At 43.9% G+C, this 71,729-nt stretch overlaps 5 protein-coding genes and 3 long non-coding RNA genes across 9 annotated transcripts; 6 read left to right on the top strand and 2 right to left on the bottom strand.

Moving 5' to 3' along the window:
• Positions 1-8,769: 8,769 nt before the first annotated feature.
• Positions 8,770-14,373, bottom strand: LOC139575105 (uncharacterized). Its single transcript, XR_011674892.1, has 3 exons — positions 14,269-14,373; positions 13,830-14,116; positions 8,770-8,883 (listed from the first exon to the last, which is right to left on the bottom strand). It is a non-coding gene; the product is annotated as an uncharacterized lncRNA (long non-coding RNA).
• Positions 8,784-13,265, top strand: LOC139575084 (golgin subfamily A member 6-like protein 22). Of its 2 annotated transcripts, none has more exons than XM_071400075.1 (2): positions 8,784-8,902; positions 9,172-13,265. In XM_071400075.1, exon 2 carries the CDS (start codon positions 10,488-10,490, stop codon positions 12,213-12,215), a length of 1,728 nt encoding a protein of 575 aa, XP_071256176.1. In that variant the 5' UTR covers positions 8,784-8,902; positions 9,172-10,487; the 3' UTR covers positions 12,216-13,265. Both variants share the same exon structure in this region, with proteins under 2 accessions (XP_071256176.1, XP_071256178.1).
• On the top strand, positions 13,261-14,874 carry LOC139575096 (uncharacterized). The gene is made up of 2 exons (XM_071400100.1): positions 13,261-14,137; positions 14,289-14,874. Exons 1-2 carry the CDS (start codon positions 13,662-13,664, stop codon positions 14,311-14,313), a joined length of 501 nt encoding a protein of 166 aa, XP_071256201.1. The 5' UTR covers positions 13,261-13,661; the 3' UTR covers positions 14,314-14,874.
• A 6,986-nt stretch (positions 14,875-21,860) lies between these two features.
• Positions 21,861-22,849, bottom strand: LOC139575107 (uncharacterized). Its single transcript, XR_011674894.1, has 2 exons — positions 22,716-22,849; positions 21,861-22,572 (listed from the first exon to the last, which is right to left on the bottom strand). It is a non-coding gene; the product is annotated as an uncharacterized lncRNA (long non-coding RNA).
• Positions 22,850-27,396: 4,547 nt separating this feature from the next.
• Positions 27,397-28,509, top strand: LOC139575092 (octapeptide-repeat protein T2-like). Its single transcript, XM_071400090.1, has 2 exons — positions 27,397-27,480; positions 27,776-28,509. The coding sequence occupies exons 1-2, from the start codon at positions 27,398-27,400 to the stop codon at positions 28,464-28,466; spliced, it is 774 nt and encodes a 257-aa protein (XP_071256191.1). The 5' UTR covers position 27,397; the 3' UTR covers positions 28,467-28,509.
• A 30-nt stretch (positions 28,510-28,539) lies between these two features.
• On the top strand, positions 28,540-33,826 carry LOC139575079 (trichohyalin-like). Its single transcript, XM_071400066.1, has 3 exons — positions 28,540-31,630; positions 32,215-32,722; positions 32,865-33,826. Exons 1-3 carry the CDS (start codon positions 29,479-29,481, stop codon positions 32,887-32,889), a joined length of 2,685 nt encoding a protein of 894 aa, XP_071256167.1. The 5' UTR covers positions 28,540-29,478; the 3' UTR covers positions 32,890-33,826.
• A 28,282-nt stretch (positions 33,827-62,108) lies between these two features.
• On the top strand, positions 62,109-66,862 carry LOC139575106 (uncharacterized). Its single transcript, XR_011674893.1, has 3 exons — positions 62,109-62,278; positions 65,435-65,696; positions 66,281-66,862. It is a non-coding gene; the product is annotated as an uncharacterized lncRNA (long non-coding RNA).
• On the top strand, positions 62,917-65,072 carry LOC139575128 (trichohyalin-like). Its single transcript, XM_071400130.1, has one exon. It carries the CDS (start codon positions 62,988-62,990, stop codon positions 65,070-65,072), a length of 2,085 nt encoding a protein of 694 aa, XP_071256231.1. The 5' UTR covers positions 62,917-62,987.
• Positions 66,863-71,729: the final 4,867 nt, after the last annotated feature.

Here is a 71,729-nt window from a genome sequence, read left to right on the forward strand (position 1 = left end):
CATATAACTTTCATGCATACAACCAACTGTTATTGGTTCAGGGACGTCATGCCTCCAATCAACAGCAATTTGTGTTGTATTTGTTGACTTTGAATACTTTTTTACAAACGTTAATTATATTTGCATGAATAATACTGTAAAATGTCAATAGATTCCACCCCATGTGACATTCATCAGTAAAACTAACTTTGATTGGTTCAGGGACCTCATCCCTCCAATCAATAGCAATTACTTTTGTATTGTTTGATATTCTACCAACTTAAATTGACTTTAAATTAAAGATACTTTCTTAAAACGTCAATAGCTTCCAACCTATATTAATTTCATAAATACAAACAACTGTCATTGGTTCAGGAACCACATCCCACTAATAAATGTCAATTACTTTATTATTTTATTTACTTAAATTTTTTTAAATGAATTTGACTTGACTTTACCTGAAAAATGCTTCCCTAAAACTTCAGTAGCTTCCACCCCATATTACTTTTATGAATACAACAAACTGATATTGGTTCACAGACCTCTTCCCTCCAATCCACGGCAATTACGTTTGGACTTTTGGACATTACAAATGAAGTCAAATTGAAAACAGTATTGGTATTGTTGAACTAGGTTTTCATAATAGCAAGCTAGGACTGATGGTTTGGTTATCTAAACTAGCAAGTATGTTTGTTTGGTTACCAAGGCAACTACTGTAGCTATCTAGAAAACTTGCTAGCTACTTCAGTGGATGTTGAACACATTTCTACCGGCAAATGAACACATTTCTACCGGCAAATGAACACATTTCTACCGGCAAATGTGTCAAATTATAGCCATGGTATTAAAGGGATAATCAACTCAAGGCTTTATGGGTTCTCTGGAAAATAATACAAGTCCATGGAAGGTCAGTTCCACAGTGTTCATTATTTGCCAGAGAACGCATAGTCCCTCTTGATTATCCCTTACATAACTTTATGAGCTGGATTTGCCTTTCTTTGCAACAGTGGAACCTACTGAGGAGGCGGTGACTCATAATAATGGTTGGAATGGAGTCAATGGAGTGGTATCAACCACATCAAAGATGGGGTTTCCATGTGTTTGATACCACTCAATTGACTTCATTCCAGACATTATTATGCGCTGTCCTCCCCTCATCAGCCTCCACTGCTTTGCAATTAGTTTGTTCGTTTTCAGTTGTTAGCATTTAGCTAACAGCGTCTATGTGAATTTGGTATCAGTTTGTGCTAATTTGTTAGCATTCTGGTAATAGATGCCATAGGTTTTTCTTGTGTTTTTAGCACCCGCTCATGTGCTATGCCGGTAATACTGTAAATCCCGGTATGAGAGAAGGATGGTATGACAATATGAAAATCTGGATATCGCCCAAGCCTAATCACCACAACTACCACACCTACGTACCACATCTACCAAACCTACCTAGCACAACTACCACACCTACCTACCACAACTACCACACCTATCATCACCATACCCACCATATCTATCATCACCACAACTACAAAACCCACCATCACCAAACTTACCTAACACAACTTCCACACCTACGTACCACAACTACCACACCTACCTACCAAAACTACTACACATACCTACCACAACTACCACATCAACCTACCACAACTATTACACCTACCATCAACACACTTACAATCCACAAATACCACACCTACCACAACTATCACCAAACCTACACAGCTACCATCACCACACCTACTATCACCATACCTACCTACCACATCTACCACAACAACTTACCACAACTACCACACCTATCATCACCACACCTACCAAACTTACCTACCACAACTACCACCACACCAACCACACCTACCATCACCACAAGTAACATACCTACCATCACCACATATATCACACCTACCATCACCAAACCTACCACACCTACCTTCACCACACCCACCATACCTACCTTCACCAAACAAACCATCACCACACCTATTACACCTACCATCACCACACCTACCATCACCACAGCTACCTCACCTACCATCACCACACCACACCCACCAAACCTGCCTACCTACCTACCACAACTATCACACCCATCTACCACAACTATCACACCTACCTACCACAACTGTCACACCTACATTACACCTAACATAACCACATCTACCATCACTATACCTACCATTACACCAACCATCTCACCTACCATCACCACACCTACCATCACCACAAATACCATACCATAATTACTTCACCACACCTACCATCATTACACCTGCCATCACCACACCTACCATACCTACCATCATCACATCTACCATAACCACACCTACCATACCTACCTTCACCACACCTACCATCACCACACCTACCATACCTACCATCACCACACCTACAATCACTATACTTAATGTAGCAGTGTGATGTTGTTCCCCTAGATGATGCACCAAGTTGCACACAAGGACCAATTCAAATAGGCCAGGTCAAGAGGGGATGTTAATAATTTGATAATAATAATAATAATTCAGTGTATTTTTTAAATTTAATTACAGCTGCATAGCTAATGTTTTTCTTTGGTGTACAAACACTTTTTCATATCAATATTGTACATACATGTGATTGTAAAAGTTTTGTATATTTTGGTTTGGCCCATCGCGGGTTATCTGTCTTTCCGTACCCCCTTATTGTTCTCTTTTGCCTGACCTTCGGCTAGCAAGGTATGTTGTCCTTGGCTCCGAAATTGTTTAATATAAAACCGTCATAATGTTACACAATGTACTGTTATGCTACCATAAGTTTGTTACAATGTGGATAATATAAAGATTTATGTTAACAAGTTTCACAAAGCTCGCTAACTAGGGTATCTATTGTAACTTGTGAGTACTTGGGACAGTGTTTGAGTGAGTGTCCATGTGCTTGCGCAGGTGCCTGAGAGCTAGGACTGCACCAAGGGTTAACATAATGTGTGTTGTCTCTTCGTGTGCAGGTATGTATTTTATTTTGTCCGAATTATGTTCTGTATCATTTTACTTGTATTGTATGGTGTGCTGTTGTGCATTGAATGTGTGCACACAGCACCTGTTATTTCCTTTTGGCGCTCTTTTGCCTGACTTTCGGCTACCAAGGTGCCTGAGGGCTAGGACTGCGCCAAGGGTTAACATAATGTGTGTTGTCTCTTCGTGTGCAGGGCAAATAAAAATAATTCAACTAGCAGACCTTCAGTTGTGGCAGCGTCCTAATTAAAAGTACGCAACGCAGAATGAACCAAGCTACACAAGGTAGCCAAAGTGGAATCAAAAGTCATAGGCCTAATCATCAATCAAATATGAAATATAAAACCAAAATATAATCTACATATAAATGTAGTAGAGTTCAAATGGTTATTCCATCAAACTTCAAATTATTAGAATAGTACACAACGCAGAACATAACAACCAGGTTGGGGGTCAGTTGCCCAAGCCCGCGAACAGGAATATTCCAATTTCAGACAGAAGGGGGGAGTCAGATCGCTATGATCACCAGGAACTTTACTTTTGGTGTCTATTTTGAATTGTTGCGCTACTGGTGCTGCCTGTTGATGTTAGGTAGGCAGCTACAGTAGCTGAATGATGTTAACATCTTCGGGTTTTGTTTCATTAAATTTATTTCATTTCATCCGGGTGCTTGCGTCACCTACTAACACCCTGGTACTACCCGTAGCTCCCGCTCTCCTCAGTCCGAGAAAACACTGAGAGAAAGGTATGTGTTGCAGATTACTCCTTTGTAGAAGTCCATAACGTGAAATAAATAAAGCATCCCAAGGTTAATGCTGTAGATATTGTTATAAGGGAGTGTGAGATTGAAAGAGATTTGCGTCAGTTCAAATCTGGTATCAGGACAAAATGTGATTCAGAGTCACCGAATATACTTTAAGTATTTTAATTAAACTCAAGCGATAAATGGTGAATGCAATTTTCGTATATACGGGTTCACTGTATCTCCGCGCAGGGTAGAACAGAGAACTGTGGAATGTGCTCAAATAACAGTTTTTATACTATGACAGCTTTAGTTCCAACCCGTCTTTTGGTCTATCATAGTAGAGGCTGAGCGCGGTTTAAACTTTGCTCAGCCTTTGCTGGCACTCGGACTTGTCCAAGTCCCTTAGTGCTCTCCTCTGTCCGCATCTGGTTGTTGGGTAGATTAGATCTGTCTTGTGTCTCCGTCGATTCTACACTCAAACAGTTCCTAATATGGTATTGTCCAGTGCCCTATCCTCCCTGGTTGGCTTAGAGATATGCACCCCTCCCCTCTCCAGATTGACCACAGCTTGTATAGCCTGTCCCTCTATGTTGATCAGTCTTTACACACCTACACATCTGTATTGTTTGTGTGTGTGTGTAACAAAACAATATTAATCTTCAAACAATATGGTAGCAGGCTATAGTGCATAAACATAAATCCTAACAAGACTCTTGAAACATGTAACTTTCAGAGTTTTATTGTTGTTATTAATATAGTTTACAGAGTGCTAAAAGTGCTGCTGTTGCTAGCTAGCATGCCTTTCTGTGATGCAGACGGTTAGCTGAGCTGCCGACTGGTGCTGGCGTTGCATTGTGGGAGATGTCGTTTGGTCCTCTACGGTCAGAATGGGATAGAGGCGATTTCACGTTGCAATTTGTTTGTGTTGCAGTGTTTTTGTACATGAGTTGTTGTATTTTGGTACTGTCAACACTGAAAGCACCTAGCAATGTATTGGGGATGTGAGACATGTGTTTTACCTTTCTTCATGCTCCTGTGTAGAACAACTTGTCAGATGGTGCTTTGGAGACTGATGTGTTTCTGTCCTGTCTTTTCACAATACTATTGCAGATCAAAATAAAAGCCAGAAAGACAGCCGTGGTGTCGCTCTTCATTTCTTGGTTCTCCTGTGGTACATAAGAAACCCGCTACAGTGTTATTGTATATCAAATAAAAATGGTATTCCAATGTTTTTATGGCTTTCATAAAAACAACCAAATGATTATTTTTGCGATAGCATATATGAAATGTATTACACTGTTAGAATGCTGCAGTCAGAATGACTGCTCATCAGCTTGATGGGGGGTGTCTTGAGGCCCAGCGGTTCTAGTGTTAACAGAGATCCTGAATTAGTCAGTTTGATTCTGAATCAGTAAGCTTGACTCTGAATCATGTGCAGTGTGACCACTGAGACTTAAACCAACTCAATATGACTCCTGAGATATACAGTTAATCATTTATAGTGTCTGTGAAAAGAAACCAAATCAGTCAGTCTGGTCAGAGTAACAGATTTTTTTGGTTATTCTGCTACCATTTTGGTAACGGAATTACGAGTTTTAATCACTTAATAATTCACAAACAAAATATATATCAGAAAAATCACTAGAACTAATTGTTAGCTCCAACATTACTTGTTACTTCTGTGAACTTTCATTATCCTCCCTCCTCACAAATCCAAATGTGAAAATATCTGAAAGTTATTTGGGTTTTTGGTAACGGAATTACAAGGCACAAGTCAATATTCCTTAAACAATTTCCCCAAACCCAAATATAAGTGTTGATATTAGTAGGCAGGGGTCTTTACGTCAACATTATTATTTGTTTACCCAGAAATCAAAGCCTTCACTGGTTGAAAAATGTATCTAGAATTACATTTCGCAAAAATATACACTCTTAGATTTCATTTGGCACCCAATTACACATGCTCCTATGAACATCACATTGGTGCTCCTGGGTCCTTTTACATGGAAATGCCCTACTGTGACTCTAGAGATGCTATCCATCCCCAACTAGTAATAAAGTGGTCGGGTTGGTTGCTTCTGGCCTTTCCAGCTTCAGGCTGAATCACACCCATGATGAGGAGGTTTACTGGACACTGTGAGAAACTACAGTCTGAATCACAGCCATGATGAGAGAAGGTTTACTGGACACTGAGAAACTACAGTCTGAATCACACCCATGATGAGAGAAGGTTTACTGGACACTGAGAAACTACAGTCTGAATCACACCAATGATGAGACTACCTTTAAGGGTTTGGTTTTTGTTAGTGTTTAGTTTAGAGTCAGTTTCAGGTTTTGGCCAGACGGGCTATCAATGGGATGTTGGTCAGAAAAGTCCATTTAGTCTTTCCCTTCTCAAACCTGTCCTCCCCCTAACCAGTTCATATCATGTATTCCACCACCAGCACACCTGATTCACTAATCAGAGGTTTTGATGATTAGTTGACCAGTGGCACAAAGTGGACTGGATCTAGGTGAACTATGGAGTGTCTTCCAGGGACAGTACAGTACAGACTGAGAAGATAACAACAGTGTAGTTTACTCAACTCATTCAAACTATCATGACTATTGTTTAGAGAGAAGATCTGCACAAGAGCATAAAGTGTAAGATATAGCAAGAGAGGACAATATGGTGCAAGGTAGCCAAAGTGAAATCAAAAGTCATAGACCTAATTATCAATCAAATATGAAATATAAAACCAAAATATAATCTACATATAAAGACAACATGTCAACATGTCTCACATCCCAGGTTATGTTTGGACTGGAACGTGACAACTCAACGTCTATGCACATCTCCCCAATAGCCTACAGACAACTTTCCTGAGTGCAATGTCATTAATGTGACAGATATGTACAGTATAATAAGCATAGTGAAGAAGGAAAAGATCTCACCTCTGACGCACTGCAGAGACATCGCTGCTGAGATTTTCCCTGGAGCAAGAGTCCTTCAAGAATTTAAAAACAGTCATTGCGTTTCAATGGCGTCTGAACTTTCTTTCAACAACGAATGTACTCCCCAAACGCTTGTTGCATCGTGAACTATCCTCCCAGTCCCTTGGGAGTTCAGCGGATGGATGATGCGCCGCTGCCATTTACTTGGATGAGAAGTTGGACGAACGCTCCTCCAGCTCACGATACGCAATGGTGGAGAACTACAGTGTGGTGATGTGTCGTTCACGAACGAACAGCTCTTATTGAACGGATCTTTTTGTTGAACCTCGGGAACCGAATTGCATCGGTGAAAGAGCCATTCATCTGTCTCTCTGATTTGCATACTGCTACTACTGCTTGTTGAGCTCAGAACAACGTTTTTCTGCAGATAAATTACAACATCATTATCTAAAGGGGGTAAATCCTCACTGCAGAAACAATAAATAGTGGGGAGAGCGGGTCAATCTGGTCCAGGAGGATTTATCTTATGCTTAAAAACGAGTTCTTCTTTTTTTAAAGCGCATTTCACGATCTGACTTAATGGAAGCCTACCTTTTGGCTTTTACATTGAATATTTGCATTTTTTTCATTGTTCTAGATTGATTCTAAGCATTTTGAAGGAAGATCCGTTTATGAGCCAAATGAACCCGCTCTTTTACTTGAACGGAGCCAAATGTTCCGGATCACCGAAAAGACTCAGAAATCCCATCACTACTACAGCGGAGAGATTAGATCCAAAGAGAGCACCACAATCAACAGGCACACTCAACAGGCAGGCGGTTAGGGCGTTGGGATTTGACTGTCACAGGGACCAACTAATAAGAGGTTATAATTCATTGGAATAGGCGGTTCTTGAGGTAACGGTGGTCAATTGAAAACGGATCAACTGGATTCTTGTACCCCGGGGAACAGGTGTAATCCAGCAGTTGGTGATGGTGACATACTGAACAGTTCGACCTGGACAGGTGCAACAGAGTTGTGATTGTATGTTTGTTTGTACAGTTATGGCTGTTCTGTTAATATCTTGTGTTCTCACTCAACACCCACATTTGTATTTGTGTGGGAAATGTTTGCAGGCCATGGTTGCTGTTTGTATTTAATTGAACTTTAGGCCCATACAAAGACAAATCACACAACATAGACTACCAAATAACCTTAGGCAAAAATACACGAAATAAAAGTCAAGTGAAAATAGTTATAAATGTCTTGATCAATTATGAGTAGCTAAACCATATCGACTTTTGGACACTGATGCGCAGGAGAACCCCTAGCTGTCAATCAAGCAGGCGCGGTGAACGGATTATGACGCTCAAGCGTTCCAAATGACGCAACAATACAGCTCCAGACCAGAGAAAGTTAATGCCGAAGATGTTATTCGGTTCCAAACTAAAACTGCGGTTTGACAAGTGTGATTTGAGGTGAGTCAAATATTTTCAAAAGTTTACAATACATTAACCATCCGCTAGCCTACTTAGCCTATAAATCTGTCATGGCAAGATAACAAATCGGAAGGTGAAGCTTAATGTATTTGAAATATCTTTTATTTCTGACATTATCTAGCTAGCCTTATAAAATACAATTACTAATTATGGCTTTGTTTTTTTCTGTTGCTATCAATCACTCCATCTGTATTTACTCGTTCTGTCTGTTTGTCTTGCTGATTTATCTGTCTGTCGGACTATCTGTCTGTCTGTGTACTGTCTAGCCAGCATATGCCAGAAAGGTTCTTTCACATAGGCTCATATTCACAAAGTCTCATAGAAGGAGTGCTGATCAATAATCCGTTTTGTCTTTTAAATCAAACTGAATACGTTTTGATTGACAGGAGGGGACCTGATCCTAGATCAGCACTCCTACCCGGAAACACTTTGTGAACACAATCCAGGTGTACTGTGATTATGAAGTTGTGATGAGGTATTATGATATTAGTCGTGCTGATGCATGATGGGTTGTAGGCGAGAGCTTGAGTACTGTAGTCTGAAGGCTGTTTCTGAATTCACTGACCTGGTGAGTAAATGTTGTGTACAATGGCACCATCTAGTGACAGAAACATAGAAACACACATTGTTGCTGAAAGAAGGCATCTCTTTATTTTCCAGAAATAAAACTTGTAGACCTTTCCTGCAGTCTCTGAGGAGATGGACACCTCTTCTTCTTCTGGACGATCTCCGTCTCCTACTGGGACTGTCTTCTTACCCCCTCCTATCATGTGGAACAGTCTGTAAGTCATTCATCACATAACCTAGCTCTGGTCCAGGGCATTATGTGCGGCTTGCTGAAGGAAGGCTCAGTGTCTGCAAGCTGTACGTAACGCCCTGGACCAGAGCTACACATTACCCACCTCTGCCCATCATGGACAGTCAACTCATCACATTCACGTACTGTAAGTCACAGTTGAGTGAGTTTTGTTATTAAAGGCAGTTTAATTGAGCAGAAGTTTAATTATGAGTTCACTTCCTAAATAATGTGTTGACATTCCTTCACTCCCAGCTACAAGCAGGCAGAGATGGAGGTTCAGTTCCTGAGGGAAGAGAAGAAGACCTGTACAGAGAAGGAAGCCCACATGCTTGAGTTGAGGGAGAAGGATCGAACGATCCGAAATCAGAAGAAGGAGATGGACAGACTTCAAGTGTGCCTCTGGGAGGAGGAAAAGAAGAAGAGGAATGGTGGAACGGAGAAGGACGAGATGATTGATCAACTACAGTCTGAGACAGACCATCTCAGAGCCCTTTTGAAAGATGAAAGGAGGAGAAGAAGAGTAGAAAGGGGTATTATGAAAGAGTGGAAGGCTGAGATCCTGAGACTGAGGGAGGCAGAGAGCCACAGGGAGGCAGAGAGCCACAGGGAGGCAGAGAGCCATAGGGAGGCAGAGAGCCAGAGGGAGGCAGAGAGACAGAGGGAGGCAGAGAGCCAGAGGGAAGCAGAGAGACAGAGAGAAGCAGAGAGAAAGAGAGAAGCAGAGAGACAAAGAGAAGCAGAGAGACAGAGGGAGGCAGAGAGAGCCACAGAATGGGAGGTGAACCAGAGAAAAATGCAGGAGATCAACAGACTCAAACAACTGCTGGAGCTGCTGATGGTGGACCTACACCTGGCCCACGTAAGACATGTCATTGTTATTATTAAAAGGCAGTGTATATTCACCCGGCTGAAAATGAATGGCGGCAGACAGCTGTATGCTAACCCAATGTTAACTTTTATGCCTTTCCTAAACGTTAAACCTTACCTTAACCTCACTGAAACTATACCTAACCTTTACCATAACCCAACCCTAGGTCCTAAACCTAACCTTCATTTATCTCAACCCCTACGCCTTTCTTCTGCCGGTTGAATATCCACTTCCTTATTAACGTCATTACTGTTGTTGTTGTTGATAACTGTATCTGTGCAGGTTGTAAATAATTGCATTAGTGAAACATCATTTGTAGGAGTAATTTCTACAAGCATAAACATCAGAGGCAACATTAAATTGCAACGGGAATTTCTCAAACCCCTAACTGAATGGGCAAGCTAGTTGTGTGTTTGTATTTGTACACATTTTGGACATAATTGATTCCATAAAATGTCTCATAATTTTTTCAAACCATGTCAATACATTAATTGACAATGAATTGTCCAGATGAATTGATCAAAATGACCCTGCTATTGATGTTGTCCAGTGTTTGATTCAATTACCTAGGTCTAAGTTGTATTTCTATGTATCATTCTCTGCAAATGCTTTGAAAGTATGTCTTGGTCATAGATTATCACTAATTTAACCTTTTCAAATTAAGCAAGAGATAGAGAGATTGAGGCTATGGCAGAAAGTCATGGAGGATCAGCGACCAAGACTGGCCTGGAACAACAAACCTATTGAGACAGAAAGAGAGAGGGAAAGAGAGAGGGAAAAGGAGAAAGAAAGGGAGATGGAAAGGGAGAGAAAAGCAGAATTGGAAAGACAAGAAATGAAGAAGAAAGTGAAACAGGCAGAAGAAACGATAAAAGCGTTAGAACGAGAGATTGAGAGATTGAAAGAGACTGAAAAGGAAATCATATTTGAAAGAGAAAGAGACATGCGTATTGCAGAGAATGAGAAAGTCAAACTGGTTAACGAAAAGGTAAAAGAGTTAGAGAGAGAGGTTGAGAGACTGAAAGAAGATATGACAACAAAAGAGATTCAATACAAAATCAAATTTGAAAGAGCGAAAGAAGCGTATAGAAGACAGAATGAGAGAGTGAAAAAGGTTAACCAAAATGTACTAGTTTTAGACAGAGAGGTTGCGAGAATGAAAGAAGAGATTAGATTGAAAGACGAGACTGAACCAGAGAGAACATTTGATAGAGACAGAGAGAGAGAAAATGATTGGAGACAAAGTGAAAAGGAGATAAAAAATAGAGTGGAGAGAGAGATGGAGATGGAGACAGCCCTCATCAATGACAAAAAGACGTCTGAATTGGGGAAAGTCTTCAAGAAAATCAAGGAACAGCTGATAGAATTAGAAAATATGGAAACAGACAAATATAAATGGAAACAGAACCAAATGGACATGGAGGAGAAGATGGAGGGTGAGAACAACAAACAGAAAGAGGTAGAAAGAAAGAGAATGGAGAAAATACCAAAACAGAGACAACAAGAAGATGAGAAGAAGAAGGAGATGGAGAGAGAAGAAGAAGAGGAGAGACGCAAACAGAAGCACATAGAGATGGAAGAGGAAGAAATAGAGAGGGAGAAAGAGAGACAGAGAGAGATTGAAAGAGAGTATGAAGAAGAAAGATGTCAACAGAAGCAAATAGAGATGGAAGAGGAAGAAAGAGAAGAAGAGAGACAGAGAGAGATTGAAAGAGAGTATGAAGAAGAAAGATGTCAACAGAAGCAAATAGAGATGGAAGAGGAAGAACGAGAGAGGGAGAAAGAGAGACAGAGAGAGATTGAAAGAGAGTATGAAGAAGAAAGATGTCAACAGAAGCAAATAGAGATGGAAGAGGAAGAACGAGAGAGGGAGAAAGAGAGACAGAGAGAGATCAAAAGGAAGAGAATGGAGAAGAGACAGAAAAATATGGAAAGAGAAGAAGAGAGACAGAGAGAGATTGAAAGAGAGCATGAAGAAGAAAGATGTAAACAGAAGCAAATAGAGATGGAAGAGGAAGAAAGAGAGAGGGGGAAAGAGAGACAGAGAGAGATCAAAAGGAAGAGAATGGAGAAGAGACAGAAAAATATGGAAAGAGAAGAAGAGAGACAGAGCGAGATTGAAAGAGAGCATGAAGAAGAAATATGTAAACAGAAGCAAATAGAGATGGAAGAGGAAGAAAGAGAAGAAGAGAGACAGAGAGTGATCGAGGAGAAAGAGAGACAACAACAACAAGAGGAGAGAAAGAGAACGTTTGAGAGATATCAAGAAGAAGAAGATATATTGAAACAGAAGCAAATTGACATGGAGAAGGAGGGGAGAGAAGGAGAACAAGAGACAGAGAGAGATAGAAGAGATACACAGAGGACAAGAACAAGAGGAGAGACAGAAACAAATGGAGAAAGAGAAAGAAAGGGAGAAAGACAATGAGAATCAGAGAGAGATGGAATTAAAAGATCAGCAACAGAAAGAGATGGAGAAAGAAAACATGATCATGAGAGAGAGGGAAGCAGGAAGAAGAAAGGAGGGACAGAAAAATATTTTGGGGGAAATTGAAGGACAGAATGAACTGGAGATAGAACAGGAGAGAGAGATGGAAGAAAAGCAGGAAGTGATTAAGGAAGCAGAGGAAGAGTACAGGGAAAGAGAAGAGAGAGCAAAGGAAGTAAGCATGAAGAAACATGTAGTAGTTAATGTTAAAGCAAAAGCACGGGAAGTCTTCAATAGACGTGAAGAGAGAAGGTTAGAAGTGTTGAAGGGGGAACGAGAACACATAGAAAGAGGACAACAAATCAGGAGGGAGAAGGAGGAAAGACGGCTGGAGATGGAAAGAAAACAGGAGAGGGCAAGACAACAAGAGGAGCAGGATAAAAAACGAGAGATTGGAATTGCTAGACAGAAAGAAATGTTCAGACTAAGAGAGGAGGAGAGGCAGAGAGAGGAAGAGAGAGAGGAGGAGAGAAAGAGAGCCGTTAAAGGCCATTTAGCTTTAATCAGAGAGAGAGAGATAATAGAGACAAACAGAAGAGAGGAGATGGTGGAAGAGAAAAGAAGGGAGATCCTTGAAAATTACAAGAGGGGTGACTTAGAGGAGGAGGAGGAAAAGGAAGAAGACAAGGAGGACATTCTCCCACCTGATAAAAGTATCCGAAGGAGAGCTGTGGGCTGGATAAATAAGAAGTGGGAGGAGAGGAACCTCAAAAAGATCGAGAGAACGTATCAGAGAGAAGGTGAGGAGGGCTATAAGATCGTCCACATAGGTAAGACCTGTTTTCCCTCTGCTTATGACATCATCCTCTTTAGTCTCCTCTACACACATTAGTTCCACACCAGTCACCATGTTGCATCATTGTTTCAATATAAAACTACTGTCTAAAGAATATGTTAGCTGACATGGCTAATTGAGTGACTGACTGACATATCAAGAAAAATACTGCTGATGTAACAACCACGTGTTTAAATGGTACATTGTGTCATCTACTAGTCTAACTCTCAAGACTAAGTAGAGACCCAGAAAGAGTTCCTAAAAAACACACACAAAAACGTGTTTTGGAGGGATCCGGGGGCTACTAGTGGCCATGCGGCCCTAAGCGATCACATATGCCCTGGCACTATACAAAGAATAGGTGCCATTCGGGACTCATGTTAAACTTAGGGTCAGGTCAATTCGGGATGGGAATTATTGCACTTTATTGACAAATTCCATGCCTTGCTCAACTGAAAAGAGTAAAGAATCATTGAGATCCAATTGTGTTTTCTATTCTTCATTCCCTGTGTCCATTACATTTAAGTTGATACCAGATCCCTAAGTTGAATGTGAACTCTACTTCTTCTCCCCTACCAGCCATCCCTGGACACACAAGGCTAACAGCCACCATGACACGGGCAGAGAGAGAGAGGGAGAATAGGAAGGAGCTTTTGAAGGCTGAGGAGAGAAGGAAGAAGATGGAGGATTTCAATAAGCAGTGGAGAGAGCAGTCCCTGCTTAAAAAACAAACTCATCAGAAACTGATGGAGGAGAGGGAGAGGATGAAGGAAAAGTACCTGGAGCAGATGAATCTGGAGGCTGATGCTCAAATCAACACCCGGTGTCTCACCACCCAACACAGCCACGATTATCTGGAGACAACACAGCCCACTGGATCTGGAGATGGCCACCAGGAAAGGCCAAGGAGGCAACAGGCATGGGCAGAGAACCAGGAGGGGAGTTCAGAGAACCAGCAGGAGTGGCCAGAGAACCAACAGGGGGGGCCAGACAGCCAGCAGCTAGAAGCTCCAGAAGAGGCTGAAACATCAGAGCCAACCTCCAAGAACAAGAAAAGGCCAGGCATCTGGAAGAGAATTAAGATGGGGTAAAGAATGTTTAAACATCTATTCTTGTTTTACACTGTTAATATATATGTTGTCACTTTAAAAAGTGACATTATCCAAATGTGAGGGTTTAGTGTACATGCAACACACATGTAAATATATAGATACTTACCTGTCTCTGATGTCTTACAGCATTCCTGACGTGCTGTCTGCCTAGAGCTGGAACTCGAAGAAGCCACAGTTCCACTGAGGTTACGTTGGTCATTAAAAGTGTCGCCCAATAATTCCTTCTCCTCTTTAAGTCATCAAGCCACATTTCCTCCACAAAACATGGTAGTCTCCTCAAGCCAGCAAGTATCCTCTTTATCAGGCAACAAACCATCGAAGGTCAGTGACCCTCCTCCTCAGAGCAGAGGTTCTCATCTTTATCCTAATTAAAATCATCTCTACTCACCACCTCTACTGTCCTAGAAAATATCCCCAAATGGACATGGTTTAAACAGAAGTCCTCTCCTCAGACCAGTGGCTCCACAAACCAGAGTTTCTCATCTTTATTCAAGTTGAACGCAACTCTGATCATTTCCACCACCTCACCTGTTAAGGGGAGGTGCTGAAAAGGAGGTCTGGGAGGAGGTCTGCAGGTAGCCTGGACCGGACCGGTAGCAGCTAAGTTGCTGGCTCCATCCCCAGGCAGAGCTGCTCAAGTCAGGCCAGTGATGTTTGACAATGTCATTTTTGTTATTAAAGTTTTACGTTTTAATAAAAGCATTCATTAAAAAAGCAATATTGTTGTTACGGTGTGGATTGTTTTGTTATTTATTAGAATTGAAACATCCAGTAGTCATGGTAGATGTTAGACTTTCAATAAGACACCTAACATTCCATCAGTTTGCTACAATGTGTGACATGTTATATTAGAGAGGAGTCCTCTATACACATCTATTTTAGACCATAGGAGAAATATCAGATTGAAATAGCTTCTCTAAGAATCTGAGGAGAGAGCAACAGTAGACGCATCGTTAGCTCTCCCACATCCAGTTCAGTACTTGGGTCATTCCACCAGTTGAGTACCTTTTGGGGAGTGTAACTTTTATTTCACCTAATTCTAACATTCTGTCAAAAAGAGCACATGTTCAACTTAATAAAACACATGTTTTCCCATCTCAAAAGTTAAAAATACATACTATAGCAAGTGCCTATTAAGTGCCAAATAAAGTGACAGGGTTGACTGTAACAGAGTTGACTATTTCATTTAGAATCAACCATAGATCCCCATGTGACAGGGGGAATGGAATGCAAGCTTACCAAACAAATGTAAATTGTTTCAACATTTCTAGACTGTCTATCTATAGGTAACAGGGTTGATGTGTTATAATTCACCCACCCAGTGGTGATTGTAGCATGTACATCTTGGTGGGGAAAACTCCCCCAAAATGTTTTAGATGAATGCCAGCAAAGCCACTACACAACACAACACTAAACAATACATTAATTGCACTATAACTTTGACAAACGGTGCCCACAAACTGTTAGGGTCGACATAAAGCTGTCCCAACAGCAGAGCTTTCTTTTCAGCACCATGAAGTGAATCCTTTAAAAAAACATAGCTGATATGGCTGACTTGCTTAAACAAATGTGGTTTCTACTGACACTTGAGGGGACAACGAGTGGATAACAGGCAATCCGTCATTTTGATTAAGACATTAATGAGAGAGCTAGGATGGACATAGTGAATATATATAGTCTACATATGCACCACCAAGTCAGAGCAGTAGGCTAAGTTATGAGAGGGGAAAGGCACAAAATGATTAGGGTGAGACACATGGGCTACTAACAGGTTACTACACAGCATACACTTAGTATTACTTTCTTAGCTACAGTATACATATCTCCCTGGCATAGTACATCATTTGTAGAGCAGCATTCAATAAATTTTTGGACTCACCTTGTTGTGCTGTGCTCTCTTGAACAGGAAGGTGTCATCAAAATTTGTCATCAAAGTCTGTCATTCTCTGGATTTATGGTGCTTTCAAGACAACTGGGAACTCAGAAAAAACAAGGTTGAATCATGACGTCAGTGATCTTCAGGTCAGAGCACAAGAAAGAGGCCCGAGTTCCCGACTTGGAATTCCGAGTTGGATGACCGTTCAAAACTTGTTTTCCCAGTCGGAGTTCCCAGTTGTCTTGAACTCACTGAAGTTTAAGATTTCCCAGTTCCGAGTTTCCAGTTGTTTTGAAGGCGACAGGAGTTATGCTGAATTGCAGGCTAGTGATTGCTTTGCTAAGCTTGTAGTTAGCCACTGATTCCTTCCAAACCACTCGTTGAATTTGCGATTTCCAACTTGTTGTGTAATGTTGATGTCCAATGGTTGATGAGCACCGATACATTTTATCTATAATTTCTCTTCATAATTTCTCTTCATATGACAAGGATTGGAAAGGATTTGCCAGTAGATTGTTGACTGGATTCATGATGATGACTGCTAGCTTGGTAGCTAAGATATAGAAAATATGATGTTGACATGATCAGTCCAATCAAAGCTATGGTAAATATAACCTGATTTGATGTCATTTTATCTGTGGCCAATGACCTTGAGAATTATTGGATGGGCACTTCTAATGTAACTCTATGGCAGCACCCAAGGGGCTTGAATATTCGAGCTCTCCTCATAGATTTTGCAGTGATGTAGTGTCCCCTTGAGTGACAGAACACTGAACCAATCACGGCGCAACTACAGAACATTACCAACCCCTACTCTCCGTATTTATCGCTGGCTGCCCCACCACCACAGAAAGCACTGAGAAAGGCTGAAACACCTGCATTAATGAGCTGCCTTACTCAAGAAAGCAAAAAAGAGACCATGTCTGTATGAGGCTTTATTAACTCAATGACTCTTTTTTCTTCATTGGTTGCAAACTGATATGTGACACATATTAATGCCAAAATATGAGGCAAAACAAGCAACATAATTGCAAAATGTTTTTTTGCTAAACACGTGGGGCTCAAAACGGGTTTGGCTCTGCCCCACCTGCCCTAAATGATGGCTCGCCACTGACAATACTATAATCAAAGATGATTCTATGATGAATACATTATTATTAAAAGATGAGCTCACCGTTTTTATTGGTGAATCAAAATTGGATGATTCAATCATACAGTGTTTTACAGCAGTGAAGTTAGCTTTATATTAAAGATTCAGACTTTGCTCTTCAATATCTCTTCAAAGGAACATGCAAGGATGACTAGGCTACCGGGGGCGGCAGGTAACCTAGTGGTTAGAGTGTTAAGCCAGTAACCGAAAGGTTGCTAGATAGAATCTCCGAGCTGACAAGGTAAAATCTGTCATTCCTCCCCTGAAACAAGGCAGTTAACCTACTGTTCCTAGGTAGTTGCTGTAAATAAGAATTTGTTCTTAACTGACTTGCCTAGTTAAATAAAGGTTAAATAAATAAATAAATAATATATAAATGTAATATTCTAAATCGGCTGATGATAGTGAATAAGTTAAACCCCTTGTTTTTCCAATTCGGTGTCATATTCTCTTTTTGGAGGTGAAATGTAGCTAAAAATGTGCTATCCTCTGCTCAGAGGGTTAAGGAACCGTCTTAAAACTGCAAATGTAAAATGCAAATGTAAATGAAAAATATCAATACCTTCTCAACTACATGACATAGAGATCTCAAACAAATTTGACACTGTAAAGTGACCTCTCGAACCGCTCAAATTTTTTAAACTTCTATAATATCTACAAAATGTCAAATAAATCACTTTACATAAAAGTACTTCAAAAAAACATCAATATCTTCCCCTCCATATAACTTTCATGCATACAACCAACTGTTATTGGTTCAGGGACGTCATGCCTCCAATCAACAGCAATTTGTGTTGTATTTGTTGACTTTGAATACTTTTTTACAAACGTTAATTATATTTGCATGAATAATACTGTAAAATGTCAATAGATTCCACCCCATGTGACATTCATCAGTAAAACTAACTTTGATTGGTTCAGGGACCTCATCCCTCCAATCAATAGCAATTACTTTTGTATTGTTTGATATTCTACCAACTTAAATTGACTTTAAATTAAAGATACTTTCTTAAAACGTCAATAGCTTCCAACCTATATTAATATCATAAATACAAACAACTGTCATTGGTTCAGGAACCACATCCCACTAATAAATGTCAATTACTTTTGTATTTTATTTACTTTAATTTTTTTAAATGAATTTGACTTGACTTTACCTGAAAAATGCTTCCCTAAAACTTCAGTAGCTTCCACCCCATATTACTTTTATGAATACAACAAACTGATATTGGTTCACAGACCTCTTCCCTCCAATCCACGGCAATTACGTTTGGACTTTTGGACATTACAAATGAAGTCAAATTGAAAACAGTATTGGTATTGTTGAACTAGGTTTTCATAATAGCAAGCTAGGACTGATGGTTTGGTTATCTAAACTAGCAAGTATGTTTGTTTGGTTACCAAGGCAACTACTGTAGCTATCTAGAAAACTTGCTAGCTACTTCAGTGGATGTTGAACACATTTCTACCGGCAAATGAACACATTTCTCTTGGCAAATGAACACATTTCTACCGGCAAATGAACACATTTCTACCGGCAAATGTGTCAAATTATAGCCATGGTATTAAAGGGGTAATCAACTCAAGGCTTTATGGGTTCTCTGGAAAATAATACAAGTCCATGGAAGGTCAGTTCCACAGTGTTCATTATTTGCCAGAGAACGCATAGTCCCTCTTGATTATCCCTTACATAACTTTATGAGCTGGATTTGCCTTTCTTTGCAACAGTGGAACCTACTGAGGAGGCGGTGACTCATAATAATGGTTGGAATGGAGTCAATGGAGTGGTATCAACCACATCAAAGATGGGGTTTCCATGTGTTTGATACCACTCAATTGACTTCATTCCAGACATTATTATGCGCTGTCCTCCCCTCATCAGCCTCCACTGCTTTGCAATTAGTTTGTTCGTTTTCAGTTGTTAGCATTTAGCTAACAGCGTCTATGTGAATTTGGTATCAGTTTGTGCTAATTTGTTAGCATTCTGGTAATAGATGCCCATAGGTTTTTCTTGTGTTTTTAGCACCCGCTCATGTGCTATGCCGGTAATACTGTAAATCCCGGTATGAGAGAAGGATGGTATGACAATATGAAAATCTGGATATCGCCCAAGCCTAATCACCACAACTACCACACCTACGTACCACATCTACCAAACCTACCTAGCACAACTACCACACCTACCTACCACAACTACCACACCTATCATCACCATACCCACCATATCTATCATCACCACAACTACAAAACCCACCATCACCAAACTTACCGAACACAACTTCCACACCTACGTACCACAACTACCACACCTACCTACCAAAACTACCACACATACCTACCACAACTACCACATCAAACTACCACAACTATTACACCTACCATCAACACACCTACAATCCACAAATACCACACCTACCACAACTATCACCAAACCTACACAGCTACCATCACCACACCTACTATCACCATACCTACTTACCACATCTACCACAACAACCTACCACAACTACCACACCTATCATCACCATACCTACCATATCTATCATCACCACACCTACCAAACTTACCTACCACAACTACCACCACACCAACCACACCTACCATCACCACAAGTAACATACCTACCATCACCACATATATCACACCTACCATCACCAAACCTACCACACCTACCTTCACCACACCTACCATACCTACCTTCACCAAACAAACCATCACCACACCTATTACACCTACCATCACCACACCTACCATCACCACAGCTACCTCACCTACCATCACCACACCACACCCACCAAACCTACCTACCTACCACAACTACCACACCTACCTACCACAACTATCACACCCATCTACCACAACTATCACACCTACCTACCACAACTGTCACACCTACATCACACCTAACATAACCACACCTACCATCACTATACCTACCATTACACCAACCATCTCACCTACCATCACCACACCTACCATCACCACAAATACCATACCATAATTACTTCACCACACCTACCATCATTACACCTGCCATCACCACACCTACCATACCTACCATCATCACATCTACCATAACCACACCTACCATACCTACCTTCACAACACCTACCATCACCACACCTACCACACCTACCTTCACCACACCTACCATCACCACACCTACAATCACTATACTTAATGTAGCAGTGTGATGTTGTTCCCCTAGATTATGCACCAAGTTGCACACAAGGACCAATTCAAATAGGCCAGGTCAAGAGGGGATGTTAATAATTTGATAATAATAATAATAATTCAGTGTATTTTTTAAATTTAATTACAGCTGCATAGCTAATGTTTTTCTTTGGTGTACAAACACTTTTTCATATCAATATTGTACATACATGTGATTGTAAAAGTTTTGTATATTTTGGTTTGGCCCATCGCGGGTTATCTGTCTTTCCGTACCCCCTTATTGTTCTCTTTTGCCTGACCTTCGGCTAGCAAGGTATGTTGTCCTTGGCTCCGAAATTGTTTAATATAAAACCGTCATAATGTTACACAATGTACTGTTATGCTACCATAAGTTTGTTACAATGTGGATAATATAAAGATTTATGTTAACAAGTTTCACAAAGCTCGCTAACTAGGGTATCTATTGTAACTTGTGAGTACTTGGGACAGTGTTTGAGTGAGTGTCCATGTGCTTGCGCAGGTGCCTGAGAGCTAGGACTGCACCAAGGGTTAACATAATGTGTGTTGTCTCTTCGTGTGCAGGTATGTATTTTATTTTGTCCGAATTATGTTCTGTATCATTTTACTTGTATTGTATGGTGTGCTGTTGTGCATTGAATGTGTGCACACAGCACCTGTTATTTCCTTTTGGCGCTCTTTTACCTGACTTTCGGCTACCAAGGTGCCTGAGGGCTAGGACTGCGCCAAGGGTTAACATAATGTGTGTTGTCTCTTCGTGTGCAGGGCAAATAAAAATAATTCAACTAGCAGACCTTCAGTTGTGGCAGCGTCCTAATTAAAAGTACACAACGCAGAATGAACCAAGCTACACAAGGTAGCCAAAGTGGAATCAAAAGTCATAGGCCTAATCATCAATCAAATATGAAATATAAAACCAAAATATAATCTACATATAAATGTAGTAGAGTTCAAATGGTTATTCCATCAAACTTCAAATTATTAGAATAGTACACAACGCAGAACATAACAACCAGGTTGGGGGTCAGTTGCCCAAGCCCGCGAACAGGAATATTCCAATTTCAGACAGAAGGGGGGAGTCAGATCGCTATGATCACCAGGAACTTTACTTTTGGTGTCTATTTTGAATTGTTGCGCTACTGGTGCTGCCTGTTGATGTTAGGTAGGCAGCTACAGTAGCTGAATGATGTTAACATCTTCGGGTTTTGTTTCATTAAATTTATTTCATTTCATCCGGGTGCTTGCGTCACCTACTAACACCCTGGTACTACCCGTAGCTCCCGCTCTCCTCAGTCCGAGAAAACACTGAGAGAAAGGTATGTGTTGCAGATTACTCCTTTGTAGAAGTCCATAACGTGAAATAAATAAAGCATCCCAAGGTTAATGCTGTAGATATTGTTATAAGGGAGTGTGAGATTGAAAGAGATTTGCGTCAGTTCAAATCTGGTATCAGGACAAAATGTGATTCAGAGTCACCGAATATACTTTAAGTATTTTAATTAAACTCAAGCGATAAATGGTGAATGCAATTTTCGTATATACGGGTTCACTGTATCTCCGCGCAGGGTAGAACAGAGAACTGTGGAATGTGCTCAAATAACAGTTTTTATACTATGACAGCTTTAGTTCCAACCCGTCTTTTGGTCTATCATAGTAGAGGCTGAGCGCGGTTTAAACTTTGCTCAGCCTTTGCTGGCACTCGGACTTGTCCAAGTCCCTTAGTGCTCTCCTCTGTCCGCATCTGGTTGTTGGGTAGATTAGATCTGTCTTGTGTCTCCGTCGATTCTACACTCAAACAGTTCCTAATATGGTATTGTCCAGTGCCCTATCCTCCCTGGTTGGCTTAGAGATATGCACCCCTCCCCTCTCCAGATTGACCACAGCTTGTATAGCCTGTCCCTCTATGTTGATCAGTCTTTACACACCTACACATCTGTATTGTTTGTGTGTGTGTGTAACAAAACAATATTAATCTTCAAACAATATGGTAGCAGGCTATAGTGCATAAACATAAATCCTAACAAGACTCTTGAAACATGTAACTTTCAGAGTTTTATTGTTGTTATTAATATAGTTTACAGAGTGCTAAAAGTGCTGCTGTTGCTAGCTAGCATGCCTTTCTGTGATGCAGACGGTTAGCTGAGCTGCCGACTGGTGCTGGCGTTGCATTGTGGGAGATGTCGTTTGGTCCTCTACGGTCAGAATGGGATAGAGGCGATTTCACGTTGCAATTTGTTTGTGTTGCAGTGTTTTTGTACATGAGTTGTTGTATTTTGGTACTGTCAACACTGAAAGCACCTAGCAATGTATTGGGGATGTGAGACATGTGTTTTACCTTTCTTCATGCTCCTGTGTAGAACAACTTGTCAGATGGTGCTTTGGAGACTGATGTGTTTCTGTCCTGTCTTTTCACAATACTATTGCAGATCAAAATAAAAGCCAGAAAGACAGCCGTGGTGTCGCTCTTCATTTCTTGGTTCTCCTGTGGTACATAAGAAACCCGCTACAGTGTTATTGTATATCAAATAAAAATGGTATTCCAATGTTTTTATGGCTTTCATAAAAACAACCAAATGATTATTTTTGCGATAGCATATATGAAATGTATTACACTGTTAGAATGCTGCAGTCAGAATGACTGCTCATCAGCTTGATGGGGGGTGTCTTGAGGCCCAGCGGTTCTAGTGTTAACAGAGATCCTGAATTAGTCAGTTTGATTCTGAATCAGTAAGCTTGACTCTGAATCATGTGCAGTGTGACCACTGAGACTTAAACCAACTCAATATGACTCCTGAGATATACAGTTAATCATTTATAGTGTCTGTGAAAAGAAACCAAATCAGTCAGTCTGGTCAGAGTAACAGATTTTTTGGGTATTCTGCAACCATTTTGGTAACGGAATTACAAGTTTTAATCACTTAATAATTCACAAACAAAATATATATCAGAAAAATCACTAGAACTAATTGTTAGCTCCAACATTACTTGTTACTTCTGTGAACTTTCATTATCCTCCCTCCTCACAAATCCAAATGTGAAAATATCTGAAAGTTATGTGGGTTTTTGGTAACGAAATTACAAGGCACAAGTCAATATTCCTTAAACAATTTCCCCAAACCCAAATATAAGTGTTGATATTAGTAGGCAGGGGTCTTTACGTCAACATTATTATTTTTTAATGTAGTTCTGATTATTGACCTTTTAAGACTTTTTCTGGTGATGTTTTCTAAGATCCCTTTTCTATCTGTTTACCCAGAAATCAAAGCCTTCACTGGTTGAAAAATGTATCTAGAATTACATTTCGCAAAAATATACACTCTTAGATTTGATTTGGCACCCAATTACACATGCTCCTATGAACATCACATTGGTGCTCCTGGGTCCTTTTACATGGAAATGCCCTACTGTGACTCTAGAGATGCTATCCATCCCCAACTAGTAATAAAGTGGTCGGGTTGGTTGCTTCTGGCCTTTCCAGCTTCAGGCTGAATCACACCCATGATGAGGAGGTTTACTGGACACTGTGAGAAACTACAGTCTGAATCACACCCATGATGAGAGAAGGTTTACTGGACACTGAGAAACTACAGTCTGAATCACACCCATGATGAGAGAAGGTTTACTGGACACTGAGAAACTACAGTCTGAATCACACCAATGATGAAACTACCTTTAAGGGTTTGGTTTTTGTTAGTGTTTAGGTTAGAGTCAGTTTCAAGATTTTGGCCAGACGGGCTGTCAATGGGATGTTGATCAGAAAAGTCCATTTAGTCTTTCCCTTCTCAAACCTGTCCTCCCCCTAACCAGTTCATATCATGTATTCCACCACCAGCACACCTGATTCACTAATCAGAGGTTTTGATGATTAGTTGACCAGTGGCACAAAGTGGACTGGATCTAGGTGAACTATGGAGTGTCTTCCAGGGACAGTACAGTACATACTGAGAAGATAACAACAGTGTAGTTGACTCAACTCATTCAAACTATCATGACACCTACACCACCCGATGTCACAGGAAGGCCATAAAGATCATCAAGGACAACAACCACCCAAGCCACTGCCTGTTCACCCCGCTATCATCCAGAAGGCGAGGTCAGTACAGGTGCATCAAAGCAGGGACCGAGAGACTGAAAAACAGCTTCTATCTCAAGACCATCAGACTGTTAAACAGCCACCACTAACATTTAGCGGCCGCTGCCAACATACTGACTCAACTCCAGCCACTTAAAAATGGGAATTGATGGAAATTATGTAAAAATGTACCACTAGCCACTTTAAACAATGCCACTTAATATAATGTTTACATACCCTACATTACCCATCTCATATGTATATACTGTACTCTATATCATCTACTGCATCTTGCCATCTTTATGTAATACATGTACCACTAGCCACTTTAAACTATGCCACTTTATGTTTACATACCCTACAGTACTCATCTCATATGTATATACCGTACTCTATACCATCTACTGCATCTTGCCTATGCCGTTCTGTACCACCACTCATTCATATATCTTTATGTACATATTCTTTATCCCTTTACACTTGTGTGTGTATAAGGTAGTAGTTGTGGAATTGTTAGGTTAGATTACTTGTTGGTTATTACTGCATTGTTGGAACTAGAAGCACAAGCATTTCGCTACACTCGCATTAACATCTGCTAACCATGTGTATGTGACTAATAAAATTTGATTTGATTTGATTTGACTATTGTTTAGAGAGAAGATCTGCACAAGGGCATAAAGTGTAAGATATAGCAAGAGAGGACAATATGGTGCAAGGTAGCCAAAGTGAAATCAAAAGTCATAGACCTAATTATCAATCAAATATGAAATATAAAACCAAAATATAATCTACATATAAAGACAACATGTCAGCATGTCTCACATCCCAGGTTATGTTTGGACTGGAACGTGACAACTCAACGTCTATGCACATCTCCCCAATAGCCTACAGACAACTTTCCTGAGTGCAATGTCATTAATGTGACAGATATGTACAGTATAATAAGCATAGTGAAGAAGGAAAAGATCTCACCTCTGACGCACAGCAGAGACATCGCTGCTGAGATTTTCCCTGGAGCAAGAGTCCTTCAAGAATATAAAAACAGTCATTGCGTTTCAATGGCGTCTGAACTTTCTTTCAACAACGAATGTACTCCCCAAACGCTTGTTGCATCGTGAACTATCCTCCCAGTCCCTTGGGAGTTCAGCGGATGGATGATCCGCCGCTGCCATTTACTTGGATGAGAAATTGGACGAACGCTCCTCCAGCTCACGATACGCAATGGTGGAGAACTACAGTGTGGTGATGTGTCGTTCACAAACGAACGGCTCTTATTGAACGGATCTTTTTGTTGAACCTCGGGAACCGAATTGCATCGGTGAAAGAGCCATTCATCTGTCTCTCTGATTTGCATACTGCTACTACTGCTTGTTGAGCTCAGAACAACGTTTTTCTGTGGATAAATTACAACATCATTATATAAAGGGGGTAAATCCTCACTGCAGAAACAATAAATAGTGGGGAGAGGGGGTCAATCTGGTCCACGAGGATTTATTTTATGCTTAAAAACGAGTTCTTCTTTTTTTAAAGCGCATTTCACGATCTGACTTAATGGAAGCCTACCTTTTGGCTTTTACATTGAATATTTGCATTTTTTTCATTGTTCTAGATTGATTCTAAGCATTTTGAAGGAAGATCCGTTTATGAGCCAAATGAACCCGCTCTTTTACTTGAACGGAGCCAAATGTTCCGGATCACCGAAAAGACTCAGAAATCCCATCACTACTACATCGGAGAGATTAGATCCAAACAGAGCACCACAATCAACAGGCAGGCGGTTAGGGCGTTGGGATTTGACTGTCACAGGGACCAACTAATAAGAGGTTATAATTCATTGGAATAGGCGGTTCTTGAGGTAACGGTGGTCAATTGAAAACGGATCAACTGGATTCTTGTACCCCGGGGAACAGGTGTAGTCCAGCAGTTGGTGATGGTGACATACTGAACAGTTCGACCTGGACAGGTGCACCAGAGTTGTGATTGTATGTTTGTATGTACAGTTATGGCTGTCCTGTTATTATTTTGTGTCTTGATCAATTATGAGTAGCTAAACCATATCGACTTTTTGGACACTGATGCGCAGGAGAACCCCTAGCTGTCAATCAAGCAGGCGCGGTGAACGGATTATGACGCTCAAGCGTTCCAAATGACGCAACAATACAGTTCCAGAACAGAGAAAGTTAATGCCGAAGATGTTATTCGGTTCCACACTAAAACTGCGCTTTGACAAGTGAGATTTGAGGTGAGTCAAATATTTACAAAAGTGTACAATACATTAACCATCCGCTAGGCTACTTAGCCTATAATTCTGTCATGGTAAAATAACACATTGAAGGTGAACGTTAATGTATTTGAAATATTTTTTAGCCTTATAAAATACAAATTATTAATTATTGATTCGTTTTTTTCTGTTGCTATCAATCACTCCATCTGTATTTACTCTTCTGTCAGTTTGTCTTGCTGACTTATCTGTCTGTCTGTCAGACTATCTGTCTGTCTGTGTACTGTCTAGCCAGCATATGCCAGAAAGGTTCTTTCACATAGGCTCCTTATCACAAAGTCTCATAGAAGGAGTGCTGATCAATATTCAGTTTTGTCTTTTAAATCAAACTGAATACGTTTTGATTGACAGGAGGGGACCTGATCCTAGATCAGCACTCCTACCCGGAAACACTTTGTGAACACAATCCAGGTGTACTGTGATTATGAAGTTGTGATGAGGTATTATTATATTAGTCGTGCTGATGCATGATGGGTTGTAGGCTAGAGCTTGAGTACTGTAGTCTGAAGGCTGTTTCTGAATTCACTGACCTGGTGAGTAAATGTTGTGTAAAATGGCACCATCTAGTGACATAAACATAGAAACACACATTGTTGCTGAAAGAAGGCATCTCTTTATTTTCCAGAAATAAAACTTGTAGACCTTTCCTGCAGTCTCTGAGGAGATGGACACCTCTTCTTCTTCTGGACGATCTCCGTCTCCTACTGGGACTGTCTTCTTACCCCCTCCTATCATGTGGAACAGTCTGTAAGTCATTCATCACATAACCTAGCTCTGGTCCAGGGCATTATGTGCGGCTTGCTGAAGGAAGGCTCTGTGTCTGCAAGCTGTACTTAACGCCCTGGACCAGAGCTACACATTACCCACCTCTGGCCATCATGGACAGTCAACTCATCACATTCACGTACTGTAAGTCACAGTTGAGTGAGTTGTGTGATTAAAGGCAGTTTAATTGATCAGAAGTTTAATTATTATTGTAATATTGTAATAAATTGTCTGAGTTCACTTCCTAAATAATGTGTTGACATTCCTTCGCTCCCAGCTACAAGCAGGCAGAGATGGAGGTTCAGTTCCTGAGGGAAGAGAAGAAGACCTGTACAGAGAAGGAAGCCCACATGCTTGAGTTGAGGGGGAAGGATCGAACGATCCGAAATCAGAAGAGGGAGATGGACAGACTTCAAGTGTGCCTCTGGGAGGAGGAAAAGAAGAAGAGGAATGGTGAAACGGAGAAGGACGAGATGATTGAACAACTACAGTCTGAGACAGACCACCTCAAAGCCCTTTTGAAAGATGAAAGGAGGAGAAGAAGAGTAGAAAGGGGTATTATGAAAGAGTGGAAGGCTGAGATCCTGAGACTGAGGGAGGCAGAGAGCCACAGGGAGGCAGAGAGCCACAGGGAGGCAGAGAGCCACAGGGAGGCAGAGAGCCACAGGGAGGCAGAGAGAAAGAGGGAAGCAGAGAGAAAGAGGGAGGCAGAGAGACAGAGGGAGGCAGAGAGCCACAGGGAGGCAGAGAGAAAGAGGGAAGCAGAGAGAAAGAGGGAAGCAGAGAGACAGAGGGAGGCAGAGAGAGCCACAGAATGGGAGGTGAACCAGAGAAAAATGCAGGAGATCAACAGACTCAAACAACTGCTGGAGCTGCTGATGGTGGACCTACATTTACATTTACATTTAAGTCATTTAGCAGACGCTCTTATCCAGAGCGACTTACAAATTGGTGCATTCACCTTATGATATCCAGTGGAACAACCACTTTACAATAGTGCATCTAACTCTTTTAAGGGGGGGGGGGGGGGTTAGAAGGATTACTTTATCCTATCCTAGGTATTCCTTAAAGAGGTGGGGTTTCAGGTGTCTCCGGAAGGTGGTGATTGACTCCGCTGACCTGGCGTCGTGAGGGAGTTTGTTCCACCATTGGGGTGCCAGAGCAGCGAACAGTTTTGACTGGGCTGAGCGGGAACTGTACTTCCTCAGAGGTAGGGAGGCGAGCAGGCCAGAGGTGGATGAACGTACATCCACGACCTACACCTGGCCCACGTAAGACATGTCATTGTTATTATTAAAAGGCAGTGTATATTCACCCGGCTGAAAATGAATGGCGGCAGACAGCTGTATGCTAACCCAATGTTAACTTTTATGCCTTTCCTAAACGTTAACCCTTACCTTAACCTCACTGAAACTATACCTAACCTTTACCATAACCCAACCCTAGGTCCTAAACCTAACCTTCATTTATCTCAACCCCTACGCCTTTCTTCTGCCGGTTGAATATCCACTTCCTTATTAACATCATTACTGTTGTTGTTGTTGATAACTGTATCTGTGCATGTTGTAAATAATTGCATTAGTGAAACATCATTTGTAGGAGTAATTTCTACAAGCATAAACATCAGAGGCAACATTCAATTGCAACGGGAATTTCTCAAACCCCTAACTGAATGGGCAAGCTAGTTGTGTGTTTGTATTGGTACACATTTTGGACATAATTGATTCCATAAAATGTCTCATAATTTTTTCAAACCATTTCAATACATTAATTGACAATGAATTGTCCAGATGAATTGATCAAAATGACCCTGCTATTGATGTTGTCCACTGTTTGATTCAATTACCTAGGTCTAAGTTGTATTTCTATGTATCATTCTCTGCAAATGCTTTGAAAGTATGTCTTGGTCATAGATTATCACTAATTTAACCTTTTAAATTTAAGCAAGAGATAGAGAGATTGAGGCTATGGCAGAAAGTCATGGAGGATCAGCGACCAAGACTGGCCTGGAACAACAAACCTGTTGAGACAGAAAGAGAGAGGGAAAGAGAGAGGGGAAAAGAGAAAGAAAGGGAGATGGAAAGGGAGAGAAAAGCAGAATTGGAAAGACAAGAAATGAAGAAGAAAGTGAAACAGGCAGAAGAAACGATAAAAGTGTTAGAACGAGAGATTGAGAGATTGAAAGAGACTGAAAAGGAAATCATATTTGAAAGAGAAAGAGACATGCATATTGCAGAGAATGAGAAAGTCAAACTGGTTAACGAAAAGGTGAAAGAGTTAGAGAGAGAGGTTGAGAGACTGAAAGAAGATATGACAACAAAAGAGATTCAATACAAAATCAAATTTGAAAGAGCGAAAGAAGCGTATAGAAGACAGAATGAGAGAGTGAAACAGGTTAACCAAAATGTACTAGTGTTAGACAGAGAGGTTGCGAGAATGAAAGAAGAGATTAGATTGAAAGACGAGACTGAACCAGAGAGAAAATTTGATAGAGACAGAGAGAGAGAAAATGATTGGAGACGAAGTGAAGAGGAGATGAAAAATAGAGTGGAGAGAGAGATGGAGATGCAGACAGCCCTCATCAATGACAAAAAGAAGTCTGAATTGGAGGAAGTCTTCAAGAAAATCAAGGAACAGCTGAAAGAATTAGAAAACATGGAAACAGACAAATATAAATGGAAACAGAACCAAATGGACATGGAGGAGAAGATGGAGGGTGAGATCAACAAACAGAAAGAGGTAGAAAGAAAGAGAATGAAGAAAATACCAAAACAGAGACAACAAGAAGATGAGAAGAAGAAGGAGATGGAGAGAGAAGAAGAAGAGGAGAGACGCAAACAGAAGCACATAGAGATGGAAGAGGAAGAAAGAGGGAGTGAAAAAGAGAAACAGAGAGAGATCAAAAGGAAGACAATGGAGAAGAGACAGAAAAATATGGAAAGAGAAGAAGAGAGACAGAGAGAGATTGAAAGAGAGTATGAAGAAGAAAGATGTAAACAGAAGCAAATAGAGATGGAAGAGGAAGAAAGAGAAGAAGAGAGACAGAGAGCGATCGAGGAGAGAGAGATGGGAGAGAAAGAGAGACGACAACAACAAGAGGAGAGAAAGAGAACGTTTGAGAGATATCAAGAAGAAGAAGATATATTGAAACAGAAGCAAATTGACATGGAGAAGGAGGGAAGAGAGAAGGAGAACAAGAGACAGAGAGAGATAGAAGAGATACACAGAGGACAACAACAAGAGGAGAGACAGAAACAAATGGAGAAAGAGAAAGAAAGGGAGAAAGACAATGAGAATCAGAGAGAGATGGAAGTAAAAGATCAGCAACAGAAAGAGATGGAGAAAGAAAAGATGATCATGAGAGAGAGGGAGGAAGCAGGAAGAAGAAAGGAGGGGCAGAAAAATATTTTTGGGGAAATTCAAGGACAGAATGAACTGGAGATAGAACAGGAGAGAGAGATGGAAGAAATGCATGAAGTGATTAAGGAAGCAGAGGAAGAGTACAGGGAAAGAGAAGAGAGAGCAAAGGAAGTAAGCATGAAGAAACATGTAGTAGTTAATGTTAAAGCAAAAGCACGGGAAGTCTTCAATAGACGTAAAGAGAGAAGGTTAGAAGTGTTGAAGGGGGAACGAGAACACATAGAAAGAGGACAACAAATCAGGAGGGAGAAGGAGGAAAGACGGCTGGAGATGGAAAGAAAACAGGAGAGGGCAAGACAACAAGAGGAGCAGGATAAAAAACGAGAGATTGGAATTGCTAGACAGAAAGAAATGTTCAGACTAAGAGAGGAGGAGAGGCAGAGAGAGGAAGAGAGAGAGGAGGAGAGAAAGAGAGCCGTTAAAGGCCATTTAGCTTTAATCAGAGAGAGAGAGATAATAGAGGCAAACAGAAGAGAGGAGATGGTGGAAGAGGAAAGAAGGGAGATCCTTGAAAATTACAAGAGGGGTGACTTAGAGGAGGAAGAGGAGGAGGAGGAAAAGGAAGAAGACGAGGACATTCTCCCACCTGATAAAAGTATCCGAAGGAGAGCTGTGGGCTGGATAAATAAGAAGTGGGAGGAGAGGAACCTCAAAAAGATCGAGAGAACGTATCAGAGAGAAGCTGAGGAGGGCTATAAGATCGTCCACATAGGTAAGACCTGTTTTCCCTCTGCTTATGACATCATCCTCTTTAGTCTCCTCTACACACATTAGTTCCACACCAGTCACCATGTTGCATCATTGTTTCAATATAAAACTACTGTCTAAAGAATATGTTAGCTGACATGGCTAATTGAGTGAATGACTGACATAACAAGAAAAATACTGCTGATGTAACAACCACGTGTTTAAATGGTACCTTGTGTCATCTACTAGTCTAACTCTCAAGACTAAGTAGAGACCCAGAAAGAGTTCCTAAAAAACACACACAAAAACGTGTTTTGGAGGGATCCGGGGGCTACTAGTGGCCATGCGGCCCTAAGCGATCACATATGCCCTGGCACTATACAAAGAATAGGTGCCATTCGGGACTCATGTTAAACTTAGGGTCAGGTCAATTCGGGATGGGAATTATTGCACTTTATTGACAAATTCCATGCCTTGCTCAACTGAAAAGAGTAAAGAATCATTGAGATCCAATTGTGTTTTCTATTCTTCATTCCCTGTGCCCATTACATTTAAGTTGCTACCAGATCCCTAAGTTGAATGTGAACTCTACTTCTTCTCCCCTACCAGCCATCCCTGGACACACAAGGCTAACAGCCACCATGACACGGGCAGAGAGAGAGAGGGAGAAGAGGAAGGAGCTGCTGAAGGCTGAGAAGAGAAGGAAGAAGATGGAGGGTTTTAATAAGCAGTGGAGAGAGCAGTCCCTGCTTAAAAAACAAACTCATCAGAAACTGAAGGAGGAGAGAGGGAAGATGAAGGGACATTACCTGGAGCAGATGAATCTGGAGGCTGATGCTCAAATCAACACCCGGTGTCTAACCACCCAACACAGCCACGATTATCTGGAGACAACACAGCCCACTGGATCTCGAGATGACCACCAGGAAAGGCCAAGGAGGCAACAGGCATGGGCAGAGAACCAGGAGGGGAGTTCAGAGAACCAGCAGGAGTGGCCAGAGAACCAACAGGGGGGGCCAGACAGCCAGCAGCTAGAAGCTCCAGAAGAGGCTGAAACATCAGAGCTAACCTCAAAGAAAAAGAAAAGGCCAGGCATCTGGAAGAGAATTAAGATGGGGTAAAGAATGTTTAAACATCTATTCATGTTTTACACTGTTAATATATATGTTGTCACTTCTATTATCCAAATGTGAGGGTTTAGTGTACATGCAACACACATGTAAATATATAGATACTTACCTGTCTCTGATGTCTTACAGCATTCCTGACGTGCTGTCTGCCTAGAGCTGGAACTCGAAGAAGCCACAGTTCCACTGAGGTTACGTTGGTCATTAAAAGTGTCGCCCAATAATTCCTCCTCCTCTTTGTCATCAAGCCACATTTCCTCCACAAAACATTATCGTCTCCTCAAGCCAGCAAGTATCCTCTTTATCAGGCAACAAACCATCGAAGGTCAGTGACCCTACTCCCCAGAGCAGAGGTTCTCATCTTTATCCTAGTTAAATTCATCTCTGCTCACCACCTCTACAGTCCTAGAAAAAATCCCAAAAATGGACATTGTTTAAACAGAAGTCCTCCCCTCAGACCAGTGGCTCCACAAACCAGAGTTTCTCATCTTTATTCAAGTTGAACGCAACTCTGATCATTTCCACCACCTCACCTGTTAAGGGGAGGTGCTGAAAAGGAGGTCTGGGAGGAGGTCTGCAGGTAGCCTGGACCGGACCGGTAGCAGCTAAGTTGCTGGCTCCATCCCCGGACAGAGCTGCTCAAGTCAGGCCAGTGATGTTTGATGAGGTCATTTTTGTTAGCAAAGTTTTACGTTTTAATAAAAGCATTTATTAAAAAAGCAATATTGTTGTTACGGTGTTGATTGTTTTGTTATTTATTAGAATTGAAACATCCAGTAGTCATGGTAGATGTTAGACTTTCAATGAGACACCTAACATTCCATCAGTTTGCTACAATGTGTGACATGTTATATTAGAGAGGAGTCCTCTATACACATCTATTTTAGACCATAGGAGAAATATCAGATTGAAATAGCTTCTCTAAGAATCTGAGGAGAGAGCAACAGTAGACGCATCGTTAGCTCTCCCACCTCCAGTTCAGTACTTGGGTCATTCCACCAGTTGAGTACCTTTTGGGGAGTGTAACTTTTATTTCACCTAATTCTAACATTCTGTCATAAAGAGCACATGTTCAACTTAATAAAACACATGTTTTCCCATCTCAAAAGTTTAAAAAAATACATACTATAGCAAGTGCCTATTAAGTGCCAAATAAAGTGACAGGGTTGACTGTAACAGAGTTGACTGTTTCATTTAGAATCAACCATAGATCCCCATGTGACAGGGGGAATGGAATGCAAGCTTACCAAACAAATGTAAATTGTTTCAACATTTCTAGACTGTCTATCTATAGGTAACAGGGTTGATGTGTTATAATTCACCCACCCAGTGGTGATTGCAGCATGTACATCATGGTGGGGAAAACTCCCCCAAAATGTTTTAGATGAATGCCAGCAAAGCCACTACACAACACAACACTAAACAATACATTAATTGCACTATAACTTTGACAAACGGTGCCCACAAACTGTTAGGGTCGACATAAAGCTGTCCCAACAGCAGAGCTTTCTTTTCAGCACCATGGAGTGAATCCTTTTTAAAAAACATAGCTGATATGGCTGACTTGCTTAAACAAATGTGGTTTCTACTGACAATTGAGATGTACAAACTATGGCATAAAAGGACAACGAGTGGATAACAGGCAATCCGTAATTTTGATTAAGACATTAATGAGAGAGCTAGGATGGACGTAGTCAATATAACCATTTGTTCAGCACTTTTGAAATGTACAGCAACAGAATTGTGAACATGGGCCGTTCTTACAGTATTCTACCTGTACACCAAGTCATAACTGCAGCATAAATGAAGAGTGTCACGATCGTGTGGAGGAGAGACGGACCAAAACGCAGCATGAGGAAAATAAGCCATCTTCTTTTAATTAAACGAACGAAGATGAACATGAAACGAAAACACTATTACAAACAAACAAAAACAACAAATGATCGTGAAGCTAAATAACGCAAGTGCCCAGACAAGCAACAAACGTTAAACAAGACAACTACCCACAAAAGCCTACTGCCTATGGCTACCTTAAATATGGCTCCCAATCAGAGACAAATGAATGACAGCTGTCTCTGATTGAGACCCAATCTAGGCAGCCATAGACATAACTAGACAACCTAACAATACTCTATCCCATACACATACAACACCCATAGACTAACCAAAACACACACAACATACAATGCCCACCCCAACTCACGCCCTGACCAACTAAACATAATCAAAATAACATAAAAATAGGTCAGGAACGTGACATAACCCCCCCCCTGAAGGTGCGTACTCCGAACGCACCACCAAAAGTCTAGGGGAGGGTCTGGGTGGGCATCTGTCCACGGTGGTGGCTCCGGCTCTGGACGCTGTCCCCACACCACCATAGTCACTCCCCGCTTCCGTATCCCCCCCCCAATGACCACCCTCCAACTAAACCCACCTAACTGAAGGGGCAGCATCGGGATAAGGGGCAACACCGGGATGAGGGACGACAGCTCCGGGCTGAGGGACGGCAGCTCCGGGCTGAGGGACGGCAGCTCCGGGCTGAGGGACGGCAGCTCCGGGCTGAGGGACGGCAGCTCCGGACTGGCTGGCGGATCCTGGCTGGCTGGCTCTGGCTGGTCATGGCTGGCTGACGGCTCTGGCTGGTCATGGCTGGCTGACGGCTCTGGCTGGTCATGGCTGGCTGAAGGCTCTGGCTGATCCGGTCTGGCGGAAGGCTCTGGCTGATCCGGTCTGGCGGAAGGCTCTGGCTGATCCGGTCTGGCGGAAGGCTCTGGCTGATCCGGTCTGGCGGAAGGCTCTGGACGCTCATGGCTCGCTGGCGGCTCTGGCAGATCCTGTCTGGTTGGCGGCTCTGGCAGATCCTGTCTGGTTGGCGGCTCTGGCAGATCCTGTCTGGTTGGCGGCTCTGGCAGATCCTGTCTGGTTGGCGGCTCTGGCAGATCCTGTCTGGTTGGCGGCTCTGGCAGATCCTGTCTAGTTGGCGGCTCTGGCAGATCCTGTCTGGTTGGCGGCTCTGGCAGATCCTGTCTGGCGAATGGCTCTAGCGGCTCCTGACTGACTAACGGCTCTGACGGCTCGGGACAGACGGGCGGCTCTAATGGCTCGGGACAGACGGATGGCTCAGACGGCGCTGGGGAGACGGATGGCTCAGACGGCGCTGGGGAGACGGATGGCTCAGACGGCGCTGGGGAGACGGATGGCTCAGACGGCGCTGGGGAGACGGATGGCTCAGATGGCGCTGCGGAGACGGATGGCTCAGATGGCGCTGCGGAGACGGATGGCTCAGACTGATCCTGTCTAGCGGAAGGCTTTGGCTGCTCCTGTCTGGCGGAAAGCTCTAGCGGCTCCTGTCTGGCGGAAGGCTCTAGCAGCTCCTGTCTGGCGGAAGGCTCTGTAGGCTCATGGCAGACGGGCGGCTTTGCAGGCTCATGGCAGACGGGCGGCTTTGAAGGCTCAATACAGACGGGCAGTTCATGCGGCGCTGGGCAGACGGGCAGTTCAGGCGCCGCTGGGCAGACGGGCAGTTCAGGCGCCGCTGGGCAGACGGGCAGTTCAGGCGCCGCTGGGCAGACGGGCAGTTCAGGCGCCGCTGGGCAGATGGCAGACTCTGGCCGGCTGAGACGCACTGTAGGCCTGGTGCGTGGTACTGGAACTGGAGGTACCGGGCTAAGGACACGCACCTCAGGGCGAGTGCGGGGAGAAGGAACAGTGCGTCCAGGGCTCTGGAGACGCACAGGAGGCTTGGTGCGTGGTGCCGGAACTGGAGGCACTGGGCTGGAGACACGCACCATAGGGAGAGTGCGTGGAAGAGGAACAGGGCTCTGGAGATGCACTGGAAGCCTGGTGCGTGGTGTAGGCACTGGTGGTACTGGACTGGGGTGGGAAGGTGGCGCCGGATATACCGGACCGTGAAGGAGGACACGTGCTCTTGAGCACCGAGCCTCCCCAACCTTACCAGGTTGAATGGTCCCCGTAGCCCTGCCAGTGCAGCGAGGTGGAATAGCCCGCACTGGGCTATGCAGGCGAACCGGGGACACCACCTGTAAGGCTGGTGCCATGTACACCGGCCCGAGGAGACGTACTGGAGGCCAGATACGTTGGGCCGGCTTCATGGCATCCGGCTCGATGCCCAACCTAGCCCTCCCAGTGCGGCAAGGTGGAATAGCCCGCACTGGGCTAAGCACGCGTACTGGGGACACCGTGCGCTTTACCGCATAACACGGTGTCTGACCAGTACGACGCCCTCTTACTCCACGGTAAGCCCGGGGAGTTGGCTCAGGTATCCAACCCGGCTTCGCCACACTCCCCTTTAGCCCCCCCCCCAAGAAATTTTTGGGTGAGCCTCTCGGGCTTCCAGCCTCTCTTACGTGCTGCCTCCTCATACCAGCGCTCCTGGGCTGTGGCTGCCTTCTTCTCCTCCCTCAAGCGGCGATTCACACCAACCTTAGCCCAGGGTCCTTGTCCATTGAAAATTTGCTCCCAACTCCATTCCTCTTCTCTCCATTGCTTTAGTTCCTTCCCTCCTTCCTCAATCCGCTTGGTCCTGTTGTGGTGGGTAGTTCTGTCACGATCGTGTGGAGGAGAGACGGACCAAAACGCAGCATGAGGAAAATAAGCCATCTTCTTTTAATTAAACGAACGAAGATGAACATGAAACGAAAACACTATTACAAACAAACAAAAACAACAAATGATCGTGAAGCTAAATAACGCAAGTGCCCAGACAAGCAACAAACGTTAAACAAGACAACTACCCACAAAAGCCTACTGCCTATGGCTACCTTAAATATGGCTCCCAATCAGAGACAAATGAATGACAGCTGTCTCTGATTGAGACCCAATCTAGGCAGCCATAGACATAACTAGACAACCTAACAATACTCTATCCCATACACATACAACACCCATAGACTAACCAAAACACACACAACATACAATGCCCACCCCAACTCACGCCCTGACCAACTAAACATAATCAAAATAACATAAAAATAGGTCAGGAACGTGACAAAGAGGGCATATAAGCAGACAATGAAAGCTCTTAAAATATTTGAGGATTACATTTCTCTAAAACAGGCTATAGTCTACATGTGCAGCACCAAGTCATTAAAGTAGGCTAAGTTATGAGAGGAGAAAGGGACAAAATTATTAGGGTGAGGCACATGGGCTACTAACAGCTTACTACACAACATACACTTAGTATTACTTTCTTTGCTACAGTATACATATCTCCCTGGCATATTACATCATTTGTAGAGCAGCATTCAAGACATTGTTGGACTCACCTTGTTGTGCTGTGCTCACTTGAACAGGAAGGTGTCGCGGAGGTTTGTCATCAAAATGTGTCATCAAAGTCTGGCATTCTCTGGATTTATGGTGCTTTCAAGACAACTGGGAACTCGGAAAAAACAAGGTTGAATCATGACGTCAGTGATCTTCAGGTCAGAGCACAAGAAAGAGGCCCGAGTTCCCGACTTGGAATTCCGAGTTGGATGACCGTTCAAACGTTCAAAACTTGTTTTCCCAGTCGGAGTTCCCAGTTGTCTTGAACTCACTGAAGTCTAAGATTTCCCAGTTCAGAGTTTCCAGCTGTTTTGAACGCGGCAGAAGTCATGCTGAATAGCAGGCTAGTGATTGCTTTGTTAATCTTGCAGTTAGCCACTGTTTCCTTCCAAACCACTCATTGTTGAATTTGCGATTTCAATTTTTTTGTGTTTATTTGAATAGTTGATGACCACCAATACTTTTTATCTATAATTTCTCTTCATAGAACCAGGATTTAAAAGGATTTGCCAGTAGATTGTTGACTGGATGCATGATGATGACTGCTACTTTGGTAGCTATGATTTTGAAAATATGATGTTGCGCCAATCACGGCACAACCAGAGAACATTACCAACCCCTACGCTCCGTATTTTTCTCTGGCTGCCCCACCACCACCACAGAAAACACTAAGCTGGGCTGAAACACCTGCATTTATGAGCTGCCTTACTCAAGAAAGCAAAAAAGAGACCATGTCTGTTTGTGGCTTTATTAACTCAATGATTTAAAAAAAAGTTTACATTGTTTGCAAACTGATATGTGACACATATATATTAATGCCTAAATAACATGCAAAACAGGCAACCTATATATATTATAATTTTTTTGCTAAACATGTGGGGCTCAAAACGGGTGTGGCTCAGCCCCCACCTGCCCTAAATGACGGCTCGCCACTGACAATACTATAATCAAAGATGATTCTATGATGAATACATTATTATTTAAAGATGAGCTCACCGTTTTTATTGGTGAATCATAATTGGATGATTTAATCATACAGTGTTTTACAGCGGTGAAGTTAGCTTTATATTAAAGATTCAGACTTTGCTCTTCAATATCTCTTCAAAGGAAAATGCAAGGATGACTAGGCTACTGGGGGCAGCAGGTAGCCTAGTGGTTAGAGTGTTGAGCCAGTAATCGAAAGGTTGCTAGACAGAATCCCCCGAGCTGACAAGGTAAAAATCTGTCATTCCTCCCCTGAACAAGGCAGTTAACCTACTGTTCCTAGGTAGTTGTTGTAAATAAGAATTTGTTCTTAACTGACTTAACTAGTTAAATAAATAAAAAAAATATTCATGTAATATTCTAAATTGTCACGATCGTGTGGAGGAGAGACGGACCAAGGCGCAGCGGGATATGAATACATCTTCTTTTATTTTGATGACGAAGACGTAACATGAAAAGAAGCACTCTTACAAAAACTAACAAAACAAACAAACGACCGTGAAGCTATAAACGTAGTGCACACACACAGGCTACAAACGTTCAACATAGACATAGACAATTACCCACAAATACATGATGCCTATGGCCACCTTAAATATGGCTCCCAATCAGAGACAAATGAAAAACATCTGTCTCTGATTGAGAACCACTCAGGCAACCATAGACATAACTAGACACATTCACTCAACCATAGACTTCCCTAGAAACATTCACTCAACACAAACCCATACACTCTAACCAACACCCCCTATACCATATAATCACCCAAAACACACACATACCCCATGTCACACCCTGACCTAACTAAAATAATAAAGAAAACAAATAATACTAAGGCCAGGGCGTGACAGTACCCCCCCCAAAAGGTGCGGACTCCGGCCGCGAAACCTGACATATAAAGGGAGGGTCCGGGGTGGGCCCTAATATGGCGGCGGCTCGGGTGCGGGACGTGGCCCCCACTCCAGCATTGTCAATATCCGCTTCGGTGTCTCTGGTAGATCCTGGCTGACTGGCGGCTCTGGACGCTCATGGCTGGCTGACGGCTCTGGACGCTCATGGCAGGCTGACGGCTCTGGACGCTCATGGCAGGCTGGCGGCTCTGGACGCTCATGGCTCGCTGGCGGCTCTGGCAGATCCTGTCTGGTTGGCGGCTCTGGCAGATCCTGTCTGGTTGGCGGCTCTGGCAGATCCTGTCTGGTTGGCGGCTCTGGCAGATCCTGTCTGGTTGGCGGCTCTGGCAGATCCTGTCTGGTTGGCGGCTCTGGCAGATCCTGTCTGGTTGGCGGCTCTGGCAGATCCTGTCTGACAAATGGCTCTAGCAGCTCCTGACTGACGAACGGCTCTGACGGCTCGGGACAGACGGGCGGCTCTAATGGCTCGGGACAGACGGATGGCTGACGGCACTGGGCAGACGGATGGCTCAGACGGCGCTGGGCAGACGGATGGCTCAGACGGCGCTGGGGAGACGGATGGCTCAGACGGCGCTGGGGAGACGGATGGCTCAGATGGCGCTGGGGAGACGGATGGCTCAGATGGCGCTGGGGAGACGGATGGCTCTGGCCGGATGAGGCGCACTGTAGGCCTGGTGCTTGGTGCCGGAACTGGTGGTACCGGGCTGGAGACACGCATCTCAAGGCTAGTGCGGGGAGAAGGAACAGGGCATACTGGACCCTGGATACGCACATTAGGCCTAGTGCGTGGTGCCGGCACTGGTGGTACCGGGCTGGGGACACGCACTTCAAGGCTAGTGCGGGGAGCAGCAACAGGATGCACAGGACTCTGGAGACGCACAGGAGACTTGGTGCGTGGCGTAGGCACAGGTGGTAATGGGCGGGAGACACGCACCATTGGACGAGTGCGTGGAGGAGGAACAGGGCTCTGGAGACACACTGGAAGCCTGGTGCGTGGTGTAGGCACTGGTGGAACTGGACTGGGGCGGGGAGGTGGCGCCGGAAATACCGGACCGTGCAGGCGTACTGACTCCCTTGAGCACCGAGCCTGCCCAACCTTACCTGGTTGAATGGTCCCCGTCGCCCGCCCAGTGCGGGGAGGTGGAATAACCCGCACCGGGCTATGTAGGCGAACCGGGGACACCATGCGTAAGGCTGGTGCCATGTAAGCCGGCCCGAGGAGACGCACTGGAGACCAGACGCGTTGAGCCGGCTTCATGGCACCTGGCTCAATGCCCAATCTAGCCCTACCAGTGCGGGGAGGTGGAATAACCCGCACCGGGCTATGAACACGTACAGGAGACACCGTGCGCTCTACTGCGTAACACGGTGTCCGCCCGTACTCCCGCTCTCCACGGTTAGCCTGGGAAGTGGGCGCAGGTCTCCTACCTGCCCTCGGCCCACTACCACTAAGCCTCCCCCCAAGAAATTTTTGATTGTACTTGCGGGCTTCCAGCCTTGCCTCCGTGCTGCCTCCTCATATCGCCTCCTCTCGGCTTTCGCTGCCTCCAGCTCTTCACGAGGGAGGCGATATTCTCCCGGTTGTGCCCAAGGTCCCTTTCCATCCAAAATCTCCTCCCATGTCCATGAATCCTTTGTTCCTTGCTCCTGTTGCCACTGATCACGCTGCTTGATCCTTGTTTGGTGGGTAATTCTGTCACGATCGTGTGGAGGAGAGACGGACCAAGGCGCAGCGGGATATGAATACATCTTCTTTTATTTTGATGACGAAGACGTAACACGAAAAGAAACACTCTTACAAAAACTAACAAAACAAACAAACGACCGTGAAGCTATAAACGTAGTGCACACACACAGGCTACAAACGTTCAACATAGACATAGACAATTACCCACAAATACATGATGCCTATGGCCACCTTAAATATGGCTCCCAATCAGAGACAAATGAAAAACATCTGTCTCTGATTGAGAACCACTCAGGCAACCATAGACATAACTAGACACATTCACTCAACCATAGACTTCCCTAGAAACATTCACTCAACACAAACCCATACACTCTAACCAACACCCCCTATACCATATAATCACCCAAAACACACACATACCCCATGTCACACCCTGACCTAACTAAAATAATAAAGAAAACAAATAATACTAAGGCCAGGGCGTGACAGTACCCCCCCCAAAAGGTGCGGACTCCGGCCGCGAAACCTGACATATAAAGGGAGGGTCCGGGGTGGGCCCTAATATGGCGGCGGCTCGGGTGCGGGACGTGGCCCCCACTCCAGCATTGTCAATATCCGCTTCGGTGTCTCTGGTAGATCCTGGCTGACTGGCGGCTCTGGACGCTCATGGCTGGCTGACGGCTCTGGACGCTCATGGCAGGCTGACGGCTCTGGACGCTCATGGCAGGCTGACGGCTCTGGACGCTCATGGCAGGCTGGCGGCTCTGGACGCTCATGGCTCGCTGGCGGCTCTGGCAGATCCTGTCTGGTTGGCGGCTCTGGCAGATCCTGTCTGGTTGGCGGCTCTGGCAGATCCTGTCTGGTTGGCGGCTCTGGCAGATCCTGTCTGGTTGGCGGCTCTGGCAGATCCTGTCTGGTTGGCGGCTCTGGCAGATCCTGTCTGGTTGGCGGCTCTGGCAGATCCTGTCTGACAAATGGCTCTAGCAGCTCCTGACTGACGAACGGCTCTGACGGCTCGGGACAGACGGGCGGCTCTAATGGCTCGGGACAGACGGATGGCTGACGGCACTGGGCAGACGGATGGCTCAGACGGCGCTGGGCAGACGGATGGCTCAGACGGCGCTGGGGAGACGGATGGCTCAGACGGCGCTGGGGAGACGGATGGCTCAGATGGCGCTGGGGAGACGGATGGCTCAGATGGCGCTGGGGAGACGGATGGCTCTGGCCGGATGAGGCGCACTGTAGGCCTGGTGCTTGGTGCCGGAACTGGTGGTACCGGGCTGGAGACACGCATCTCAAGGCTAGTGCGGGGAGAAGGAACAGGGCATACTGGACCCTGGATACGCACATTAGGCCTAGTGCGTGGTGCCGGCACTGGTGGTACCGGGCTGGGGACACGCACTTCAAGGCTAGTGCGGGGAGCAGCAACAGGATGCACAGGACTCTGGAGACGCACAGGAGACTTGGTGCGTGGCGTAGGCACAGGTGGTAATGGGCGGGAGACACGCACCATTGGACGAGTGCGTGGAGGAGGAACAGGGCTCTGGAGACACACTGGAAGCCTGGTGCGTGGTGTAGGCACTGGTGGAACTGGACTGGGGCGGGGAGGTGGCGCCGGAAATACCGGACCGTGCAGGCGTACTGACTCCCTTGAGCACCGAGCCTGCCCAACCTTACCTGGTTGAATGGTCCCCGTCGCCCGCCCAGTGCGGGGAGGTGGAATAACCCGCACCGGGCTATGTAGGCGAACCGGGGACACCATGCGTAAGGCTGGTGCCATGTAAGCCGGCCCGAGGAGACGCACTGGAGACCAGACGCGTTGAGCCGGCTTCATGGCACCTGGCTCAATGCCCAATCTAGCCCTACCAGTGCGGGGAGGTGGAATAACCCGCACCGGGCTATGAACACGTACAGGAGACACCGTGCGCTCTACTGCGTAACACGGTGTCCGCCCGTACTCCCGCTCTCCACGGTTAGCCTGGGAAGTGGGCGCAGGTCTCCTACCTGCCCTCGGCCCACTACCACTAAGCCTCCCCCCAAGAAATTTTTGGGTTGTACTTGCGGGCTTCCAGCCTTGCCTCCGTGCTGCCTCCTCATATCGCCTCCTCTCGGCTTTCGCTGCCTCCAGCTCTTCACGAGGGAGGCGATATTCTCCCGGTTGTGCCCAAGGTCCCTTTCCATCCAAAATCTCCTCCCATGTCCATGAATCCTTTGTTCCTTGCTCCTGTTGCCACTGATCACGCTGCTTGATCCTTGTTTGGTGGGTAATTCTGTCACGATCGTGTGGAGGAGAGACGGACCAAGGCGCAGCGGGATATGAATACATCTTCTTTTATTTTGATGACGAAGACGTAACACGAAAAGAAACACTCTTACAAAAACTAACAAAACAAACAAACGACCGTGAAGCTATAAACGTAGTGCACACACACAGGCTACAAACGTTCAACATAGACATAGACAATTACCCACAAATACATGATGCCTATGGCCACCTTAAATATGGCTCCCAATCAGAGACAAATGAAAAACATCTGTCTCTGATTGAGAACCACTCAGGCAACCATAGACATAACTAGACACATTCACTCAACCATAGACTTCCCTAGAAACATTCACTCAACACAAACCCATACACTCTAACCAACACCCCCTATACCATATAATCACCCAAAACACACACATACCCCATGTCACACCCTGACCTAACTAAAATAATAAAGAAAACAAATAATACTAAGGCCAGGGCGTGACAGTACCCCCCCCAAAAGGTGCGGACTCCGGCCGCGAAACCTGACATATAAAGGGAGGGTCCGGGGTGGGCCCTAATATGGCGGCGGCTCGGGTGCGGGACGTGGCCCCCACTCCAGCATTGTCAATATCCGCTTCGGTGTCTCTGGTAGATCCTGGCTGACTGGCGGCTCTGGACGCTCATGGCTGGCTGACGGCTCTGGACGCTCATGGCAGGCTGACGGCTCTGGACGCTCATGGCAGGCTGACGGCTCTGGACGCTCATGGCAGGCTGGCGGCTCTGGACGCTCATGGCTCGCTGGCGGCTCTGGCAGATCCTGTCTGGTTGGCGGCTCTGGCAGATCCTGTCTGGTTGGCGGCTCTGGCAGATCCTGTCTGGTTGGCGGCTCTGGCAGATCCTGTCTGGTTGGCGGCTCTGGCAGATCCTGTCTGGTTGGCGGCTCTGGCAGATCCTGTCTGGTTGGCGGCTCTGGCAGATCCTGTCTGACAAATGGCTCTAGCAGCTCCTGACTGACGAACGGCTCTGACGGCTCGGGACAGACGGGCGGCTCTAATGGCTCGGGACAGACGGATGGCTGACGGCACTGGGCAGACGGATGGCTCAGACGGCGCTGGGCAGACGGATGGCTCAGACGGCGCTGGGGAGACGGATGGCTCAGACGGCGCTGGGGAGACGGATGGCTCAGATGGCGCTGGGGAGACGGATGGCTCAGATGGCGCTGGGGAGACGGATGGCTCTGGCCGGATGAGGCGCACTGTAGGCCTGGTGCTTGGTGCCGGAACTGGTGGTACCGGGCTGGAGACACGCATCTCAAGGCTAGTGCGGGGAGAAGGAACAGGGCATACTGGACCCTGGATACGCACATTAGGCCTAGTGCGTGGTGCCGGCACTGGTGGTACCGGGCTGGGGACACGCACTTCAAGGCTAGTGCGGGGAGCAGCAACAGGATGCACAGGACTCTGGAGACGCACAGGAGACTTGGTGCGTGGCGTAGGCACAGGTGGTAATGGGCGGGAGACACGCACCATTGGACGAGTGCGTGGAGGAGGAACAGGGCTCTGGAGACACACTGGAAGCCTGGTGCGTGGTGTAGGCACTGGTGGAACTGGACTGGGGAGGGGAGGTGGCGCCGGAAATACCGGACCGTGCAGGCGTACTGACTCCATTGAGCACCGAGCCTGCCCAACCTTACCTGGTTGAATGGTCCCCGTCGCCCGCCCAGTGCGGGGAGGTGGAATAACCCGCACCGGGCTATGTAGGCGAACCGGGGACACCATGCGTAAGGCTGGTGCCATGTAAGCCGGCCCGAGGAGACGCACTGGAGACCAGACGCGTTGAGCCGGCTTCATGGCACCTGGCTCAATGCCCAATCTAGCCCTACCAGTGCGGGGAGGTGGAATAACCCGCACCGGGCTATGAACACGTACAGGAGACACCGTGCGCTCTACTGCGTAACACGGTGTCCGCCCGTACTCCCGCTCTCCACGGTTAGCCTGGGAAGTGGGCGCAGGTCTCCTACCTGCCCTCGGCCCACTACCACTAAGCCTCCCCCCAAGAAATTTTTGGGTTGTACTTGCGGGCTTCCAGCCTTGCCTCCGTGCTGCCTCCTCATATCGCCTCCTCTCGGCTTTCGCTGCCTCCAGCTCTTCACGAGGGAGGCGATATTCTCCCGGTTGTGCCCAAGGTCCCTTTCCATCCAAAATCTCCTCCCATGTCCATGAATCCTTTGTTCCTTGCTCCTGTTGCCACTGATCACGCTGCTTGATCCTTGTTTGGTGGGTAATTCTGTCACGATCGTGTGGAGGAGAGACGGACCAAGGCGCAGCGGGATATGAATACATCTTCTTTTATTTTGATGACGAAGACGTAACACGAAAAGAAACACTCTTACAAAAACTAACAAAACAAACAAACGACCGTGAAGCTATAAACGTAGTGCACACACACAGGCTACAAACGTTCAACATAGACATAGACAATTACCCACAAATACATGATGCCTATGGCCACCTTAAATATGGCTCCCAATCAGAGACAAATGAAAAACATCTGTCTCTGATTGAGAACCACTCAGGCAACCATAGACATAACTAGACACATTCACTCAACCATAGACTTCCCTAGAAACATTCACTCAACACAAACCCATACTCTCTAACCAACACCCCATATACCATATAAATCACCCAAAACACACACATACCCCATGTCACACCCTGACCTAACTAAAATAATAAAGAAAACAAATAATACTAAGGCCAGGGCGTGACAGTACCCCCCCCAAAAGGTGCGGACTCCGGCCGCGAAACCTGACATATAAAGGGAGGGTCCGGGGTGGGCCCTAATATGGCGGCGGCTCGGGTGCGGGACGTGGCCCTCACTCCAGCATTGTCAATATCCGCTTCGGTGTCTCTGGTAGATCCTGGCTGACTGGCGGCTCTGGACGCTCATGGCTGGCTGACGGCTCTGGACGCTCATGGCAGGCTGACGGCTCTGGACGCTCATGGCAGGCTGACGGCTCTGGACGCTCATGGCAGGCTGGCGGCTCTGGACGCTCATGGCTCGCTGGCGGCTCTGGCAGATCCTGTCTGGTTGGCGGCTCTGGCAGATCCTGTCTGGTTGGCGGCTCTGGCAGATCCTGTCTGGTTGGCGGCTCTGGCAGATCCTGTCTGGTTGGCGGCTCTGGCAGATCCTGTCTGGTTGGCGGCTCTGGCAGATCCTGTCTGGTTGGCGGCTCTGGCAGATCCTGTCTGGTTGGCGGCTCTGGCAGATCCTGTCTGACAAATGGCTCTAGCAGCTCCTGACTGACGAACGGCTCTGACGGCTCGGGACAGACGGGCGGCTCTAATGGCTCGGGACAGACGGATGGCTGACGGCACTGGGCAGACGGATGGCTCAGACGGCGCTGGGCAGACGGATGGCTCAGACGGCGCTGGGGAGACGGATGGCTCAGACGGCGCTGGGGAGACGGATGGCTCAGATGGCGCTGGGGAGACGGATGGCTCAGATGGCGCTGGGGAGACGGATGGCTCTGGCCGGATGAGGCGCACTGTAGGCCTGGTGCTTGGTGCCGGAACTGGTGGTACCGGACTGGAGACACGCATCTCAAGGCTAGTGCGGGGAGAAGGAACAGGGCATACTGGACCCTGGATACGCACATTAGGCCTAGTGCGTGGTGCCGGCACTGGTGGTACCGGGCTGGGGACACGCACTTCAAGGCTAGTGCGGGGAGCAGCAACAGGATGCACAGGACTCTGGAGACGCACAGGAGACTTGGTGCGTGGCGTAGGCACAGGTGGTAATGGGCGGGAGACACGCACCATTGGACGAGTGCGTGGAGGAGGAACAGGGCTCTGGAGACACACTGGAAGCCTGGTGCGTGGTGTAGGCACTGGTGGAACTGGACTGGGGCGGGGAGGTGGTGCCGGAAATACCGGACCGTGCAGGCGTACTGACTCCCTTGAGCACCGAGCCTGCCCAACCTTACCTGGTTGAATGGTCCCCGTCGCCCGCCCAGTGCGGGGAGGTGGAATAACCCGCACCGGGCTATGTAGGCGAACCGGGGACACCATGCGTAAGGCTGGTGCCATGTAAGCCGGCCCGAGGAGACGCACTGGAGACCAGACGCGTTGAGCCGGCTTCATGGCACCTGGCTCAATGCCCAATCTAGCCCTACCAGTGCGGGGAGGTGGAATAACCCGCACCGGGCTATGAACACGTACAGGAGACACCGTGCGCTCTACTGCGTAACACGGTGTCCGCCCGTACTCCCGCTCTCCACGGTTAGCCTGGGAAGTGGGCGCAGGTCTCCTACCTGCCCTCGGCCCACTACCTCTAAGCCCCCCCCAAGAAATTTTTGGGTTGTACTTGCGGGCTTCCAGCCTTGCCTCCGTGCTGCCTCCTCATATCGCCTCCTCTCGGCTTTCGCTGCCTCCAGCTCTTCACGAGGGAGGCGATATTCTCCCGGTTGTGCCCAAGGTCCCTTTCCATCCAAAATCTCCTCCCATGTCCATGAATCCTTTGTTCCTTGCTCCTGTTGCCACTGATCACGCTGCTTGATCCTTGTTTGGTGGGTAATTCTGTCACGATCGTGTGGAGGAGAGACGGACCAAGGCGCAGCGGGATATGAATACATCTTCTTTTATTTTGATGACGAAGACGTAACACGAAAAGAAACACTCTTACAAAAACTAACAAAACAAACAAACGACCGTGAAGCTATAAACGTAGTGCACACACACAGGCTACAAACGTTCAACATAGACATAGACAATTACCCACAAATACATGATGCCTATGGCCACCTTAAATATGGCTCCCAATCAGAGACAAATGAAAAACATCTGTCTCTGATTGAGAACCACTCAGGCAACCATAGACATAACTAGACACATTCACTCAACCATAGACTTCCCTAGAAACATTCACTCAACACAAACCCATACACTCTAACCAACACCCCCTATACCATATAATCACCCAAAACACACACATACCCCATATCACACCCTGACCTAACTAAAATAATAAAGAAAACAAATAATACTAAGGCCAGGGCGTGACATAAATCGGCTGATGATGGTGAATAAGTTAAACCCCTTGTTTTTCCCAACTCGGTGTCATATTCACTTTTTGGAGGTGAAATGTAGCTAAAAATGTGCTATCCTCTGCTCAGAGGGTTAAGGAACCGTCTTAAAACTGCAAATGTAAAATGCAAATGTAAATGAAAAATATCAGTACCTTCTCAACTACATGACATAGAGATCTCAAACAAATTTGACACTGTAAAGAGACCTCTCGAATGCAATTAGTTACATTTTTTTAAACTTCTATAATATCTACAAAATGTCAAATAAATCACTTTACATAAAAGTACTTCAAAAAAACATCAATATCTTCCCCTCCAAATAACTTTCATGCATACAACCAACTGCTATTGGTTCAGGGACGTCATGCCTCCAATCAACAGCAATTTGTGTTGTATTTGTTGACTTTGGATACTTTTTTACAAACGTTAATTATATTTGCATGAATAATACTGTAAAATATCAATAGATTCCACCCCATGTGACATTCATCAGTAAAACTAACTTTGATTGGTTCAGGGACCTCATCCCTCCAATCAATAGCAATTACTTTTGTATTGTTTGACTTTGGTGATATTCTACCAACTTAAATTGACTTTAAATTAAAGATACTTTCTTAAAACGTCAATAGCTTCCACCCCATATTATTTTTATAAATACAAACAACTGTCATTGGTTCAGGAACCACATCCCACTAATAAATGTCAATTACTTTTGTATTTTATTTACTATGCATTTTTTTAAATGAATTTGACTTGACTTTACCTTAAAAATGCTTCCCTAAAACTTCAGTAGCTTCCACCCCATATTACTTTTATGAATACAACAAACTGATATTGGTTCACGGACCTCTTCCCTCCAATTCACGGTAATTAAGTTTGGACTTTTGGACATTACAAATGAAGTCAAATTGAAAACAGTATTGGTATTGTTGAATTAGGTTTTCATAATAGCAAGCTAGGACTGATGGTTTGGTTATCTAAACTAGCAGGTATGTTACCACAAATGCAATACCATAATTACTTCACCACACCTACCACACCTACTATCATCACATATACCATCATTACACCTATCATACGTACTATCACCAAACCTATCACACCTACCCTCCCTACCATCATTACACCTACCATACCTACTATCACTACACCTATCACACCTTCCCTACCATCATTACACCTACCATACCTACTATTACCACACCTATCACACCTACCTATCCTACCATCACCACACCTATCATCATTACACCTACCATCCCTACCATCACCACACCTATTACACCTACCATACCTACCATCATCACCACACCTACCATTGTAAATGTGGATGGGTATGCTGCTTCATTCAATGATTAAGGTATTGTAGAAGGTAGATACAGGAGTAGCCTATAGTCTACAATAATAACATCATTGAATGTGCTATAGTATCATTTATTTAATTGATTAATGAAATTGTAAATAGGCTACTTCATTCAACTGGATGTCTTTCTATCTCTGGGAGTATGTTAATGAAGGCTTTTCAGCTGTTGAATTATGGCAATGTCGAACTAATTTCTAAATCTTTCTTTCTTTTAGTAAACAAGTGATGAGCCAGAGCAACCAATCAACGCCACTGAAGCTGTTCTACCCACCACCCCCACTGCTCTCCCTCCACAAGCAACCTCATTCTCTTCTCCTGTTCAACACATTTTCCGCCACACTAGAAAGGACTGTACATACATACATACCCCTGTGCCCATCTAATTGCAATATGACCCATCCAAGTCCTCAGCTGGACGCCTAAAATGAGAGAAATGTAAACAAGATGCTATAGTAGTGTGTGTGTGTGTGTGTGTGTGTGTGTGTGTGTGTGTGTGTGTGTGTGTGTGTGTGTGTGTGTGTGTGTGTGTGTGTGTGTGTGTGTGTGTGTGTGTGTGTGTGTGTGTGTGTGTGTGTGGTTTGAGTTCGAAGAAAAGACATGAGTGTGATGTGCCCCTCTGTTTTAGTGTTGAAATGCCATGAATGGAAGATGGGAAAGGAGATAGTGATGAGGGTGAGAGCATCCTGTATGAAAATAAAGACCCCTTGGGATCTAAAATGAGTGTGGGGGCCCTCTTGTGTCTCCTTTTTGTCCGTTTGAGGATACTACAGTCACCCCTGGTGGAGGATCTTGGAACACTGCTATTTAAGAGGTTGGTGAAAACCTTCAACGGTGGTGGTGCTATGTTGCGTGTTATCTTGAATACCAGTCAGCTGTTTGAGAACAGAATGAAATCGTGTAAACTTAACAGGTTGAACTTGTTGAGTACACTCTTCGGAAAAGGGTTCCAACAGGGTTCTTGGCTGTCACCAAAAGAAAATCAATTTTGGTTCCAGGTAGAACCCTCTGTGGAATGGAGCCCAAAAGTGTTCTACCTAGGCACAGAAGGGGTTCTACCTGGAACCAAAACGGGTTCTCCTATGGGGACAGCGGAATAATCCTTTTATGTTGTAGAAAGGCCTATATTGCAGTGGTGGTTCAGTGGTTTTCTGTAATAAAATAAATGGTTCATTGGTGGTGGGGAGTTAAGATCATCTGAAATAATATGAAACATCCCCACTTTTAGCCCACATTTACAAGCAGGCAAAGTAACCTCCTATGTGTTGTGAGGCATGTGTGATCACTCAACATTGACGGGACCGACAGAAACAGACATGCTCACATGCAAACAAAAGATAACATGTGTCTAGCTTGCACCGTTATGCAATTATTAAGAGACTAGATACAAACAGCTAATCCTGTCTACCAATGTTCTAGCATTCATTTATTGAGGCAAGCAGATCAGAGATGTCAAGGTGGTACCCAAGCACATGCCATGTGTATATATTTTACCTTGATTTAACTAGGCAAGTCAGTTAAGAACAAATTCTTACTTTCAATTACAGCCTAGGAACTGTGGGTTAACTGCCTTGTTCAGGGTCAGAACGACAGATTTTTACCTTGTCAGCTCGGGATTTTGATCTTCCAACCTTTGCAGTTGCTAGTCCAATGCTCTAACCACGAGGCTACCTGCTGCCCCAGGTCATATTTTTGATGTTTTATTCTGTTTGTTATCTGATGGAGCCATCCCTTGTATCATTTTCTAGGCCTCCCAGGTATTTGCATTTAAAGTAATGTATATGATTACTGCTGCTAGGGGGAGCTGTGACGTCAATGGGGAGCGTTAGTGAGATCGAGCGTTAGTGAGATCGTGAGGTCTTAGAGGTTTCTTCTTCAATCTTGGAGAATGCCTACTACTGAAAACTAATAACGTTTCTCCGTCTCATCATTTGACCCTATTAAAACCTCTTAGCGTGTGTAGATGTGTGGTGCTAGTTTTTTAATTCAGTAACGTAATGTGCAAAAGTGCAATATGACTCCCAAAATATTGAGGTAACATGGTTAACTACATAGTCCATGAGTTTGGTCACGTTTGAAGGCAATTGAAGGGAGTTTTAAGTAACTATGTGATGTCGCGATAAAATGTGTTAATATTTCTACAAAAATAGCGTTTAACAGTTTGCAAACTTGATGCTAACCAAATTTAGCTTGTCTAAGCGCTAGCTAGCTCTAGGCCAGTTGATCTCAATAAATGTTAGCTTACATGTTAGTGGTTTATAATGTAATGGTTGTAGCACCGTTTAGCACAGGCCTCCAGTAATTTATAGCTTTTTCCAAATTGACACTGATAGTACAGTGAGTTATATATAATGTGAATGTGTAGATGTGTGGTGATAGTTTTTTAACCTAAGACCTTTTATTTTTTTGATACTGGAATATGAAATGTGGAGATGTAATGCAACAGTAGAGTTGTAATGGATACTTGATTTTGACAAACAAAAAGATTAACAAAAGAGAACAGTATTTTAATACATCTTGGAGAATGCCAACTACTGAACACTAGTAACGTTTCTCCATCTCATCATTTTCCCCTGTTAATTCAGGTTTATTATCTGTTGACCACGTCCCAGTCCGAGGCGTGTAACATATGTCAACAGGTGTCAAGGACTTGAAAGTTACAGAAATTGTGTCAACTGTTAGGACAAGGGATAACAGATAAATGAAATCCAGCTGATGCCATTGCGTGAAGACACACACAAGCTGATATTAATGGACTATTTTTGACTGCTGTCATATCGACACTTATATTAATTATAATGCCATTATTGCTTTTGTGCTGAGTTTCACTATTTATCAAGGCTACTTGGTGATGATAATGATGTTTGTTCTACCAACGTTTTCATCATTTGACCTCACGTCTTGGTGGTTGGGGTATTTTATTTATTTATTTGTTATAAAAAGAAGCTGTTACTGTGTTCCAACACATATGTCAGGAGCTGCCAGAGCCGCCCGCCAGTCAGGAGCTGCCAGAGCCGCCCTTCAGTCATGAGCTGCCCTCCAGTCATGAGCTGCCCTCCAGTCATGAGCTGCCCTCCAGTCATGAGCTGCCATTAGTCCGGAGCTGCCCTTCAGTCCGGAGCTGCCCTTCAGTCCTGAGCTACCTCTCAGTCCTGAGCTACCTCTCAGTCCTGAGCTACCCCTCGGTCCTGAGCTACCCCTCGGTCCTGAGCTACCCCTCGGTCCTGAGCTACCCCTAGGTCATGAGCTACCCCTCGGTCATGAGCTACCCCTCGGTCATGAGCTACCTTTCGGTCATGAGCTACCTTTCGGTCATGAGCTACCTCTCAGTCATGAGCTGCCCTCCAGTCTTGAGCTGCCATTAGTCCGGAGCTGCCCTTCAGTCCGGAGCTGCCCTTCAGTCCGGAGCTGCCCTTCAGTCCTGAGCTACCTCTCAGTCCTGAGCTACCTCTCAGTCCTGAGCTACCCCTCGGTCCTGAGCTACCCCTCGGTCCTGAGCTACCCCTCGGTCATGAGCTACCCCTCGGTCATGAGCTACCTCTCAGTCATGAGCTGCCCTTCAGTCCGGAGCTGTCCCTCAGTCCGGAGGAGTTTCCTCAGTCATGAGGCGCCCCTCAGTCCAGAGGCGCTCCTCAGTCCAGTGGGGCCCTTTGGTAGGGTTCCTAGGCCAAGGTCGACGGCGAGGGTCGCCACTCAAAGGACGCTGAGGAGGTGGACAAAGACAATGGTGGAGTGGGGTCCTCGTCCAGCGCCAGAGCCGCCACCGCGGACAGATCCCCACCCAGACCCTCCCCTATAGGTTTAGGTTGTGCGGTCAGAGTCCGCACCTTGGGGGGGGGGGGGTACTGTCACGTTCTGACCATAGTTCTTTTGTGTTTTCCTTGTTTTAGTGTTGGTCAGGACGTGAGCTGGGTGGGCATTCTATGTTTAGTGTTTCTATGTTGGGTTTGTTGTTTGGCCTGATATGGTTCTCAATCAGAGGCAGGTGTTTGTCTTTGTCTCTGATTGGGAACCATATTTAGGTAACCTGTTTTGTGTTGGGGTTTGTGGGTGGTTGTCTTCTGTCTTTGTGTTCTTTGCACCAGATAGGACTGTTTCGGTTTAGCCACGGTTGTTATTTTGTATTGTGTTCGTGTTCAGTTGATTATTATTAAAACATGGACACCTAGTATGCTGCGTCTTGGTCCGATCCCTGCTACACCTCCTCTTCAGACGAAGAGGAGGAAGGCTGCCATTACAGTGAACACAAAAAGTTACCCTCTCAAATGGAACATTTGGATAACAATCAAACTAATGATCTTATCCTGTTGATAAATAGTTTTCTCAATGTGTTTCAGGACGTTCCAAGTCGCACGTCCATCTTGGAACGTGACGTGGATGTGGGGAACGCTGCTCCTATTCTAACGCACATAGTCCATCTGTAAATAGCCCACCCAATCTACCTACCTCATCCCCATATTGTTTTATTTACTTTTCTACACTTTTGCACACCAGTATCTCTACTTGCACATCATCATCTGCTCATTTATCACTCCAGTGTTAATCTGATAAATTGTAATTACTTCGCTACTATGGCCTATTTATTGCCTACCTCCTCACGCCATTTACACACACTGTATATAGACTTTCTTTTTTTCTATTGTGTTATCCCATGTGTAACTCTGTGTTGTTGTTTGTGTCGCACTGCTTTGCTTTATCTTGGCCAGGTCGCAGTTGTAAATGAGAACTTGTTCTCAACTAGCCTACCTGGTTAAATAAAGGTGAAATAATAAATAAAAAACACAAAGAAAAGGGAGGTAATGAAAAGTGAGGTAGCTTATTTAAAAAAAAAAGAATTTGACATGGCAAAACCCAGTAACAGCTCCTGTTGTTCCCCATGTATTCTTTTTTCTGAGCCTGACGGTACATCCCGCTTATGTACGGACTATCGTCGTGTAAATTCGTTACAAAATCAGATTATTTTCCTCTACCTCACTTAGATGACTGCATTGATAGAATTGGCTCTGCTGCGTAAGTTAGATTTGCTAAAAGGTTATTGGCAGGCGCCTCTGAACTCTCGAGCTTCTGACATCTCGGCTTTCGTTACGCCTGATAACTTCCTACAATATACTGTGATGCCCTTTGGAATGTGTAATGCACCTGCTACTTTTCAGCGCCTAGTTAACACTGTGTTCACGGATGTGCAAAATTGTACTGTTTACATTGACGATGTGGTGATTCATTCGTCAACTTGGTCTGATCATCTTGCCACCTTGAAAAGGGTGTTTCAGCAGTTGGAAAATGCTTATTTAACCCTCAATTTGGCCAGGTGTGAGTTTGGGAAGGGTACTGTGGCTTACTTGGGGAAGCAGGTGGGACCAGGTCAGGTGCGCTCAATAACTGGCAAAGTGGAAGCAATTGTTGCTTTTCCTGCTCTCACGACTCGCCGCCAGCTGTGCAGATTCCTGGGGATAGTAGGGTACTATCGTACGTTCTGTAAGAAATTTTCGACGGTAGTAGTTCCCCTTACATCGCTGCTTAGGCCCAAAGTACCATTTAAGTGGTCCCAGGAATGTAACTATGCTTTTGAGTCTGCCAAAGCGCTACTTTGCAGTGGCCCAGTGCTTGCCGCCCCCAACATTGACAAACCTTTTAAGTTGGAGGTAGACGCTAATATAGTGGGGGTGGGTGGGTGCGGTTCTCTTGCAGGACGATGAGGAGGGAGAGGTTCGGCCCGTCAGTTTCTTCTCCCGTAAGTTCAACTCGTGTCAGTCAAGGTCCTCCACCATTGAACAAGAGACGCTGGCTTTATTGCTGGCCTTACAGTTTATTGAGGTATGTGGGCTCCAGTGCCTTGCCTGTTCTGGTCTTCACAGACCATAATCCTTTAGTGTGTCTTAGGCAAATGTACAATCAGAACCTCCGGCTCTGATTGTACAGGGATACAATATACAGATTCACTATGTGAAGGGTTCGGTGAACGTGATCGCCGATGCTCTATCACGGGTTTAGTAACTGGGGATGCGTATTGGTTTTTGTTGTTGCAAACTGGGAGTTTGCAGGTTTTGGGGTGGGCGTGTTACGTTCCTCAGTTTCTATGTTGTTGTGGATTATTATGTGTGTGTATTTCAGGAAATGACTTCCTGGATTCCTGAAGCAGCTGATTGGTCGGCCCCATCGCTGATTGGAGATCTGACCCCTCCCTCTCGTCAGGGGATACAGCTGTCTCTTCATTACCAACTCCTTCTCCAGCTTGATAAAAGCCAGTGTTCATTTGTCAGAAAAAGAGAGCTTCTTTTTATGTCCTGTGTTGATTGTTGTGGCGGTCAGTAAAAGTTTTGTGGATATTATTTTGTAGCCGCTCCTTCCGAGGAATGTGCATGCCAATAGGACTTAGTGTTTTTGGTTAACTTCACTAGGGTAGGGAGCAGCATTCGGAATTTTGGATGAAAAGCGTGCCCAAATTAAACTGCCTGCTCCTCAGGCCCAGAAGCTAGGATATGCATATAATTAGTATATTTGGATAGAAAACACTCTAAAGATTCCAAAACTGTTAAAATAATGTCTGAGTATAACAGAACTGATATGGCAGGCGAAAACCCGAGGAAAATCCAACCAGGAAGTAGTATTATTTTGAAAGGTTGTTTTTCCATTGAAAGCATATCCACCATACAAAGACTTAGGACCCAGTTCACATGCTCTGTGGCTTCCTCTACATGTGGCCAGTCATTAGGCATTGTTTCAGGCTTTTACTCTGAAAAATGAGGGAGATACAGCACTTTTAATCAGTGGCCAGTTGAAATTTTGCCTTTATTGTTTCTCTTTTTCTATTGACGAAGCTTTTGTCCGGTGAAAATATTATTGATTATTTATGACAAAAATTGGATTGATTTTAAACATTGTTTGGCATGTTTCTACTAACTTTTATTGTAGGAGGTTTTTGGTCATAAAGAGGGACATTATTGAACAAAACTAACATTTATTGTCTAACATGGAGACCTGGGAGTGCCACCAGATAGATCATCAAAGGTAAGTGATTAATTTGAATGCTATTTCTGACTTTTGTGACACCTCTCCTTGGTAGGAATATGGCTGTATGTTTTTCTGTGGCTAGGCGCAGACCTAACATATTCGCAAAGTGTGCTTTCGCCGTAAATCTGTTTTGAAATCTGACACAGCGGTTGCATTAAGGAGAAGTTTATCTTTATTCATATGTTTAACACTTGTATCGTTTATCAATGTTTATGATGAGTTTTTCTGTAATTTGATGTGGCTCTCTGCACTTTCACCGGACGTTTGTTTGAGACAAGGCATTTCTGAACATAACGCGCCAATGTAAACTGAGATTTTTGGATATAAATATGAACTTTATCGAACAAAACATACATGTATTGTGTACCATGAAGTCCTATGAGTGCCATCTGATGAAGATCATCAAAGGTTAGTGATTCATTTTATCTCTATTTCTGCTTTTTGTGACTCCTCTCTTTGGCTGGAAAAATGGCTGTATGGTTTTCTGTGACTAGGTGCTGACCTAACATGATCGCATGGTGTGCTTTCGCAGCAAAGCCTTTTTGAAATCGGACTGTAGTTGGAATTACAAGAAGTTTATCTTTAAAATTGTGTATAATACTTGTATGTTTGAGGAATTTTAATGATGAGATTTCTGTTGTTTTGAATTTGGCGCCCTGCAATTTCACTGGCTGTTGTCGAGGTGGGACGTGAGCGTTGTTCACGTAAATTATTGGTGAATTATTCTGTTTCATTTGTTCCTGGGGAACGCACCTTGGGAGTGTTTAGGCAAGAGGCCTGAGGGCATACATAACCCATAGTATTTAATCTGTCTATGCACACGAGGTAAGACCTGGGCGGACCACCCCCTGTATTTTGGTTAGCGCGCCAGGTGGTGCTAAAGGTTAGGTAAGAAGTGGGAAGGCAGGTAAGGTAGAAGAGGGGACTCTTTAACTTCTAACTTTTCTTTGCTTTGGTTCTGTCCAGCCCCTTTCCCCAGCTAGCATTTTGATAACGGAATTACGAGTTTTAATCACTTAATAATTCACAAGCAAAATATACATCAGAAAAATCACTAGAACTAATTGTTAGCTCTACCATTATTTGTACTTCTGTGAACTTTCATTATCCTCCCTCCTCAAAAAGACAAATGTGAAAATATCTTAATATATTATGTATTAAGACTTTTTCTGGTGATGTTTTCTAAGATCCCTTTTCCATCTGTTGATCCAGAAATCAAAGTCTTCACTTGTTGAAAAATGGATCTAGAATTACATTTCCCCAAAATATACACTCTTAGATTTCCTTTGGCACCCAATTACACATGCTCCTATGAACATCACATTGGTACTCCTGGATCCTTTTACATCTCTAGAGATGCTATCCATCCCCAACTAGTAATAAAGTGGTCGGGTTGGTTGCTTCTGGCCTTTCCAGCTTCAGTCTGAATCACACCCATGATGAGAGGAGGTTTACTGGACACACAGGGAGAATCTACAGTCTGAATCACACCCATGATGAGAGGAGGTTTACTGGACACACAGGGAGAAACTACAGTCTGAATCACAACCATGGTGAGAGGAGGTTTACTGGACACACAGGGAGAAACTACAGTCTGAATCACACCCATGATGAGACGACATTTAAGGGTTTGGTTTTTGTTAGTGTTTAGGTTAGAGTCAGTTTCAAGATTTTGGCCAGACGGGCTGTCAATGGGATGCTGGTCAGAAAAGTCCATTTAGTCTTTCCCTTCTCAAACCTGTCCTCCCCCTAACCAGTTCATATCATGTATTCCACCACCAGCACACCTGATTCACTAATCAGAGGTTTTGATGATTAGTTGACCAGTGGCACAAAGTGGACTGGATCTAGGTGAACTATGGAGTGTCTTCCAGGGACAGTACAGTACAGACTGAGAAGTTAACAACAGTGTAGTTTACTCAACTCATTCAAACTATCATGACTATTGTTTAGAGAGAAGATCTGCACAAGAGCATAAAGTGTAAGATATAGCAAGAGAGGACAATATGGTGCAAGGTAGCCAAAGTGGAATCAAAAGTCATAGACCTAATCATCAATCAAATATGAAATATAAAACCAAAATATAATCTACATATAAAGACAAAATGTCATCAACATGTGTTATAAAAAAGCTCCCTTCTCACATCCCAGGGCATGTTTGGACTGGAACGTGACAACTCAACATCTATGCACATCTCCCCAATAGCCTACAGACAACTTTCCTGAGTGCAATGTCATTAATGTGACAGATATGTACAGTATAATAAGCATAGTGAAGAAGGAAAAGATCTCACCTCTGACGCACAGCAGAGACATTGCTGCTGAGATTTTCCCTGGAGCAAGAGTCCCTCAAGAATTTAAAAACAGTCATTGCGTTTCAATGGCGTCTGAACTTTCTTTCAACAACGAATGTACTCCCCAAACGCTTGTTGCATCGTGAACTATCCTCCCAGTCCCTTGGGAGTTCAGCGGATGGATGATGCGCCGCTGCCATTTACTTGGATGAGAAGTTGGACGAACGCTCCTCCAGCTCACGATACGCAATGGTGGAGAACTACAGTGTGGTGATGTGTCGTTCACGAACGAACAGCTCTTATTGAACGGATCTTTTTGTTGAACCTCGGGAACCGAATTGCATCGGTGAAAGAGCCATTCATCTGTCTCTCTGATTTGCATACTGCTACTACTGCTTGTTGAGCTCAGAACAACGTTTTTCTGCAGATAAATTACAACATCATTATCTAAAGGGGGTAAATCCTCACTGCAGAAACAATAAATAGTGGGGAGAGGGGGTCAATCTGATCCACGAGGATTTATTTCATGCTTAAAAACGAGTTCTTTTTTTAAAGCGCATTCCACGATCTGACTTAATGGAAGCCTACCTTTTGGGAAATGTTTGCAGGCTATGGTTGCTGTTTGTATTTAATTGAACTTTAGGCCCATACAAAGACAAATCACACAACATAGACTACCAAATAACCTTAGGCAAAAATACACGAAATAAAAGTCAAGTGAAAATAGTTATAAATGTCTTGATCAATTATGAGTAGCTAAACCATATCGACTTTTGGACACTGATGCGCAGGAGAACCCCTAGCTGTCAATCAAGCAGGCGCGGTGAACGGATTATGACGCTCAAGCGTTTCAAATGACGCAACAATACAGCTCCAGACCAGAGAAAGTTAATGCCGAAGATGTTATTCGGTGCCACACTAAAACTGCGCTTTGACAAGTGTGATTTGAGGTAAGTCAAATATTTTCAAAAGTTTACAATACATTAACCATCCGCTAGCCTACTTAGCCTACAAATCTGTCATGGCAAGATAACAAATCGGAAGGTGAAGCTTAATGTATTTGAAATATTTTTTATTTCTGACATTATCTAGCTAGCCTTATAAAATACAATTACTAATTATGGCTTTGTTTTTTTCTGTTGCTATCAATCACCCCATCTGTATTTACTCGTTCTGTCTGTTTGTCTTGCTGATTTATCTGTCTGTCGGACTATCTGTCTGTCTGTGTACTGTCTAGCCAGCATATGCCAGAAAGGTTCTTTCACATAGGCTCATATTCACAAAGTCTCATAGAAGGAGTGCTGATCAATAATCCGTTTAGTCTTTTAAATCAAACTGAATACGTTTTGATTGACAGGAGGGGACCTGATCCTAGATCAGCACTCCTACCCGGAAACACTTTGTGAACACAATCCAGGTGTACTGTGATTATGAAGTTGTGATGAGGTATTATGATATTAGTCGTGCTGATGCATGATGGGTTGTAGGCTAGAGTTTGAGTACTGTAGTCTGAAGGCTGTTTCTGAATTCACTGACCTGGTGAGTAAATGTTGTGTAAAATGGCACCATCTAGTGACATAAACATAGAAACACACATTGTTGCTGAAAGAAGGCATCTCTGTATTTTCCAGAAATAAAACTTGTAGACCTTTCCTGCAGTTTCTGAGGAGATGGACACCTCTTCTTCTTCTGGACGATCTCCGTCTCCTACTGGGACTGTCTTCTTACCCCCTCCTATCATGTGGAACAGTCTGTAAGTCATTCATCACATAACCTAGCTCTGGTCCAGGGCATTATGTGCGGCTTGCTGAAGGAAGGCTCAGTGTCTGCAAGCTGTACGTAACGCCCTGGACCAGAGCTACACATTACCCACCTCTGGCCATCATGGACAGTCAACTCATCACATTCACGTACTGTAAGTCACAGTTGAGTGAGTTTTGTTATTAAAGGCAGTTTAATTGAGCAGAAGTTTAATTATTATTGTAATATTGTAATAACTTGTCTGAGTTCACTTCCTAAATAATGTGTTGACATTCCTTCACTCCCAGCTACAAGCAGGCAGAGATGGAGGTTCAGTTCATGAGGGAAGAGAAGAAGACCTGTACAGAGAAGGAAGCCCACATGCTTGAGTTGAGGGGGAAGGATCGAACGATCCGAAATCAGAAGAAGGAGATGGACAGACTTCAAGTGTGCCTCTGGGAGGAGGAAAAGAAGAAGAGGAATGGTGGAACGGAGAAGGACGAGATGATTGATCAACTACAGTCTGAGACAGACCATCTCAGAGCCCTTTTGAAAGATGAAAGGAGGAGAAGAAGAGTAGAAAGGGGTATTATGAAAGAGTGGAAGGCTGAGATCCTGAGACTGAGGGAGGCAGAGAGACACAGGGAGGCAGAGAGCCAAAGGGAGGCAGAGAGCCACAGGGATGCAGAGAGCCACAGGGAGGCAGAGAGCCACAGGGAGGCAGAGAGCCAGAGGGAGGCAGAGAGCCAGAGGGAGGCAGAGAGCCAGAGGGAAGCAGAGAGACAGAGAGAAGCAGAGAGAAAGAGAGAAGCAGGGAGACAGAGGGAGGCAGAGAGAGCCACAGAATGGGAGGTGAACCAGAGAAAAATGCAGGAGATCAACAGACTCAAACAACTGCTGGAGCTGCTGATGGTGGACCTACACCTGGCCCACGTAAGACATGTCATTGTTATTATTAAAAGGCAGTGTATATTCACCCGGCTGAAAATGAATGGCGGCGGACAGCTGTATGCTAACCCAATGTTAACTTTTATGCCTTTCCTAAACGTTAACCCTTAACTTAACCTCACTGAAACTATACCTAACCTTTACCTTAACCCAACCCTAGGTCCTAAACCTAACCTTCATTTATCTCAACCCCTACGCCTTTTTTCTGCCGGTTGAATATCCACTTCCTTATTAACATCATTACTGTTGTTGTTGTTGATAACTGTATCTGTGCAGGTTGTAAATAATTGCATTAGTGAAACATCATTTGTAGGAGTAATTTCTACAAGCATAAACATCAGAGGCAACATTAAATTGCAACGGGAATTTCTCAAACCCCTAACTGAATGGGCAAGCTAGTTGTGTGTTTGTATTGGTACACATTTTGGACATAATTGATTCCATAAAATGTCTCATAATTTTTTCAAACCATGTCAATACATTAATTGACAATGAATTGTCCAGATGAATTGATCAAAATGACCCTGCTATTGATGTTGTCCAGTGTTTGATTCAATTACCTAGGTCTAAGTTGTATTTCTATGTATCATTCTCTGCAAATGCTTTGAAAGTATGTCTTGGTCATAGATTATCACTAATTTAACCTTTTCAAATTAAGCAAGAGATAGAGAGATTGAGGCTATGGCAGAAAGTCATGGAGGATCAGCGACCAAGACTGGCCTGGAACAACAAACCTATTGAGACAGAAAGAGAGAGGGAAAGAGAGAGGGAAAAGGAGAAAGAAAGGGAGATGGAAAGGGAGAGAAAAGCAGAATTGGAAAGACAAGAAATGAAGAAGAAAGTGAAACAGGCAGAAGAAACGATAAAAGCGTTAGAACGAGAGATTGAGAGATTGAAAGAGACTGAAAAGGAAATCATATTTGAAAGAGAAAGAGACATGCGTATTGCAGAGAATGAGAAAGTCAAACTGGTTAACGAAAAGGTAAAAGAGTTAGAGAGAGAGGTTGAGAGACTGAAAGAAGATATGACAACAAAAGAGATTCAATACAAAATCAAATTTGAAAGAGCGAAAGAAGCGTATAGAAGACAGAATGAGAGAGTGAAACAGGTTAACCAAAATGTACTAGTGTTAGACAGAGAGGTTGCGAGAATGAAAGAAGAGATTAGATTGAAAGACGAGACTGAACCAGAGAGAACATTTGATAGAGACAGAGAGAGAGAAAATGATTGGAGACAAAGTGAAAAGGAGATAAAAAATAGAGTGGAGAGAGAGATGGAGATGGAGACAGCCCTCATCAATGACAAAAAGAAGTCTGATTTGGAGGAAGTCTTCAAGAAAATCAAGGAACAGCTGATAGATTTAGAAAATATGGAAACAGACAAATATAAATGGAAACAGACCCAAATGGACATGGAGGAGAAGATGGAGGGGGAGAACAACAAACAGAAAGAGGTAGAAAGAAAGAGAATGGAGAAAATACCAAAACAGAGACAACAAGAAGATGAGAAGAAGAAGGAGATGGAGAGAGAAGAAGAAGAGGAGAGACGCAAACAGAAGCACATAGAGATGGAAGAGGAAGAAATAGAGAGGGAGAAAGAGAGACAGAGAGAGATTGAAAGAGAGTATGAAGAAGAAAGATGTCAACAGAAGCAAATAGAGATGGAAGAGGAAGAAAGAGAAGAAGAGAGACAGAGAGAGATTGAAAGAGAGTATGAAGAAGAAAGATGTCAACAGGAGCAAATAGAGATGGAAGAGGAAGAACGAGAGAGGGAGAAAGAGAGACAGAGAGAGATCAAAAGGAAGAGAATGGAGAAGAGACAGAAAAATATGGAAAGAGAAGAAGAGAGACAGAGAGAGATTGAAAGAGAGAATGAAGAAGAAATATGTAAACAGAAGCAAATAGAGAAGGAAGAGGAAGAACAAGAAGAAGAGAGACAGAGAGAGATCAAAAGGAAGAGAATGGAGAAGACAGAAAAATATGGAAAGAGAAGGAGACAGAGAGAGATTGAAAGAGAGCATGAAGAAGAAAGATGTAAACAGAAGCAAATAGAGATGGAAGAGGAAGAAAGAGAGAGGGGGAAAGAGAGACAGAGAGAGATCAAAATGAAGAGAATGGAGAAGAGACAGAAAAATATGGAAAGAGAAGAAGAGAGACAGAGAGAGATTGAAAGAGAGCATGAAGAAGAAATATGTAAACAGAAGCAAATAGAGATGGAAGAGGAAGAAAGAGAGATGGAGAAAGAGAGACAGAGAGAGATTGAAAGAGAGCATGAAGAAGAAATATGTAAACAGAAGCAAATAGAGATGGAAGAGGAAGAAAGAGAAGAAGAGAGACAGAGAGTGATCGAGGAGAAAGAGAGACAACAACAACAAGAGGAGAGAAAGAGAACGTTTGAGAGATATCAAGAAGAAGAAGATATATTGAAACAGAAGCAAATTGACATGGAGAAGGAGGGAAGAGAGAAGGAGAACAAGAGACAGAGAGAGATAGAAGAGATACACAGAGGACAAGAACAAGAGGAGAGACAGAAACAAATGGAGAAAGAGAAAGAAAGGGAGAAAGACAATGAGAATCAGAGAGAGATGGAATTAAAAGATCAGCAACAGAAAGAGATGGAGAAAGAAAAGATGATCATGAGAGAGAGGGAGGAAGCAGGAAGAAGAAAGGAGGGACAGAAAAATATTTTGGGGGAAATTGAAGGACAGAATGAACTGGAGATAGAACAGGAGAGAGAGATGGAAGAAAAGCATGAAGTGATTAAGGAAGCAAAGGAATAGTACAGGGAAAGAGAAGAGAGATCAAAGGAAGTAAGCATGAAGAAACATGTAGTAGTTAATGTTAAAGCAAAAGCACGGGAAGTCTTCAATAGACGTAAAGAGAGAAGGTTAGAAGTGTTGAAGGGGGAACGAGAACACATAGAAAGAGGACAACAAATCAGGAGGGAGAAGGAGGAAAGACGGCTGGAGATGGAAAGAAAACAGGAGAGGGCAAGACAACAAGAGGAGCAGGATAAAAAACAAGAGATTGGAATTGCTAGACAGAAAGAAATGTTCAGACTAAGAGAGGAGGAGAGGCAGAGAGAGGAAGAGAGAGAGGAGGAGAGAAAGAGAGCCGTTAAAGGCCATTTAGCTTTAATCAGAGAGAGAGAGATAATAGAGGCAAACAGAAGAGAGGAGATGGTGGAAGAGGAAAGAAGGGAGATCCTTGAAAATTACAAGAGGGGTGACTTAGAGGAGGAGGAGGAAAAGGAAGAAGACAAGGAGGATATTCTCCCACCTGATAAAAGTATCCGAAGGAGAGCTGTGGCTGGATAAATAAGAAGTGGGAGGAGAGGAACCTCAAAAAGATCGAGAGAACGTATCAGAGAGAAGCTGAGGAGGGCTATAAGATCGTCCACATAGGTAAGACCTGTTTTCCCTCTGCTTATGACATCATCCTCTTTAGTCTCCTCTACACACATTAGTTCCACACCAGTCACCATGTTGCATCATTGTTTCAATATAAAACTACTGTCTAAAGAATATGTTAGCTGACATGGCTAATTGAGTGAATGACTGACATAACAAGAAAAATACTGCTGATGTAACAACCACGTGTTTAAATGGTACATTGTGTCATCTACTAGTCTAACTCTCAAGACTAAGTAGAGACCCAGAAAGAGTTCCTAAAAAACACACACAAAAACGTGTTTTGGAGGGATCCGGGGGCTACTAGTGGCCATGCGGCCCTAAGCGATCACATATGCCCTGGCACTATACAAAGAATAGGTGCCATTCGGGACTCATGTTAAACTTAGGGTCAGGTCAATTCGGGATGGGAATTATTGCACTTTATTGACAAATTCCATGCCTTGCTCAACTGAAAAGAGTAAAGAATCATTGAGATCCAATTGTGTTTTCTATTCTTCATTCCCTGTGTCCATTACATTTAAGTTGATACCAGATCCCTAAGTTGAATGTGAACTCTACTTCTTCTCCCCTACCAGCCATCCCTGGACACACAAGGCTAACAGCCACCATGACACGGGCAGAGAGAGAGAGGGAGAAGAGGAAGGAGCTTTTGAAGGCTGAGGAGAGAAGGAAGAAGATGGAGGATTTCAATAAGCAGTGGAGAGAGCAGTCCTTGCTTAAAAAACAAACTCATCAGAAACTGATGGAGGAGAGGGAGAGGATGAAGGAAAAGTACCTGGAGCAGATGAATCTGGAGGCTGATGCTCAAATCAACACCCGGTGTCTCACCACCCAACACAGCCACGATTATCTGGAGACAACACAGCCCACTGGATCTGGAGATGGCCACCAGGAAAGGCCAAGGAGGCAACAGGCATGGGCAGAGAACCAGGAGGGGAGTTCAGAGAACCAGCAGGAGTGGCCAGAGAACCAACAGGGGGGGGCCAGACAGCCAGCAGCCAGAAGCTCCAGAAGAGACTGAAACATCAGAGCCAACCTCCAAGAACAAGAAAAGGCCAGGCATCTGGAAGAGAATTAAGATGGGGTAAAGAATGTTTAAACATCTATTCATGTTTTACACTGTTAATATATATGTTGTCACTTCTATTATCCAAATGTGAGGGTTTAGTGTACATGCAACACACATGTAAATATATAGATACTTACCTGTCTCTGATGTCTTACAGCATTCCTGACGTGCTGTCTGCCTAGAGCTGGAACTCGATGAAGCCACAGTTCCACTGAGGTTACGTTGGTCATTAAAAGTGTCGCCCAATAATTCCTCCTCCTCTTTAAGTCATCAAGCCACATTTCCTCCACAAAACATGATAGAGCCAGCAAGTATCCTCTTTATCAGGCAACAAACCATCGAAGGTCAGTGACCCTCCTCCCCAGAGCAGAGATTCTCATCTTTATCCAAGTTAAATTAATCTCTGCTCACCACCTCTACTGTCCTAGAAAATATCCCCAAATGGTCATGGTTTAAACAGAAGTCCTCCCCTCAGACCAGTGGCTCCACAAACCAGAGTTTCTCATCTTTATTCAAGTTGAATGCAACTCTGATCATTTCCACCACCTCACCTGTTAAGGGGAGGTGCTGAAAAGGAGGTCTGGGAGGAGGTCTGCAGGTAGCCTGGACCGGACCGGTAGCAGCTAAGTTGCTGGCTCCATCCCCGGACAGAGCTGCTCAAGTCAGGCCAGTGATGTTTGATGAGGTCATTTTTGTTAGCAAAGTTTTACGTTTTAATAAAAGCATTTATTAAAAAAGCAATATTGTTGTTACGGTGTTGATTGTTTTGTTATTTATTAGAATTGAAACATCCAGTAGTCATGGTAGATGTTAGACTTTCAATGAGACACCTAACATTCCATCAGTTTGCTACAATGTGTGACATGTTATATTAGAGAGGAGTCCTCTATACACATCTATTTTAGACCATAGGAGAAATATCAGATTGAAATAGCTTCTCTAAGAATCTGAGGAGAGAGCAACAGTAGACGCATCGTTAGCTCTCCCACCTCCAGTTCAGTACTTGGGTCATTCCACCAGTTGAGTACCTTTTGGGGAGTGTAACTTTTATTTCACCTAATTCTAACATTCTGTCATAAAGAGCACATGTTCAACTTAATAAAACACATGTTTTCCCATCTCAAAAGTTTAAAAAAATACATACTATAGCAATTGCCTATTAAGTGCCAAATAAAGTGACAGGGTTGACTGTAACAGAGTTGACTATTTCATTTAGAATCAACCATAGATCCCCATGTGACAGGGGGAATGGAATGCAAGCTTACCAAACAAATGTAAATTGTTTCAACATTTCTAGACTGTCTATCTATAGGTAACAGGGTTGATGTGTTATAATTCACCCACCCAGTGGTGATTGTAGCATGTACATCTTGGTGGGGAAAACTCCCCCAAAATGTTTTAGATGAATGCCAGCAAAGCCACTACACAACACTAAACAATACATTAATTGCACTATAACTTTGACAAACGGTGCCCACTGTCATGTCCTAACCATAGTTCTTATGTGTGTTGCTTGTTTTAGAGTTGGTCAGGACGTGAGCTGGGTGGGCATTCTATGTTGTGTGTCTAGTTTGTCTGTTTCTGTGTTCAGCCTGATATGGTTCTCAATCAGAGGCAGCTGTCAATCGTTGTCCCTGATTGAGAATCATATATAGGTGGCTTGTTTTGTGTTGGGATTTTGTGGGTGGTTGTCTCCTGTGTCAGTGTTTGTGCCACACGGGACTGTGACGGTTAGTACGTTTGTTGTTTTGTATTCTTGTCTAGTTTTCATGTCATTAAATTATGGAAACTTACCACGCTGCACATTGGTCCTCCGTTCCTTCTCGCCTCTCCTCGTCCGAGGAGGAGGACGACTTAGACTGCCGTTACACCCACAAACTGTTAGGGTCGACATAAAGCTGTCCCAACAGCAGAGCTTTCTTTTCAGCACCATGGAGTGAATCCTTTAAAAAAACATAGCTGATATGGCTGACTTGCTTAAACAAATGTGGTTTCTACTGACACTTGAGGGGACAACGAGTGGATAACAGGCAATCCGTCATTTTGATGAAGACATTAATGAGAGAGCTAGGATGGACGTAGTCAATATATATATAGTCTACATGTGCACCACCAAGTCAGAGCAGTAGGCTAAGTTATGAGAGGGGAAAGGCACAAAATTATTAGGGTGAGACACATGGGCTACTAACAGCTTACTACACAACATACACTTAGTATTACTTTCTTAGCTACAGTATACATATCTCCCTGGCATAGTACATCATTTGTAGAGCAGCATTCAATAAATTTTTGGACTCACCTTGTTGTGCTGTGCTCTCTTGAACAGGAAGGTGTCGCGGCGGTTTGTCATCAAAATTTGTCATCAAAGTCTGTCATTCTCTGGATTTATGGTGCTTTCAAGACAACTGGGAACTCAGAAAAAACAAGGTTGAATCATGACGTCAGTGATCTTCAGGTCAGAGCACAAGAAAGAGGCCCGAGTTCCCGACTTGGAATTCCGAGTTGGATGACCGTTCAAAACTTGTTTTCCCAGTCGGAGTTCCCAGTTGTCTTGAACTCACTGAAGTCTAAGATTTCCCAGTTCCGAGTTTCCAGTTGTTTTGAAGGCGGCAGGAGTTATGCTGAATTGCAGGCTAGTGATTGCTTTGCTAAGCTTGTAGTTAGCCACTGATTCCTTCCAAACCACTCGTTGAATTTGCGATTTCCAACTTGTTGTTTAATGTTGATGTCCAATGGTTGATGAGCACCGATACATTTTATCTATAATTTCTCTTCATAATTTCTCTTCATATGACAAGGATTGGAAAGGATTTGCCAGTAGATTGTTGACTGGATTCATGATGATGACTCCTAGCTTGGTAGCTAAGATTTAGAAAATATGATGTTGACATGATCAGTCCAATCAAAGCTATGGTAAATATAACCTGATTTGATGTCATTTTATCTGTGGCCAATGACCTTGAGAATTATTGGATGGGCACTTCTAATGTAACTCTATGGCAGCACCCAAGGGGCTTGAGTATTCGAGCTCTCCTCATAGATTTTGCAGTGACGACGTAGTGTCCCCTTGAGTGACAGAACACTGAACCAATCACGGCGCAACTACAGAACATTACCAACCCCTACTCTCCGTATTTATCGCTGGCTGCCCCACCACCACAGAAAGCACTGAGAAAGGCTGAAACACCTGCATTTATGAGCTGCCTTACTCAAGAAAGCAAAAAAGAGACCATGTCTGTATGAGGCTTTATTAACTCAATGACTTTTTTTTCTTCATTGGTTGCAAACTGATATGTGACACATATTAATGCCAAAATATGAGGCAAAACAAGCAACATAATTGCAAAATGTTTTTTTGCTAAACACGTGGGGCTCAAAACGGGTTTGGCTCTGCCCCACCTGCCCTAAATGATGGCTCGCCACTGACAATACTATAATCAAAGATGATTCTATGATGAATACATTATTATTAAAAGATGAGCTCACCGTTTTTATTGGTGAATCAAAATTGGATGATTCAATCATACAGTGTTTTACAGCAGTGAAGTTAGCTTTATATTAAAGATTCAGACTTTGCTCTTCAATATCTCTTCAAAGGAACATGCAAGGATGACTAGGCTACCGGGGGCGGCAGGTAACCTAGAGTGTTAAGCCAGTAACCGAAAGGTTGCTAGATAGAATCCCCGAGCTGACAAGGTAAAATCTGTCATTCCTCCCCTGAAACAAGGCAGTTAACCTACTGTTCCTAGGTAGTTGTTGTAAATAAGAATTTGTTCTTAACTGACTTGCCTAGTTAAATAAAGGTTCAATAAATAAATAAAAAATATATAAATGTAATATTCTAAATCGGCTGATGATAGTGAATAAGTTAAACCCCTTGTTTTTCCAAATCGGTGTCATATTCTCTTTTTGGAGGTGAAATGTAGCTAAAAATGTGCTATCCTCTGCTCAGAGGGTTAAGGAACCGTCTTAAAACTGCAAATGTAAAATGCAAATGTAAATGAAAAATATCAGTACCTTCTCAACTACATGACATAGAGATCTCAAACAAATTTGACACTGTAAAGAGACCTCTCGAATGCAATTAGTTACATTTTTTAAAACTTCTATAATATCTACAAAATGTCAAATAAATCACTTTACATAAAAGTACTTCAAAAAAACATCAATATCTTCCCCTCCATATAACTTTCATGCATACAACCAACTGTTATTGGTTCAGGGACGTCATGCCTCCAATCAACAGCAATTTGTGTTGTATTTGTTGACTTTGGATACTTTTTTACAAACGTTAATTATATTTGCATGAATAATACTGTAAAATGTCAATAGATTCCACCCCATGTGACATTCATCAGTAAAACTAACTTTGATTGGTTCAGGGACCTCATCCCTCCAATCAATAGCAATTACTTTTGTATTGTTTGACTTTGGTGATATTCTACCAACTTAAATTGACTTTAAATTAAAGATACTTTCTTAAAACATCAATAGCTTCCACCCCATATTACTTTAATAAATACAAACAACTGTCATTGGTTCAGGAACCACATCCCACTAATAAATGTCAATTACTTTTGTATTTTATTTACTTTAATTTTTTTAAATGAATTTGACTTGACTTTACCTGAAAAATGCTTCCCTAAAACTTCAGTAGCTTCCACCCCATATTACTTTTATGAATACAACAAACTGATATTGGTTCACAGACCTCTTCCCTCCAATCCACGGCAATTACGTTTGGACTTTTGGACATTACAAATGAAGTCAAATTGAAAACAGTATTGGTATTGTTGAACTAGGTTTTCATAATAGCAAGCTAGGACTCAGTTCCACAGTGTTCATTATTTGCCAGAGAACGCATAGTCCCTCTTGATTATCCCTTACATAACTTTATGAGCTGGATTTGCCTTTCTTTGCAACAGTGGAACCTACTGAGGAGGCGGTGACTCATA

The sequence above is a fragment of the Salvelinus alpinus genome, chromosome 5, assembly GCF_045679555.1.
Source record: "Salvelinus alpinus chromosome 5, SLU_Salpinus.1, whole genome shotgun sequence".
In the NCBI taxonomy this organism is placed as follows: Eukaryota; Metazoa; Chordata; class Actinopteri; order Salmoniformes; family Salmonidae; genus Salvelinus; species Salvelinus alpinus.

Bases quoted from the DNA above. Each gene is read 5' to 3' on its own strand.
- LOC139575128 (XM_071400130.1), top strand. From the start codon at position 62,988: ATGGAGGATCAGCGACCAAGACTGGCCTGGAACAACAAACCTATTGAG.
- LOC139575092 (XM_071400090.1), top strand. From the start codon at position 27,398: ATGGACACCTCTTCTTCTTCTGGACGATCTCCGTCTCCTACTGGGACT. The intron at 27,481-27,775 runs GTAAGTCATTCA...CTTCGCTCCCAG, and splicing joins CCTATCATGTGGAACAGTCT to CTACAAGCAGGCAGAGATGG.
- LOC139575079 (XM_071400066.1), top strand. From the start codon at position 29,479: ATGGAGGATCAGCGACCAAGACTGGCCTGGAACAACAAACCTGTTGAG. The intron at 31,631-32,214 runs GTAAGACCTGTT...CTCCCCTACCAG, and splicing joins CTATAAGATCGTCCACATAG to CCATCCCTGGACACACAAGG. The intron at 32,723-32,864 runs GTAAAGAATGTT...GATGTCTTACAG, and splicing joins TGGAAGAGAATTAAGATGGG to CATTCCTGACGTGCTGTCTG.
- LOC139575084 (XM_071400075.1), top strand. From the start codon at position 10,488: ATGGAGGATCAGCGACCAAGACTGGCCTGGAACAACAAACCTATTGAG.
- LOC139575096 (XM_071400100.1), top strand. From the start codon at position 13,662: ATGACACGGGCAGAGAGAGAGAGGGAGAATAGGAAGGAGCTTTTGAAG. The intron at 14,138-14,288 runs GTAAAGAATGTT...GATGTCTTACAG, and splicing joins TGGAAGAGAATTAAGATGGG to CATTCCTGACGTGCTGTCTG.